At 55.3% G+C, this 60,948-nt stretch overlaps 1 protein-coding gene across 1 annotated transcript; it reads left to right on the top strand.

The window, feature by feature from the left end:
* The first annotated feature begins 4,310 nt into the window (after positions 1 to 4,310).
* RUNX3 (RUNX family transcription factor 3) lies at positions 4,311 to 38,706 on the top strand. The gene is made up of 5 exons (XM_053964829.1): positions 4,311 to 4,571; positions 5,486 to 5,642; positions 10,071 to 10,175; positions 24,406 to 24,570; positions 35,492 to 38,706. The coding sequence occupies exons 1-5, from the start codon at positions 4,311 to 4,313 to the stop codon at positions 36,013 to 36,015; spliced, it is 1,212 nt and encodes a 403-aa protein (XP_053820804.1). The 3' UTR covers positions 36,016 to 38,706.
* The last annotated feature ends 22,242 nt before the right edge of the window (positions 38,707 to 60,948 follow it).

Below are 60,948 nucleotides of genomic sequence, written 5' to 3'. Positions count from 1 at the left end.
ATTAAATGGAACAGTAATATTCATATGCGTAAGGGCAAAAGCTGCCTTGTTTCCTATTTGCAGCCGAACTCTGAAATTAATTAAGAACTAAGAGGATCTGACAGTCATTAGGATCTTTTAAGAAGGAGTGGAAGCGGCAGATGGGACCCACGCTCCAAAAGCGCAGCCGTGCTATCAATAGCACAGAGGATGTGAGCCCCGAGCGTGCTCCTCATCGCGGGGCTGCTGCGGCGAGAGGAGAGCGGCGGCCCCGGACAATGAAGAATGGCACTTTCGTGACTTCACAACCGCAGCGCTCACGTCAATGGCACTCGTGCTCCCGAGTCACTTCGCAGCTTTTGAAAACCCCGTCTGCTCCCCGGGGTTCGCGCCACGCCCGCGGCACAGCGCGCCTGCTGCCGGGGGCACGGTGTGCCGGGTGTCCTCGGGAGGTCACAAATCCCCCAGGGGCAGCGGGATTGCTCCTGGATCCCCTGAGCCGCCCGGGGGTGCGTGTGGCTCCCGCAGCTCCCGCCCGAGCGGCAGAGGGTGCGCGTGTGGGCGGAGTGTCCCCCTGGGGATGCTGATGGAAATGAGGGCTGGTACAAAACCTGCAGGACTCAGATGGGGACAAGTGGGAACACAGGCAAGCCCCAAAGCTGTCAGGAGTGTCACCGATGACGATTTCTGCAGCGCAGCCTTTTGTAGTCATTCAGGTGCTGCCGAATGAAACGTGGCCCTCGGCTGCCAGGTGGGAATCTCAGACTGATTTTCCCGCTGACAGCATCTGAAACTCCGGCTGAAGCCTCGCTCCTGCTGCTCCGCTGCTGCCCCAGGCGAAGATCTCAGCGCCAGGGCTGTGCCCACACTGCAGCTGCGGCTCCCGGGGATGTCCCGGCTCAGGATCCGACCTCAAACAGCAGCAGTGGGATCGGGGCTGAGCAGGGACCCCACTGCGGGATCCCCGAGCCCAGGGCACAGCAGAGCCCGGGGCAGCCCCCGGGGCCGTCCTGAGGCCACTCTGGCAGCTGCTCCCTGCCCAAGAGGAGATTTCCCTGATTTATGTCAGGGGCAGCCGCTGCTCTTTCCTCCGCCAGTTTCCCCTCATTCCTCCCCCTGAGCCCCGCAGCTTCCTCCCGGCAGGAGCCTCTGCCCCCAGCGCCCGGAACTGCCCCGTGGGAGCCCGTTGGAGCAGTGACACTCAGGGGTTAAAAATTGCCACCACCGTTCACCCCATTGGCCCCGGCATCTGCTGTTTGATTTATGAATGAATTGCACGCTCCCTCCCTGCGTGCTGCTCTCAGATCCCCTTCCCTGAGCTACAAAATAGATCCAGACACCCGCCTGGCCCTGCTGAGTGCCGAGCTCCTGAGAGTTTGCGATGAATTTTTAATAGAAAGCTTCCTCTGAGCCTCTGCTCTTGCTGCTCTGCTGTCGAAACGAGCGGCTCTGCTGCTAAAAGAGCAGCTCAAATGAATTAAAAACTACAGAGGAGCCTGTAAGGGAAGTAATCCCAGCGAGGAATGATTTAAAGAGCTGCTGACCTCCCCGCGATGCAAACAGTAGCTTTTGAGTGTTTGTAAAGAGGCCCATGCAAATCCTGGGTCTGATACTCTATTAACCTCCTCGGGAGCGCGGGGAGGGCGGTGTTGGGATAATCCCCACGTGTCGACATCTCCTGGTTTGCGGAGGACCAGAGCAGCTGGATCCTGCTGTGTTGGAAAAGCAGAATTCAAATGAAAACTCCTTCCTCCTCGGGCACAGTTCCGAGGGTCCCCGCAGCTCTGGGGTGGCTTTGCTTGGCTGGACACCTCTCGCAGAAGCAGCCACGGGGTTGATGCGCTGGGCTCTGCACCTCGGGAGGTCCCCAGACAGTTTTGGGGTTGTGGGGAGCCTGGTTTGTCACAGCTCTGTGGTTTGGGTCTCATCTTTGTACTGTTGCGAGTCAGCAGCTACGTGCAGGGCCCTGCTGTGGGTTGTGGGGTGAGGCTGCACCCCGGCACCCTGAGGGGAGAACAGGGCGGGGGGGAGGGCAGAGAGCGGGCAGAGAGAGAGGATTTTGGGAAGGGAGCAGGACGTGGTACCCAGCACACCTGGGGCTGCAGCTGGGAGTGACTCGGGAGGCACTCGGATGGTGCTTGGAGGAATCCAGGTGATCCGTTCAGCGCCCGCTCCAACAGGTGGCTCCCGGTATAAAAAGGGATCAGAGAAATGTGTGCATGGCGGGGTGTGACACAGCCACCGGATAAATCAGTGAAGGCAGGGAACCACCAGCCCTGCTGCAGGGAGCACCTTGTCCTGCAAGGACCCAGCCCCAAATCACCCCAAAGGGCGAGCGGCCCCAGCGGGGCTCCCACTGCCCGTGCGGGGACCCGTTCCAGCGGCGGGAAGGGGCAAGAGAAGCACCGGGGCGGGCAGGGCGGGGGGTGCAGGGATGGTGCAGGGGTGTCAGCAGCCCGGGGGTGTCAGCATCCCGAGGGTGTCAGCATCCCGTCCCTCCCGTCCATCCCGTCCCGTCCCGTCCCGCCCCGGCGGAGCCCCGGTGCCAACCAGCGGCCGCACGGCGGAACTACAGCCTCGCCCCGCATGCGCCGGGTGCCCCCCGTTCACCCCTCCGTGCCCCCTCGGGGGTACCGGGAGGCACCGGGACGGGCCGTGCCCGACCCCCGGCAAACCCGGCCCCGCCCGCAGCCCTGCCCCCGCCCCGGGGTTTGTGCGGGTTCCCCCCGCTGGCGAACGGAGGGCGAAAAGTAGAACTGAACCGGCGGCCGCTTTCACCTAAAAAGGGCAGAATTTGAACACCAGTAGCGGCGGGGGCCGGCCCGACCCGCGGGGCCGGCGGGGCTCGGGGCTGCTCCCGGCGAGCTCGACCGTCCCGGCGGGCCCGGCACGGATCCCGGTGGTTGCCGCGGTGTAACGGGAGCTACGGGGCTGGAGCCGCCGCTCCTCGGTTAAAAAGATGTGTTTAATGTTGTTGCTATTGCTTATTTCTGGAGGAACACCGGGGGTTTCTGGGGCTTGCAGGACCCGGCCCGGGCTCGCCCCTCGAGGCACCGCTGCTGGCGGAGGAAAATGGTTCAGTACTGAGTGAAGGGAGCCCAGGAAAGGAGGATTTTCTGGTGCTGGGATTTTTTTTCTTTTTCCTGGTTTGCTTTAAGGAAATTTGCATTTCACACCGGGATGCCGCGGCCCTGCCGGCTCCTCTCGGACGGACAGTGCCGGTCTGCAAACACCGTTAGACCGATTCGGGCACTGGGAAACACCCGGGGAGCAGCGCGGGCACGGCAGCCTCCCGATCTGCTCTGGTTCTGCCCCCGCCGGCCCCGCGGTTCGGGGCACCCGCGGGGCGCAGGGAGCCGCCGCCTTCGTTGTGTTTGTTCCCGCAGAACCGGCGGCTTCGCCACGAATTTTCTCGCCAACGGATTCCGGCCGGATCCGCCGGCCCTGCCCGCAGCCGCAGCCCCGGGGGAGCTGCCGGGAGCACCGGGGGCTGCGGGCGCCCCGAGACCGCCGGCGATGGGGCGGGTCACAAATTTGAGGAGGGCAGAAGGAGAAGGTTTGGGAGCCGCGGTTTTCAGCGCGGGCCGAGAGGCGAATCCCCCCGCCGGGGACGCGAATGCCGGTGGTGCCCGCGGCCGCCGCTGCCGCCGCCCCGCCACGGTCCCGCCACCGCGGGGAGGGCGCGGGCGGCGGCAGCCGCGGGCGCGCTGGGCGGCGGGGGCCAGGCTGTGTCCTCAGCCGCTCCGGACGGCCGCGGCTCCGGCCCCAAACCGGCCCCACCGCGCCCCAAAACTTCCCCGGCGGCGGCGGCCAGAAACCACCGGAGCCCCGACGTGCGCCCGCCGGGGCGTGTCCTGCCGAGACCACGCCTCTTTCGCATAGCCACACCCACTCATGTACTAACCACGCCTCTTTGCCCATAACCACGCCCCCCGCCCCGCAGGAGAGCGCCGGTGGGCGGGGCCATGGCCCACCGCGGGGCTCCCATTGGTGGAGCGGCCCGTCCGTCACGGCCGCCCCGCCCCGCCGGGGCCGGCAGTAAATACGGTACCGGGCGGCGCGGCGGGGCCGGCAGCGGGGCTCGGGCTCGGCACCGGGAGCGGCACCGACACTCGGCACGGAGCGCAGCGCACCCACCGGCGGCGAGCCCCGGAGCCGCGCGGGACCCGATCCCCCGCGCCGCCGTCCCCCCTGCGCCGCCCCTCCGAGGACGGCGCTCCGCCGGCACGGAGCGAGGCAGCGCGGGGCTCGGCCGCCGCCACCCCCGCCGCCCGCCGAGCCCCGCCGGGTGCCCGCCCGTCCCGCCCGGCTCCCCGACGCCCGCCGTTGTGATGCGTATTCCCGTAGACCCGAGCACCAGCAGGCGCTTCACTCCCCCGTCCACGGCCTTCCCCTGCGGTAAGATGGGCGAGAACAGCGGGGCGCTGGGGGCCCCCGCGCCGGGCGCCCGCGCTCGGCCCGAGGTGCGCTCCGTCGTGGATGTCCTGGCCGACCACGCCGGCGAGCTGGTGCGCACCGACAGCCCCAACTTCTTGTGCTCGGTGCTGCCGTCGCACTGGAGGTGCAACAAGACGCTGCCCGTCGCCTTCAAGGTGAGTCCCGAGCCCCGACGGCTCGCGGGGACCGAGCCGCGACACGCTCGCCCTTTCCCCTCCGCCTCCACCACTTTAAATCGCTCCTGACATCGCCGCCGAGGGAGCCCGGGTTATTATTTTTACTCAAATAGCCCGGTTTATTATTTTTAATCAAGTCTCCGCATTGCCCCGCGGTCACGGCATCTTAGATATTCCGTACAGTTAGGAGCTCTCAGGCGACTTTGAAGTTTAATGAGATGGAGGTTAATTACCTTCCTGGGAGAGGGGGAGCGAGGCAGGGAAGGGAGATCTAATCTGCAAAAAGTGGAGCGAAGAGCTGAATCCCCGGTGCCGGGCTGCGCTGCCCGGGCTCCCCGGGGCACCCCTGGGCTGGGCATCCCCGCTACCCCCGGACCGGCCCGGGGAAGCCGAAACCGAGACGGGGAGAAGCGAGGGGAGTCGGGCAGGGCGGCAGCGCGGTCCTGGGAGCCCGGAGGGCTGACGGGGGGCTCTAAACCGGGTTCCCCCGGCTCCGGGCGCTGCTCCCCGGGAGGAGTGGGGGCCCTTCCCCGGGCCTGGCGCTTCCCCGGGCCGGACGCGGAGCTCCGGGGCCTCGCTCGCGGCCGCCCCGCGCTCGGCAGCGCTTTATTTTTATCCCGAACCCAACAAAATAAACGCACAGACTCCTCCGACGGGGCCGAGGGTGGCCTGACTCCCCCTTCACCCCCTGCCCGCGGACCCCCCGTCTACTTTTAACCCTTTTCGAGCTCATTTTCCCCTTCCCTCTCCGACTTTCTCAGCCTCCCTCGGGGGCTCGGGCTGCTTTTGGTTTTGCTTTGGGGTTTTTTGCGCGGCTCTAGGGGGGGAACCTTAGCGCAGGTTGGCTTCGGTGAAGGTTGATTCGAGCCTGAAATGCTCTGGCCCTGCCCTAGGTCGTAGCGCTCGGAGATGTCCCCGATGGGACCGTGGTCACGGTGATGGCGGGGAACGACGAGAATTACTCGGCGGAGCTGCGCAACGCCTCTGCCGTGATGAAAAACCAAGTAGCGAGATTTAACGACCTCAGATTTGTTGGGAGAAGCGGCAGGGGTAGGTACCGGCCAGGAAATGGTTGGCCTTTTTATTTGTTTTTTTTTGTTTTTTTTTTTTTTAAGAGGGCGGAAAAAAAAAAAAGGAAACGGAAAGAAAATTGTTTCTCTTTTCTTGTTTTTTTATTATTATATTTTATATTTTTTACTTTATTTTTAGATTTTATTTTGTTAGCTTATTTTTTTATTATTATTATTTTTCTTTTATTTTATATTATATTTCGTTCCAACCGTGGTTTCGTTGCCGGGAGAAGCCCCCCCAGCCCCAGAGCAGTTCCCAAGGATGAAAGGGATGCAGGAAGGATGCGGGAGGGATGCGGGAGCAGCCCCGGCCCCGCCGGCAGCTCTGCCTCGCTCCTCTTAGGGCTTCTTCTCTGCCGAGGTGCCGGGAATGGGCGGTGCAGATGAAAAACAATTTAAAATACAGACATAAATATATCTAAATATCTATAAATCTATCTAAACACAAATAAGGCGGCCCTGGCCCGAACCTTCCCCAGTTTCTCCCATCACGCAGGAGGCAGCGGCGGCTGCTCGGTGAGCAAACCCCACCTGGCAGCTCGACTTTAAATAGCGAAAATCGAGAGTTTAAAGTGAAATAATAACGCAGAGCTCGGCCTGCAGGGCTGACACGGGAGGGAGCTGCGGCTGCTCGGGGAGGGGGGGGGGGGATTTTGCTCATTTTCCCCCGCTCGTGGCAGGGAAAAGCAGGACGGCAATTTGGCTTCCCGGCTTTTCCAAACAAATCCGGCCGTGCCACCCGAGCAGAGGGAAATAAATCCCCTGGAAATGTTAAACACGGAGCCCTGCCTGCCCTCCCTATACCTGAATTTCCGAGGGTATAAATAGAATTTCAGCATTTCATCACCAATGAACTCTGCAGATCGAAGCACTCAATTCTGCGTTTGAGCCCAAATAAGAACTCTATATTTTAATGGCCATATGGCAGCACTTTCTCAAAGGCTTCAAATGTATACACACAGTGTCAGATATATTTTGACTTCTCCGCATTAATTAAAAGCAGTGATGTTAGGAATTATTTGCATGTAATAACTGTTTACTTGTTCCTCTTTATGAAACTTGAATAGTTTACATTCTTTCATACATTTCCTTTTTCCTGTTGGCTCCTTCTCCATGTTGCAGTTTCTTTAAAACTCTCCACTTAACTGGTTGCAGGTTGATGGATGGAAAATGTTTTTCTTTTATGAATTAAGCTTTCATTTCTGTAATCAATTATTCTCTTAGGCTCTTTTCTTTCTGGTTGGGCTTTTTCCTTTTTTTTTTTTTTTTTCTTCACCCTCGCACAAATTTCCAAACTGAACTCAACCCAATCTCAGCGTGACTCTTGAATTCATTATTAACTTGCTTCCTCTGCACTCTCAAGCTCGGGATTAGCAGGAGTTGGGTCTCATAAAGCCCTTGGTGAATAAACTCCTTCCCCGGGCGCTCATTCCAGCAGTGGCGGCACCTCCGCTGCCTCTAACGGGCGGGACTCGGGCGCTAATTATTTTAATTTTTTTTTTTCATATTCGTGTGGGGTGAGGCTTTGTCATATTCAGAGAGGAACAGCCCCACCGGGGCTCCCTGGGGCCGGCCGAGGGCGGCTCCGTGGGGATTTCTCGCCGTGTCAAGGGTGGATTTCACTCCCCGTGTCTGGCGCTGCTTTCCCGGCACGGGGCTCTTTCAGAGCAATTTACTGTGAAAAATCGCTGCTATTGAATTTTTATTTCGGGTGTCACACTCGCCCTGCCTTGTTTGGCTCCAGCCCTGACAGCCCGGTGCTGCTTTCATTTATTCTGGCAGAAATTTGGGGTCGCTGTGGAATATTTCCCTGTGTGTGTACAAATGTTTGTGTAAATCCGAAGCGAGGACGTGTGGATCCGTAAACACGGATCCTGCTCCAGCCCTGCCGTGTGCCCGAGCTGCAGGAGCCTGGAAAAGCCCGGCAGCCAGGCTCTCCTTGGGAAAACACCACTTGAAACGGGCCAGATTTGGGTATTTTTAGTAATAAGGTGTCAGGGATTATTCCCCGGCGCTGTGAGCTGGGAAGAGCCGCTCCTAACTCCCCCGCCAAAATAAATTCCCATCTCCATGTGCAAGACAAAGATGAAAAAAAAAAAATCATACTTTTTTTACTCAGATTGAGCTGTATAAAATGAAAATTATCCCTGCTGCATCCCCGCCTGTTCTCCCAGCTGGAATCTCCCCCCGGAGCATCCCCTGGAGCCGGCGGGGCTCCCAAACTCGCCCGGGAGCCGCGGTCCAGCCCCGGCGGAGCGGAACCGGGGCACGGTGGGGACGAGAAACCCCAGCCCGGCTTCCTGAGAAGGCGGGAAATGACTAAAAGTGATGCCGGGGCAGAATCATCATTTTCGGTTCAGGGCAGGGTTTTTGAGAGAGGCAGAACCGGCCCGGGCTGGGTTTGTATCTGCAGCGAGGGACTCCGGGGCAGGGAGGTTGTTTCACGTGGAGAATAAAAAATTAAAGATTATAATAATAACAAACAAATCAGTATTAATGCAGTATAAACAGGGGCACGGAGGTGCCGGGCTCAGCTCTGGGGTTCTGTGCCTCACAGCCGGGTTTTGCCGCACGCTGCCTGCAAACCCTTCCCTCTGCTCCTTCAAATTCCCTAAATAATTGCTCCTCATCCTCCTCACCCCGTGCTCTGGCTCTGCGAAGGTTTTTACCTGCAAGCCCTCGGTGCCGGTTGTTTTTTCCGTGATCCTCCGGGATCCTCTGCGCTCCGCGGGCTCATCCCGTCGCTGCAGGTTGACAGCAGGGGCTGCATCCTTGCGGATTCAAAATGAAATAATTGTGTTTCTTTTGCCCTCCCAAATGCTCCTCTCTGTGCAGAAAATGAGCTGAAGGTTTGTGCGCTGTTCAGTCCTGGTTTGAAAGCAGAGGTGAGGCGGGGATTGGTGCTTGTTGTCGCCTTTAGAGCCCGCATTCCCTCCTGTCCGTGCTCCATAGAGGAAGTCTCCCACCTGGGATAATTCCAGGATGTTCTCTGGTGGATAAAATGTCAATTTTTCGGTTTATTCCTTTTTTTTCCTCTTAGCTGGATAAATCCTGGTTTATTTTGCTGTGGGTAGTCTCAGGTCCGACCCTGTAGAGAGACGATGGTCGGGATCTGAAAACCCCTGATTGCTTCAGGGGGAAAGGGAAAGGAGGTGGTTTCTTACTGCTTTTATCTGTAGAATAAAGGCTGGAGGAGCAGAAATCCATCCCACCGAGGTTTATACCTGATATCCTGCCGGGGTTCAGCCCTCTGATACCTTTGAAATCCCACAGGGATTGCTGCTGGGGCTTGGTCAGAGTGTTTGTGCAGCCTCCTTCCTCTAGCTGAGGGTTTCCTGAATTTGGGGAGCCTGAGGGAGAGCTGAGACCCTTCCTGGGAAGGTTTCTGTTCTCCCACAGCCTCCCCTGGGCCGGACATCGAGCCCCAGCCAGGCCAGGCAGGGACAGGGGGCTGGGGTGAGGCTGTGGGATGTGAAGGGTTTGGGGTCAGGGTGGGCCCAGGGCTGGTGACACCCTCTGTGATGATAAAGGCGTTTTCAGGCTGCGGATGGAAACTTGTTCTGCTGGGGCAAGGGGGGCTCTTCTTGCAAAATTTGGCTCCCAAGAGCTTTTCAATGCTTCATTCAATTTTTTTTCTTTTTTTTTTTTTGGTTTTTTTTTTTGTTTGTTTGTTTGTTTTTTTAGTTTTTTTTTTGTCTAAAAGGTGACAGGTTGGTGCTTCAAAAGCACCTCTGAAACCCTCCCCGGGGGTATCCAAACCCTTTCCCAGCAGCAGATTCCTGCTCTCTGGGCAGGGCTGGGAGAGGGGACAGTCCCTGCACAGCTGCCTGTCTGGTGACCGCTTCTGGTGGCCAGAGCCGGCCGGATTCAGTTCCCATTTTGCAGTTCCCAGTTTCTGGCCCTCCCGTGGGTGCCCGCATGGCCGAGGCCAAGCACAGCTCCCTGCAATTGGAACATCCACAGGGACCGGGCCCTGGATCCCCTGCAGGCTGATCCGAGCTCCACCCCAAGGGCACCAGGCCCCCGCTCCGCCCCGGAGGCGATCCCGCATCCAGCGCCGTTCCAGGGCTGGGTTACCACGGAAAAGGGGAAGCGTCTGGGCGGGAAAACCCCAGGAGGCTGCCCTGGGTGGAGGGGTCGATACGGGGGCAGGGCAGGGGGACGAGTGGCTTTTCCGTGCGGGAAGGTCCCGGCTCCGCTCTGAAGCGGCTCCGGGGCTGTGTCTGCCGCAGCCAGCGCAGCCCCAGCGGGAGCCGCCGGCCTCTGTGTCTGGGCAATGACGGCTGCTTAAACGCAATGATGTGTGCGGGGATTTGTGTCCGAGCCCGCTCCCGCAGCAGCCTCTCTCTCCCACATGTGGGATCCTCACTTCTGGCTTTTTTTTCCCCTCCCTCCCCACCCTCCGTAGGGAAAAGCTTCACCCTGACCATCACCGTGTTCACCAACCCCACCCAAGTGGCCACCTACCACCGAGCCATCAAAGTGACCGTGGATGGACCCCGGGAGCCCCGCAGTAAGTGAAGGGTTGGGTTTGGGGTTTGGGGAGGGGGTGCAGGGTCCGAGCTCTCCGTGCCTGAGGGATGCAGGACGCGGAGCTCAGGGATGGCATTGGGGTGCCACCAATGGCTGCTCGGATTTTCCCCTGTGTCCCTCCCTCCCTGCCTCCTGCTCCATGTCTCATCACGGAGGGATGGTTTATAGCTCCCTAACCCATCTTGGAGGGATAATTTCACAGCTCCAGGTTGGGATGATGGGAGAACTCTTTGGGCTTTTTGATGGCAAAAGCACGAAGGGCCCAGCCTGGCGCTGCACAGGGGGGCTTGGGGGGTTATGAAACCAGAGATCTGTGCTCGGCTTCAGGGGCTGATTGCTGGGATTAAACTAAAATTGGTGCAGGTTCCCTGGGTGCTGAGGCGGTGTCTGCTCTGGCAGAGAGCTCCTTCCCCTCGGCTTCTCGGTGGTTTCGCTTTCGGGCTGTCAAAGGCTGGGGCTGGCAGCGCCCGCGGCCGGGGGCTGAGCCTGGAGAAACCAGAGAGACTCTGCGACCGCAGAACCGTCTCTGTTGTGCTGTGGAGGCTCTCCCGGGGGCAGGATGGTGCCTCGTGGTTGAGGGAGGCTCCGGGAGCTGCCCTGCCTGGGCTGGCTTTCGGCGTCGGGCTGCTCGGAGCTGCCCTCGGCTTTCCCAGCCGCCCAGGGACACGCTCCGGAGCTGCTGCCCGCGGGAGTTTCCCCTCGCCACGAGGATTATTTGCCCTGTGGAACCCCCTGCGTGGTGGGATCTTGTCCCTGGGGGCTCCATCTCTGGCTTTGTGCTCCGGCTTTGCCTTCCTGCTCGCTCAGCACCACCCCGGGACTATAAAGCTGAGATTGTTCCCTTTGCGTGTGAGGCTGTAGTGCCCACACCGAGGGGAAGCGGTTTGATCCTTCGAAAAACGCCTCCAAAAACATTTGCTGTTGATGCTGTCGCTGGGCCATCGGTGCCCCTTGATGTCAGGCCAGGTGGAGGCCGTTACCTCAGCCAGGGAGTTTCATTTGCATCGGGCTTTGGTGGATTTTCCCCCCTCCTTGATTTTATTTTGGAGCCTGTCGAGGATGGATTTAGAAGCTGGAATGCAGGAAATCCAACGCTGCTGTTGTGGGGTTTTTTTTTAAGCCAGAAACACCAGGCAGGTCCCTGGTGTGGGGCACCTGTGGGTCGTGGTGGGTGCTGGGGCTCAGCCCCAGGGCTGGGCAGGGAATTTCACAACTCTGCCAGGAGTGTCAGGAATAGAAACCAGCCCTCCTGACTGCTGGCTCAGCCCCTTATCAGATCGTCTTTCTAATAATAATAATAATAATCATCATCATCATCATCATCCTCATCATCAGGAATACATAAATAATAATACACGGTGAGATAGTTGCTGCTCTTGGAGCTCGGTTTGGCCTTCCCGACAGCCAAACCCCGGTGAATCACACCCGTCCCTCCTGAATTTCAGCATTTCACCCCAGAGCTCCCCATCCCTCATTTCAGTTTTCTGATACGGAGGCCAAAGCCGAGGATGGAGCAGCTTGTCCTGGTGTGGGGTGCCCGAGGGACACAGCCCAGCTGCAAGGGCAGCGTTTTTTTTCTGGGGTTTTCCTTTTTATTTTGTGATTATTTCTGGTCGTCAAATTGTGCTGGAAGTGTTGGCGCCTTGAGGAGATCTGTGTGGGGTTTATTTGCTGCTTGTGCCCTTGCCTTGTGTGGCCCCCAGAGGTTGATCTCTGCCCCATTCCTGCACCCCCAACCTATAAATTGTTGATAGAAAAGGTTTAGACCCAAATTGTGGCTATTTTGGAGTTTTTTCAGGGAATCATAGATTTATTGGTCATGTTTTGGCTCCCAGTTTGACCCTAGGGCTTGAAGTCATGGTCGCCAAATTTCCAGTGGGGGAAAAAAAAAAAAACATTTTTAAAAGAGTTCCCTTTTTTGCCACACTTTCAAATGAAAATGACAATTTAAAAAAACAATGAAAAACACCTTTCTCCCTTTCCTGGTCTGCAGAAACCCTGGGTGTGGAAACAGCAGCTGTAAAATGATCCTGGAAAGCTGAGGTGCTTTTCCTGGTTCACCTGCCACTGGGTGGCTCCCGGGCACAGCACCCTGGCAGCGCCAGCATTGGCACCCAGGGTGGCATTTGGGGCTGGCACAGATCCCCACCTTGGGCCAAACATTGAGGCTGGGTCTGCTCTGCCTTGTTTGGCTGCGGGAGGTGAGAGCTGCCAGCAGGAATTGCAATTTTTATTTATATATATACATACTATATACACTTTTAAACATATATATGTAAATGCCTGTGTGTATATATGTGTGGGCATAAAAATGGATGGAATTTTTCCCCCTTCTTGGCTTCAAAAGATGGTCCACGGTGTGTGCTGGCTCCTGGTGTGAGGATCAGCACTGGCCAGGGCTGGAGGCTGATGTGGGGCTGGTGGAGAGGACAAAACCCATCCTTAGTGTGGAAAGAATTGGCCATTTGTCTTGGTACCCTGGGAAAGGCCCAGGCAGCGTCTTCTCAGCTGCAGCAGAATCCCTCCAGCCAACGTCCTTGTGGGGTTTGGGGCCAGGACTGTGGCTGGGCTCCACCTCTGGGCATCCCATTCATCTTCCACCCCTGGCCCATCGCTTCATCTCAGCCCTTGAGCGAGGCTTTCAACTCAGGCTGAGCCCAGATCAAACTCCTGAGGAGTCTGAGAGTGACTGGGGATGGATGGGAAATCCAGGGCAAGGGGCAGAGCCCTGCCAGGGCAGGAGGGGCAGGAGGAGGCTCCGTGGGGATCCCCCAGGGATGACACCAGCAGTGCCTTTCCTTCAGCATCTCCTCCTCAGGCTCCTCCCAGTGCTCTGAGCTCTTTTTCCTTGTGCTCCAGCTCTTTCTGGGTTAGATCTGGACAGGAAAAAAAGGACATTCTGTCAAGTTGGCACCTTAGCTCTAAACAAATAGCACAGTGGGTGCCAAGTGTTGACATACTTTGTACAAACAGGAAGTAATAAAATATTTGAACTTCCTGTGGAATTTCCTTCTTTCTCCCCCCTTTCTGCAGCCCCGTGTTCAGCAGGAGCCCTGCTGTAGAACCCTCTCACATCCACAGCTGCTGCAAAATAATCCCCAGCAGGCAGAAGGTGGGGAGCTGAAGGGCTGGGAGCTGCACAGGGGTGTTCAGTCTGTTCCTGGAGAAAAGGGAGCATCCCAGGGCCTCCCCTCACACCCACCTGCTGCCTGCCTTGCCTTCCCCTCCCTTTTCCTTCCTTTCCTTCCCAAGGCTCTCACCTTCTCTGCTCTTACTTTTCCTTTCTCCCTCTCAGCTCCCTCTTGCAGCTCCAGCCCCTTTCTGCCCAGAACTTTTGTGCAAAGTATTTTTTTCCCCTTTTAAATTCCTTTTCTCCCCTCTTAGACATTTTTTTTTTTTTTTTGCTACCATTCAGTCTTTAACGTCTCCACTTTCTAAATCCCTTTTGGATTTAATCCCTTCTTTCTGACTCCCACCCCATTGCTGCTGTCCTTGCTGGGGAGGAAAGGGAGACCAGGAGGATTTATGGGTCCCTGTGTCCCCCCGTTCCCTACTCAGCCCTGTGGACGTGCTGGTTGTTGGTGCCTCCTGCCCTGTTCATTTCTGGGGTGTGCATCAGAGATTGGGTGCTTTGGCTCATGTCCCTGCTTGGTGTGACCACAGCGAGTGACAGAAACGTGTCCCCAGCATGGCTTGGACCGGGACGAGGGGGCTTGTGGCCACAGCACTTCACATCCCCTCTCCCACCTTGTCCCTGCAGGTTTTTCTGGCTGGGCCCATCCTGCACAGCCCCAAGTTCCCTCTGTGGTTGCTTTTCCCTCCCCAAAAAAGGCTCCTTGCCCCCCATGAGGCTGCGGCTGTCCCCGGGCAGCGCTGTCCCCTGTCACGTAGCCAGCGGGTGGGAAGGCTTCTCACCTCCCCCGTGCGAGGCGTTTCCAGGAACCGCTGCTGCTCTTTGGCTTTCAGACTTCTGAGAGCCTCAGCTGAGTGAGGGTTTCCCTCCCACGAGGGCTCACGGCCCTGCGCTCTGAGCTGGGAAATGAGGAGTTTGGGGAGTGCAGACACGAGGAGTTTGGGGAGTGCAGACAGGAGCTTGGGGTGTGCAGACACGGGGAGTTTGAGATGTGAAGAAACGAGCAGTTTGGGGTGTGCAGAAACGAGGAGCTTGGGGTGTGCTGACAGGAGTTTGGGGTGTGCAGACACGGGGAGTTTGAGATGTGAAGAAACGAGCAGTTTGGGGTGTGCAGAAACGGGGAGTTTGGGATGTGAAGAAACGAGCAGTTTGGGGTGTGCAGGGGGTGGCACCCCCTTGTCCCTCCTGTGGAGGTGTTTGTGGCATCGCTGTCCCCACGGTGCTGGTTGCCTCACCCTATGCACTGTGAACTCTTGGCTTGAATTTGAGGTAAAAAAGAAAAAAAAACCCGTGAGAAAGATCAACTGGAAAGGGGAAATCTTGGTTTGGGAGCGCTGTGGGAAGGTTGGGATGATGTTCTCTGGCACGGCAGCTCCAGGAACCTGGAGATGGTGAAATAAAACACTCCCAATCCAGGGACACAGGGAAGTTGGGATTTACTGAGTGGCAGATGCGTGTGGGAACAGCCTAAAAATAGCTGAGGATGAGGAAGATGCAGTGGGGTTATGGGATGGGAGCCAAAGAGGAGCAGGGACAAAATGATCCCCTGTTCCCATATTCCTATGGGCAATGTTTGGACCTCGAGGCAGAGATCCTGTGCTTTCTGCACATTTAGCCTTGGAGATTTGGGAAGTGCTTGGAGAATAAATTATTGGAGAGTCTTGTGCCTCTCAGAAGCTTGAGTGGAGACCCAGGACAGGGTAGGTTGTGCCAGTATTGTCCAAATCCAGATCTTTATCTTGGCCAAAAGGCTCCCTTGTGGGGCTGCGTAAAACTTGAGCTGGAGATGTTTTCTGTAATTAAAAGCAGACTCGGTGCTGAAGTGCTCCCGTGGGGTGATAGTTTTGGGTATTATTGAGGTCTTTGTTTTATTCCCCTGCTTGTCCTTAGCTAGAAATAAATACACAGACAGTTCCCAGATTGTCTGGGAATAAGGGAAAAAAAAAAAAAAAAAGGGAAATGGCAAAAAGAAGGAAAAAATAGGAGAACAAAAATGCAACAAAATCAATCCAAGCTAATTTCAATAAATAAATGACCTCAGCTCTTCCTGGACAGTGATTTGTCCATGTCATATTGCTGTAATCTGTTCTAATTTAATACTCAGTGCTTAAAACAAGCTGATTTCTCACTTCTGGAGCCCTGTCCTCTTCCCTGGTGAGGAAGAGGAGGAAATCCTGAGTGGCCCTTTATGGCTTCCCTATTGCCTGAGCTCTGGCAGGGCTGAGGCCATTGGAGGAGGGTGTTTGAGGAAACGCCGTGTGCGCAACCCGGAGCTGCGGCATCGCTCCTGCTGCTGAGGGCCCTGGCTGTGCTTCCCCCGGGATATCCTCACACATCCCCTGGATGTTCTTGGGGTGCTGCTGCTCAGAGACGTCGGGCTAATCCCAGCCATGCTCCAGCCTCTGCTTTTGTGGGATGAAACCTGTGCAGCTCGTGGGTGTCTGCACCTCCCTGTGCTGATCCAGCCCTGCTGGAGGAGTGGAAGGGCTTTGGTTCATTCAGGAGCCTTTGGGGGAGCCTTGGGGCTCCCCAGTTCCTGCAGGAGCCTTTGGGAGATCCTTGGGGCTCCCCAGTTCCTGCAGGAGCCTCTGCAGATCGGCACTGGCTCACAGGAGATTTCCCTGCCTGTTTTCCCATCTCTAACACGTTTTGATCCCAGGGGGAAATTTTGCTCCTCTGGGATGCCCCGTCCTCCTCCTCCTCCTCCTCCTCCTCCTCCTCCTCCTCCTCCTCCTCCTCCTCCTCCTCCTCCTCCCGTTCCCATCCGAGTTAACCCTGCCGGGAGAATCGGGGCTCAGCTCCTGGGCGTGGATAAAAACCCCTTGGGGCCAAACCCAGCCTGGACCTGTGGAGCTGTACAAGGCCCCCAACCCCAGTGGGATCTCAGTGGGACACAGGATTTCCCAGGGGACACCAGGGTGTGGAGAATTCCCTGGGGAAAGCAGAACTGGGATGAAAGTTGCCTGAGAGTGCTCCAAGCACTGGCTCTGCATCACCAGGGCCTTTGGTGCTGCAGCTTGAGGCTGTAATCCAGCCTCAAAAGGAATAACAGAGCAGCTGAAATGATCTGGGCTCCCGTAAATGCACTCCTCTAATTATTTTATTCGCCACATGCAGTAAATTCCACCTCTCTTTTCCAGTCGCCTGCTGTGTAACAACTTCAAAATCATTTCACTTGAAAACGACCAATATTTTCTAAGTGCAGCAATATTGGGAGTCAGAACAGGGAAATTATTTTTGCTTGTGTCCTACAAAGGAATCTTTGTTGGGATTGGTTGCAACACCTCCTGCTTTTGAAAGCTTTGGGAAAACCCCAGGGCACAGTTCTCGACTGGGTGGAAGACGCAAACCTGGCCCTGGGGTGGCTTTGGAAATAACTCAGAATGGAGAAATGGGCATTGGTCTGGTATTTGGGAGAGACTAAACTGATCAAAAAGGTTTTCTGGTGGGATCTGGTGGTTGTTTAGGGATGTTTGGGGGGTTAAGTTGCACTGAAGGCTTTTTCCAGGAGGATGTTGGTGGGGCTCTGTGTTGGGTTATTCAAAGACACAGCAAAAGAAATTCAAATGCAATTCCAACACACAACCAGAGAAATTCCTGCTGGATCCAGCAGCATGATCCAAAGGGAGCTGTGCAGGAGGATGAGTGGGCTGGGATGGGATGCAGGTGGCACCAGAAAGGAATTTTTGTGAACATCGCAGCAAGGCCATTGGTGAGCTTCGCTCCTTCCCAAAGGAGCAGCATTTTGCCCCGTGCCTCAGTTTACCTGTCTGTAATTCCTGGTGGGCAGCAGGGGATGTGCAGGAGGCTGGCAGGGAGGGTTTGCAGGGTTATTAATGCAGTGTGGCCCCAGCTCCCTCGGGCAGGATTCAGGAGCTCAGGAGGACAGAGCGAAGGGTCACAGATTGGAAAGGAGAGAGGGGAAAAAAAATTGACAGTGCTAAAAGGCAAGTTTCGTTTCAGGGAAGACAACAGCTAAAGGACCAGAACTATCAACCAAAACCACAAGATCACATCAGATGTCAGGCAGGACACATCTTGTTTCTCCCTCCCGAAAGGGCTTATCAGCACAACCAATCACTTTAATGATGTGGCGGAGGGAGGAAGAGGATTTGACTCAGAGTGAAATGAAATTTAGTTCCTAAGACCCTTCTCTTCCGCTGCCGGAGCGCAGTCACCTGTCCTGCAGGCAGGCAGAGATAAATCACCTCCTGCAGCGGAAGGGGCTCAGACATGAGTTTGCATTATTTTCTCTTACTCCTTCCAGTGTCTCCGTGTGCTGCAGCGGGAGCGGGGCAGAGAGGCGAGGAAGAAGAGGGACACAGCGAGCAGGGAGTGCCCCTGGTGCCTTCCCAGCCTCTGGGGATGGTGGCAGTGGGATGGGAACCTCTGTGCTGGGAGGTTCCCCATTCCAAATCCAGATTTGGGAGCAGGGAACCCCTTTCCCCATGGTCTGCTCTGCTTCCTTGGTTTGGGGAGCAGCGTTGCAGGGAGGATGAGGATGAGGGTGCTGTGCAGGTGCCAGCGCTCTGGGGCTCCTCCTTCCAGTGCAAAGCTCGGCAGGGCTGTAATTATCCAGTAGGATAACACCAGCCAGGCTCTGGAGATGGAGCTTGGAGCTCAGTCCTGGGATCGAGGGGATCAGTATTCAAATGCCAGGGCTCAGCTCCAGCCCTGTCTGAGGGGAAAAGCAGCGCTCAGCATCCTCAAACCTTGGGAAAATTCGGGTCTGTTCCCGAGGGCACAGGCCAGGCTGGCAAATTGCTGCTCCCTCCCCATAGCGCCAGGGACATCTCAGCTCCATCAGCTGAACCACGGCACATTCCTTGCACAGGGCTGAGCCCAGCAGCTGGTCCTCCCCATCCCGGGCACAGTGTCTTTAACCAGTGTCACCCCAAGGAATTTGATGTGCTTGCCCTAATGGAACAGGTTGTGAACTGGGAGAAACCAGCTCCACTGGTAGGTCCCAGTCCAGGTTGTTAGATAGCAGCAGGAACTCACTGGGACTGGCATCTCTCCATGGATCTATGGAATCTGAAAATCTGATCTCAGCCAGGGCTGAGGCAATACCAGCTGGATGTCCTTGAGATCTGTCTGCTTCCTCCCAGCACCCAACTCAGAAATCTTGGAATCAGGGAGTTTGCCTGATTCCATGAGAACCAGATCACAGCCCATAAGTGAATTTTGCCTTCCTGGAATGGGGAGTGACTGCAGAGAGGCTGTCGGGGCTGGTGGTTTTTGCACCCTGTTCTGAAAGCTGTCCGATTTCCCGCAGATGTGCACCCACCTGCTGCGCTGTGACACCCAGGCTGCAGCTTTCATATCTGTAAATCACAACTTTTAACCCCCACCCAGTTCACTCTGCAGTCTCAGGGACAGATTTTCAGAGTTCTTTCTCTGGATGGAAAAAGGCAGGAAAGCACTGGTGGGGATTTTCAGCAAGGCACAAGTGGGCTGAATGCCTAATGAATTAATTTTACCCACTGCTGAGAATACCCTCAGCTTTCCCTGTGTTCTGAAGGGCTTCAAATATTTTTGCAAATCCACAAAGACTCTTGAAACCCTGGGAATAGGGATCCTGTGTCCTTCAGGCATTTGAGCCACAGTTGTGTGGAAATTCAGGCATGATGTTCCCTTTGATTTGGGAATGGGCCACAGCTCCCACGTCCCTGGAGTTTTTGGAAGCACTACTCTGGATTTCTGTTTAAATTAATGCCCTGCTTTGTTTTCCTTCCAGAGGGCTCAGTTTTGGTGTCTCCCAGCACAATCAAGGCCCTGATGGGGTTTATCAGAGTCTTGCCAGGGTGGGCACAGGGTGGGCAGGGAGAGAGGCAGAGGCAAGGTCTCAGCACTAACCCAGGAGTGAGAGGAGATCAGGGGCTCCCAAAGCCTCCTAATCAATCCCAGCCTGCCTAGAACGAACATCTCTCCCGCTGCTGGAGCTTCAGACACTAAAAAACCTACTGTAAATGCAACATATCTCTGTGCTTCCTGCCAGCTGGCCCAGAGCCAGCCTATTTCCTTCAAAAAGAGGGATATTTATTTTCATCCTTTTAGAGGCAGCCAATTCATCTCAGACCACCACCAGCTAAAAAAGCTTTATAAATTAGCAGCCTTTTTTTCTTTTCCTTTTTTTTTTTCCCCTTCCTAATTCTCTCCCCCACCCCTTTAAATATTATTTTCCTTTGGTTGTTGGTGTGAACGCTGTGCCAGGACAAGCGAGCCGGGGCGCATTGCGCCACACTCCCCTTTCTCCCCGAGCTGCAGAAAGACAGTAGCAGCAGTGTCTCACGAAAGCCAGAGGAAACCAAAGCAAAGCCCGGCCGTGACTGATTCTCCTTCCAAATGGCGTAAGCAGGCCAACTTCAAACATGTGAATAATGAGTTATCTGTGCCTGACTTTGTTCGGCAGCACAAGGGACGGTGCCTCCCAACATTTCCCTCCTGTGAACTCCTGGACTCTGATTTTAGCAGTGGGGTTGGCGCTCACTGGGGCTCGGAGGGCACCTCCGTCATCCTGCGTCACGTTTGAGTCCCTTCCAGCTCCCTTCCAGCTCTGCACTGTCCTCCCCTCCCTCCTTCCCTGGCAGTGGGGCTCCTTTGAATTCTTCTTGGCTGGGCATTTCCCATGGCAGGTCTAGAGCTGGAGGTGGGATTCCAGGGAGAACCTGAGCCATGTTCTTGCCCTGTGTTAGACATGTGCAAAGATGAAACCAGCCCAGCATCAGCTGCAAGGGACAGGCCTGCTGTTCCCATAACACAGGAGTTTCACATGTGGCTTCTTTCTGGAGCACATGCTGGGACTTGATAGTCTAGCCGAGACTCAGACTGGGAAAAAATTCCAGCCTCTGCAGAGGACTGGCGTGTCTCTCTGAAGTACCTATTTCGAGGGCTACAGGAGGGATCTGAAAGGTGTTTTGCACACTGAGACGGAGTTTTATCCACTGCTGGTTCCTTTCTTGTGGTCCCTTCTCACGGACGTGTAGAGACTAAGCCATGGCTTTATGTGCAGGGACTGCTCCTGGTGAGCTTGGCTCAGCCCTGCAGTTAGGCTGGGAATATTTGGGCTGAGCCTTGGTGGGAGGATGGTGGAATGCCAGGGGGATGCTTGGATGCTTTGAAGGAGGCTGAGTGTGGCTCAAGCTGCTGTGCCAGCCCATGCCACCCTCTCCTGGCTCTCATCTCCTCCTGTCTGGAGCTGAGGCAATGATCTGCAGTGTGTGTGTGCTCATGAACGTCCCTCGGCGTTTCCTCCGCTCCAGCTTGCCGCCAGCATTCCGCAGCCAGGCTCCCGGGGAGGGCCAAGCCACTTCCCAACATCTGCTCTCCCGGCCCCCGGCAGCATGGGGCTGAGCTGGGGCTGGGGATGAGCGTGACACCCGGCTCTGAGCCCAGCAGGGCTGGGAGGAGGCTGTGCAGCTCCTCAGCTCTCATCTAACTCCATCTGCAGCGAAATCAGGGAACTGGGGCTCCCGCTCACCCCACAGAGTGTTTTTTTCAATCAAATCTCTCAGCTCTGAGATTTTGGTGTCACTCGAGCCATGAAGATCCTGGAGCCCTTTCCTACTTTTGCTCAGCTTAATATGCTGCATCTCAGTAATCTGAGGAAATCAGCTGCTTTTGGAACTCCCCCTCCACAGCCTGGAAACCCCATCCTGGTCCCAGCTTGGGAAGCCACATCAGGTTGCACACTCCTAGAAGGAAGAGCAGACTCTGTTTGGTCTTTGAAATATTTTAATGCAGAAAGCATGTCTTTAAATCATAGCTCTGAGGGCCTGAGCTCGTGTGGCACACACTGTTTCGCTGTCTGCATTCCAAGGAAACACCCAAAACTTCCAGTATGCTTCTTATTACTGGCCTAAAGTGTCAAATTCACGTCGGCTCTTCCAGCTGGGAAGTGTTCAGTGGGATAGTTTGTTTGATATGCTGATACAGATCTTGTTATTACATCAGGATCGTAGGTGATCTGTCAATGTTTACATCATGTCACGTTCAATACCGGAGTTAACCGATTTTGAAACCCGATCCAGCGTTAAAACCCTGGCATTGCTGACAAGGAGTGCCCAAGGTCAGGAACTGCCACCATTTGACCATGCTGGGCTCTGCTGTTTCCATAAATATTGACCTGCAAGCCAGTGGTGGCCCAGCTGGAAATGCAGCACAGGATCTCCAGCGCCAGCAGTGCCTTTTGTGCCCCAAATTCACAGGTTGGGGTGATTAAGGCTTCTCAGACAGATTTCTTGGGATGAGGGCTGGGGCTGTTTGAAGTTGGGTGAAAATCCACCCACTGGCTTCGGGAGGCTTTGAGTCAGTGCTTGGGTGAAGGTAGAAACCACCTTCCTGTTCTCTAAGGTATGAGCTATTGTTCACTGGTTTCCTCTCCGTGACAGCTGTGGGCAGATGGGGAAGGGCTTTTAATGAAGCCAACCGCTGCAGAAATTAAAAAGCTCAGGTTGTTCTGATGAAAGAAACCCATTAACAGCGATTCTCTCTTGCGTGACAAAGTCTGACGTCCCCAGCCCTAAGTGACAAGTGGCAGGAAGTCCTGGGGAGACAGCCTGAGCTAAAGAGGGCTGGCAGGCCAAGCTGGTGGTTTTTAACTCATTCTCTGCCTTGTTTCACAGGGTTTGGGGCTACCAGGTCCCACATGTGGGGACAGGGTGGGACACAGACTGGAGAGGGTCTGGGAAGGCTGGGAAGAGCCCTGAACCCACCACCCCTGTGTTTGCCTTGACTTATATTTGCATCAAGTTTGCCACTTTCTTTTCAGCAGGATAGTTTCAGGGATTTGGGGGGTTTTGCTGGTATTTGCTGGGTCTTGCTACAAACCAGCCCCTTCTGGAGGGTGTTTGCTCCAGGCTGGCAAGTCCCGCGGGGCTGTGCCCATGTTCGGACAGCATGGGCACAGGAGCAACCACAGTGCTGCATGACACAGGCACATGAAGCCCTTGGTGGGGCTGCATGGCTGAATAATCTTTAAAAACATTATCAGCATAGAGATCACTTGATATATTTTTTCAGGATTTTCCCTGTCACATGCCAGATAGCACCACAGGATAGGGTTTGTGCTGAGATAGAGGAAGGGAATTTAATTTTCATTAGATTTCTGGGGAACTTGGTCTTTGAAGTCCTTTTTGGCTTTCTTGCGAAGCTGTGCCCAAAAAAACTGGGTAAAGGTGAAATACAACACTATTTTTCTTCTTCTGTGGTTAAATGTATAGTGAAATACATAAAATGTGGGCTAAAACAAGACATCTCAGTGCACACACTTTTCCCCTGGAGAAAGCACCATGTGACAGATGCTGCTCACAGCTCCAAAGGCCCTAGATAATGCAGAGGTGCCTGAGGTCTGGGGACGCACAGAGATGAGAAGAGATCATTTATGGTCTTGCTTTGAGGTTTCCTTGGTTTACTTCACACAGCAGGGAAAATACATTTTCAAATACCACTGGGTTTTTGCTTTCTGCTGGGTTCGTCCTCCCCCAGTTTTCCTCTCTGGTGCCAGCATGTTTTCCCTTGGTTTGGACTCTCACATCCCTGAAAATCTGGGAATTATAGAGCTTGGAGGGGATGGTGGGGCTCACCTGGATGTGGAGAGAGCAGAGAGGGGTCAAAGCCCCTCAGAATCTGTGGCTGGGATGGGTTTGCTGGTGGGACACCCGTGGAACTCAGCTGGGAGCATGAGCTCCCCTCTGGAGCTTCCCTCCCATCCCAGCGTCCCCACAGCTAGCCTGGCAAGCACAGTCTGAGCCAGGCAAGTGGGAGATCAGGAGACAGCAAATGCTGGATTTAAAGAGGGGGAAGTGTGGGGACGTTCAGTGACTTTGCTATGAACTGACACAGCTCGCAGAGCTGTGCAGATGTGAGGGGGGAGGGCAGGGGGGTGCGAGTGAGAGGTGCCTGCATTCATCACCTTTCAAACACGCTGCTTTGCTTTCCTTTTCTTCTTTAGAAGCCACCAAGAGCTGAGCTTGGCTTGGTGGATGTCAGGCTGTAGGATCTGATAAGGCCCAGCTCTCTGAAGTGCTGCAGAAGGGTTTCTTCCCAGCCTCTCTCCCGGCGTGCCTGCACATCTCCAGTGCCCCTGAGCGCTGGGACGGTGCCGGGATGAGGCGGTGCCACCTGGGGAAGGTCCCTCCGTGGCAGGTGCAGAGAGCTGGGGGTGTTGTGGGGCAGTCTGGCTGAGGCAGGGGAGGAACAAGGAGAAGCCAAGGTCTGAACCCCACACCGATGTAAAGCTGAGGCTCCTCTGGAGCCCCTCCAGCTTTGTGCGGGTGTAACTGAGACTGGAATCCGGTCCAGAGAGAGAGAAGCTGTTTGGCGATGATTAATACAGTAAAATGTGAAAGTTATGTATCAAGTGTGTTTCATGAGCCTCTTGCCTCGGGACAATTAGCATAAATTTAATAATTATTGCCCTATGCCAGCAGCTGCTACCTAAGGAGCTGGGAGTGCTTTATGAACGCTCATTAGCTGCTGCCCTGCCTGGGGGAGGTGGGTGATTAATCTGCCCATTTTATGGGGAGGAAAGAGGAACAGAGAAAAGCAAAGTGAGGTGGCCAAGGTGTGGTACCAGCAAGGGCTGATTCCATCCCTCCTGTGCCTGCTCCAGCCCCACTTGGCTCTGACTGAGCTGGGTGGGCACATCTGGGAGGGGGCTGGAGCAAGACAGGAGTTTGTTCTTTAAGCAATGAGCAAATGCTGTAGAAAATAGTTCAAATTCAATGTTTGCTGGTTCCCTAGTCCCCACTTCGCCAGGACATGGTTTCTCCTGCCTTGCACATGTCTCCCCTCTGTGTTCAGAGTCGGTGAGGGCTGGTGGAGGTTGTTCACCTAGACAGGGGCATCCTGATCCAGCTCCTTGACTGGAGACTTTCTGGATGATCTGGAGCCTCCCCAGTGGGTCACTCTGTGTCCACCTGCCCCGGGAGCTGCTCTCTGCCAGGGCTGGCACCCTTTATCCTGTGTGAGTAACAGCAAACCACAGAGACAGAGGCTGCACTGGCTCCCTGTGTAACCAGGGTGCTGCAGCCAAAGGGGAGCTGATCAGACACCAGACTCTTTTATCATGTTCCAGGGCACAGACAAAAGCTGGAAGACCAAGCCAAACCCTTCACCGACCGCTACGGAGAGCTGGAACGGCTGCGCCAGTCCATGAGAGTCACCCCGACAACACCCAACCCCCGCGGATCCCTCAGCACCCCGAGCCACTTCGGCTCCCAGGCTCAAACTCCAATCCAAGGTAACCACCTGAATGTCCCAGTGTCACCTCTGAACCCTCGTGTTCCTGGCATGTTCCCAACCCTCTGGATGGGATTTTAGAGTTGGAGTCCAGCTCTCCCCTAGTTAAGGAGCCAGGGAAGGGTTTGTGTAGATTTCTTGACCGTGGAAGCCTTTTTGCACCATTAAGTCACTTTTTTCATCATTAGATCTGGGTTTTGAGGAACAACTGAGCAGCAGCAGTGCGAGGGAGGTGAGAGCAGCACCCTTTGAACCCAGCAGCTCCTCTGACATGAAGGCAGCCGTGCTATGGTTATGCATCAGCCAGAGAGGCTGTTCCATGCTTTGCATGCTAATCCCAACGGTTTCTTATCATTGTGTAGCTGCCAAGTGTGGTGATCCCTCGCCCAGCTCCAGCATAATTCCCCACACAGATGCACACCTGCACGGGCACACACACACACACACAGAGCTTTGCTCTACCCAGATCTGCCAGCGGCAAAGAGCGCCTGAGTCCCTGGGCGTTCCCCAGGAATCTGCAGCTTGCTGCCAGGACAGGGGCAGGAATTGCCACTGGAGTTACCTGACAGAGATCGGGCTGCTAATCCCGGAATTTCAGTCCCAAACTAAGCAAGGCATTAAAATATCTCAGCTGCTGTGCTGCTCCTGTCTTTCTGCACGGGCAGATGCCACCAGGACGAATTAAGAGACCATTCTCCTGTCCTTTTCTGTGCTGCCTTTGCATGCACTTTTAGTCTCACTGGTTCTTTTCCTTCAGAAATCAGCAGAGATACTAACAGGGGTTCAAGGAACAGCACTTAAGCTGTCTGTATTTGGAATTTTGGTGAGAAGTGGTCTTTCTGGGAAAGTTCCATAGAAAAAGCTCCCAAAACCCTCGTGCTGTGTTTCCAGAAGGGATATGGTTGTTTGAAAGCCTCGGTGTCATTAGCAAAGTGGGGGTTTTGGGTGTAAAAACATGTTTGAAAATGTTACCTGAACTGTAAAAGCTGTGCTGCTCCTCCCAACCCAAAATTACAGAGAAAATTTAATTTCTTTCTCATTGAAATGCAAATCTCCACGCTTGGAATTTTCATTGACATTAGCAAGGTTTATGAGAAGAACATGGGCATTTTGTGTAGGACTATCATTTGGGTTTTTTTTAAAAAGCAAGAGGGAGAGAAAGAGTTTTCTAGGCTTGTCCCCATTTTGTGTAGGACTATCATTTGGGTTTTTTTTAAAAAGCAAGAGGGAGAGAAAGAGTTTTCTAGGCTTGTCCCCTTGGCCGCATCATAAAGAAAGAGATTCTTGGGGGAAGAAAAAAAGATTTGTATTTTAAATTAGCACAGCCCCCTGCAGTGCCAGAAACCCAAAGAGCGCCGTTTGGAGCAGAGAATCAGGTGATGACACAAATTCAACGAGAAAAAAGATGGAGTTGGCCACAAGCTACCGCCCCTGCCAAATTCCCAAATGTCAAGTGACAGCAGGAGTGGAGACACACAAAATTAGCCTCTGAAATCATTCCTGCGGAGTGAATCCGAAGTCCCAGGAATGCTGCAAAAGGCGGCTTGTGCACGCTCTGCTCTTGGCTCCCTTGTTCCCAAGTTGGAGGAACCATCTTAAAATGACTGCGGGTTCCTACCAGCGTAACTCGGAGCAGGACCAGCTCAGTAATTTTCATCTCAGCCCTGTCCTTTTGACACAGCTCTGGCTATGACCAATCATAATCATCATTTTAAAAACCCCTCTTTCTCTCGCACACACACACGGCTTATTCACAAAGATCATAATTTTTACCCGAGCAAGTGGAGCCCGGCCCGTGCCAAGAACAACACGGGAGTTAACAGGCCTGTAATTCTCACGACTTGGCACGTTCTTGGGTAGCACACAGGAGAGGCCGATTAGTGGGATGCAGAACAAGATACCAGCGGGGAGGGGCCATGGGGCAGGCTGGGGTTCATCCGGCCCCCGCTATCTTTCATGGGGTGCTTCTCAAGGTTAACGTTTTTAGCATCCCTGTGCAGGGATTAAGAGGGGGACAGGAAGGTTTTTCCCTCCACCAGTGTCCGGCTCCCTCTGCTTGTGTGCTAGGGGTGCTCAGCTTCTGTGTTCTGCTGACCAAGCAGTTTGCACAAACTTCCTAATCCGCTCCTGGCAAAAGCAGGCTGGGAGCTGGGATGCTGAGGAACAGCCTCAGCCACTGTGGGGGGATCCCAGCACCTCAAATCCCTGCACATGGCACGTGGAGTTTGGGTTTTTAGGCAGGCAGAAGACAGTGTTTATCTTTGGGAGAATTGGGGTTCTTGGGAGATGTGTTTGCTCTGGCCCAGTCCAATCTCTCCTCCTGAGGAGGGAAAGCTGTGGCTGTGGTGGAGATCACAGCAAGGACGCTGCTGGGAGTGGGAGAAGGGTCTGGCCCTCAGCCACTCGCAGAGGCTTTCAGTAAAGCAGCCCCTGGAGGTTATAAATAGCCCCCATGTAAAATGATCATCCTGAGGTTAAATGGTCTCAAACCAAAACCCTCCCAGTAAGAGAAAGATGATGGTTTCTGAAGGGCATGCCAGGAAATATGGGAGGAGAGAGCACGGCTCCGATACCGATCCTGCTCTCTCCAGTGTCAGGGTATTTCAGTGGCTCTGGCCTTGCCTTGCCCTACTCAGGCAGAGATTTGATCCCTTCCCATGCCTGTCCCCAGATGGGATGGAGACTGGCAACCCTGCCCACACCAGATCTCATTCCCACTGATACTGCTCTGGGTGTAAATAGGGTAACTCTGGGTTCACCCCATGTAGCTGTGTTGAGAATCTGGCCCAGTGCTGGGCAGGTCAGACAGGCAGATCCCCATCACCATCCAGCTCTGCCTCCCAGGCTTCAACCAAGCAGAGCCTCAGTTGAGGATTTGGTCCAATGCTTCTCCAGAGAGGTCTGGAAAATCTGAGTGTTTGCAATCCCAGCTCTGCCATCCCCACAGCGAGACACCAAGCTGTTATTAGGATGGCTTGAAATGGTTCCTTATTACGGGGCACGTGAAGCCAGAGCCTTGCGTGCTTGCTTCAGTCGAGTTTTGTCTTTTAGCTTGAAAAAAATCCAGTAGTTCTCAGAAGTGAAGCAAGATGTTAAAGGGACTTCTGCTGTCTGCCTTCAGCTGCTTCTCGGGGCCCCCTGGCTCAGGGGAGGTGGGCTGTTGACAGACACACATCCTCCCCAGGAGCAGCCCCCAGTTCTCTGTGTCCTCCCTTGCCCATGTTTCAGCAGTGGCTCAGGCTGAACCATTTTGTTCCCAGCACAGCAGAGCAGGACCGCCCACGCTCGAGTTCTGTGGTGGAAACATCTTCAACCACTCAAAAGCAATTGTGTGCCTTGTCCAGCAGCATGGAGGGGCCTTGTGCTCACCAGGACAATGCAAAGGCATTTTAGATTGGATCTCCTTGGTACCAGAGCGAGCTGTTTTGATTGATGCACTTCACGTCCCCCTGCACACTCTTGGTTTTACTCCAGAGAAGCCAAACTCCCTTGATTTCACAGGGAGGACAGTAAAGTTAGATCCTTTTGCAAGCCTCTCCTAGCCCTAGTGCCTGTGGAATGGTTTTTGGGAGACTCTGTGACCACTGGTGAAGAGCTCCAGATCTCCTGGTCTGGAATTTGCTCAGTTTCATTCCCAATCCTTTACTTCAGGCCAGGACAACATTTTTATCATCAGCAGAATGCTTCATCATATGCCTCTAAAGTAAAGTCTTTCTCTCTCTTTTTCTTTTTAAATATACATTTTTAAAGTATTACATTACTTTTAAGAAGACTCTTGGCATAGGCAGCAAGTACCCCTATTGTTTCTGAAATGCAACGTGGCTGCTCTGAGGTTAAGTCCTGAATTATGGGCCCAGCAAATACACTGAATTGCTGCTTCCTAATCCCTGTCCAGATTGACTTATGGTTTCTTTAAAATATCCGTTTCTTAATGGATAAAAACATTCTACCACGGGCAGAGACTAAATTGTTTCCAAAGGAAGCTAGGCAAGCATTAGTGGGAAGAAAACATATTGTGGGATTCAGCTTCAGCCTCAAAGGAAGGAACACGCTCGAGATGGGTTTCCTGCCTGCTTTCAGGCTTCTGTGTCTATCTTTAAACTGCTTTTCTGCTCCTCTCCTTTACATTTGTGATGTCCCTCCAGTGAATTTGTCATGGAACTGTTACAGATGAGCCACAGAGCAGTGTTGGGCAGGAGATTCCCCCAGGACAGAGTCCAGGCACCCACGACCGCTGCGTTTGTGCCACGGACATGTGGCCAACCCCAGCCACAGCTCAGGGTGCTGCATCCCTACAGAACAGCAAGGAGTCCCTCGGAATTTCCCTCAGGGGTTCCATCCTGCCTTTAGCACGGGATTTTCCAGTGTGCTGGGATCTGCAGGGCCATTCTCATAGCGGGGTGGGGAGCCCCCAGCCCGGGTGCCGCTGGAGCCCCTGTGCCATCACCCCTCCGCAGTGGGATTCCCATGGCAGACGTGGCCTGGCCCAAACCTGCTCGGCAGGCAAGGTGGTCTAGCTGCAGGCTGGGTTGTAAATCCAACAGCTTCCTTTTATGTAGTCAGGGCTTGTTAATTTGTTTTAATACCCTTTGAATACAGGTAAAGAGCAAAGCGCAGGCAGGGCGGAGGGGAGTGCCCGCGATCCCCGCTCAGCCCACCCACCCGCTCCAATTAGCACCGTTATTCATTAGCTCGGCGGGATGAAGCGGCGGGGACTGCGGGATGTGCCGGGCAGGGGGATGCGGGCAGAGGGCTCTGGGATGAGCGAGGCTGTGCCGGAAGCTGGGAGAGCTGGGCTTGTTTAGTCTAGCGAAGGGCAGGCGGGGAGTGGGACTGATTGCTCTGTGTAAATACATCGAGGGGGTAAACACGGCGAGGCAGAGGAGCTAATGTAAGCTCTGGAGGACGCTGCAGGCACAGGACATGGGGCTGAACTGATTCTGCATAAATCCACACTGGAATTAGGAGCAGGGTCCTCCCCAGAAGGATGGGTCCAGAGGATTGGAGCATCCCAACGGATCTGGAAGGGTTTGCAGAGGAGGCCGAGATGCAGTGCATGATTCAGTGGGATGGGAACACCTGGGAATTTCCCTGCTCTGCTGCTGCCCAGTGTATTTGGGGTGGGAGAGGACCCAGGGGCTGGGTTTGTGCTGCTCAGTGGGGTGGGTTTGGGGCCGTGTGTGTGTGTGCACGGCAGCACACGGTGTTCAGGGAGAATCGCAAAACTGAGCAGCAAACGTGCTTGGCAGTGTTGAGGTGGTGCCTGGCGATGCTGTGATAAAGACCTGTGTGTTGTTGTGTTTTGGTTTGGGGTTTGCGTTTTCATTTCAGACTCTGCAGAGGAAGTCCGTGCACCCAGTTTGTGAGCTGGTTCTATCAGATACAGAGCAGTGCTCCATGGGCGTGTAACAACGGATGCTGTTCACACCCTCCTTTTTTTTTCAACACCTCCCCTCCTCCCCCAAAATATATTTTGCTCTGTTTTACGTGGGCTGAGAGGAAGGGGCCGTTTTCTTTTTTAGTTGGCTCTGACTTGGAAACAAATGAACTTGTTAACATACGTGACAGAGGCGTGAGAGCGTGCCTGCATGCGTGGGTGGGGAGGAGAGCGGCGCCTTCTCTAGAGATGAGCTGGGGCTTCACAGATCAGATGCATCTCGTGCACCTTCCCATGGAGATTCTCTCCTCCTCTTGGCCACCCGCCTCTCCGTGCTCCCACATGGAGTTATTGTCATCAGGGGAAGGATGCAGAGAGGGACAAAGATCAGAAAAATGCTCAGAGATGACTTGGAGGTCCAAGCGTGACAGAAATGAGCAGAGAAAAAACAGCCAAAGGTATATCCAGAGCAGGAATGTCTGTCCCCACTGTCACACACATGCTGGTGTGTTATATACAGAAGCATAAAGTATCATTAGCGTTTACATGGTCGTCAATCATTGTGCAGTGAGACAGGAAAGCGGGGCTTTTTCCCCTGGGGTAGATTTTTCATGACAATTTTGCAAGGCACACATATGCATAGAATTAGAACAGTGATCTATGGCCAGGCTGAAGATATTTTATATTCTATACACTTGTAGAGTGCCACGCTATCAAGTTGCCTTTAAATTCCCTTTATTCTCTGTGTGTCTCACACACTGTATTTGTTGTGTAATATCCACACAAGATCAGGTTTATTGCTGACTGGGTTCATCAGCCACCACGTGCTCCCCACATCTCTAAGGTGGGGACCAGGTGGTATCTGGGGTGCTGAGGAGCTGCTCAGGTTCCACACATCGCTGCCTGGCCCCAGATAATCTGATAATGATGATGCTGCTGTACATCAGGCCCCGGTGCTGTGCTCTGCCACGTGCCTGGGGTGAGCTGGGTACCATTGCAGCACTGAAGAGGCCCTGATGTTGCTTTTGCTGCCCTTTCTTCCCTCCTGGCAGAGCAGATGTGCTCCTGGGAGGACGTAGTGGCAGCATCCACTGCTCCTCTGGGATGGATGCACATCAATCCCTAAAACCTTCTGCAGGGTCTATTGCCTCATCTCCTTGAAGGCTTCCAGGGACCTCAGAGCAGATCCACCAGCCCTGGCCCTGCCAGGGTGCAGGGACCAGTTCCACTCCATCCAAGGCAGCTCCCAAACCCAACGTGGTCTGAAGGGAGGTGGCTGAACACACCCAGAGAAACCTCTGTGGTTGTCAGCCTCACGAACCAGCCCTCCCCACCTCCTGGCCAGCCCTTGCCACCATGACCCAGCTGAGGTTTGGCTCCCATCAGGGGCATCTCTCTGCATTTATCTCCTGGCCACCCACCCAAGGAAAGGGCCTGTATTGTCTCTGAGGCAGAGGGAGAGCTGCTGTGTCACTGCAGTGCTGTTGTTTTATCTGGAAAGGGGCTAAGCAGCTTTCAAAGCATATTTCTATCCAGCCCCTCGTGCAGGGGGGACTTGGGGGTCCTCAAAAGGTGCAAATTGCAGCTGTGCAATTAAATCATGGGGTGTGTCCCGGCCTCCGCGGTCTCCGGGGCAGCTCAGCCCTAAGGAGGAGACAGTGGCATTACTAATCAGGGCTTTGACCTTTACATGGCTTTTATTTAATACACATTCCACACTTCCCCAAACTCCCATCCAAAACATTGACATTTCCGCTGATAGATTGGGTCAGATTTTGGAGTAGTTGGGGGACTCAATTCACTCTTACAATGGTTAAATTCTTACAGCTAAATGGGCTTATTCAGTTAGTGCAGCAGCTGGTGTGATTTCGAGAAGAAAATAAACATTTCCTTCAAATATTTTGATTGGCAACTGGACAACTGAAGTACTCAAGCTCGGATTGCCAGGGTCCAAAAAAGCAAATGGGGGCTGGACGGCGAGTAAGCGAGGGAAAACCGTAGTAAATCCTCGGAGGCAGCACTACGGAGCAGATGTGTGAGATGTGCCGGGGAAGGGGACAGCAAGAAGGGTTTTTTAAAGCCCGTTTTGAGCTGTGATTCCAAAGGGAACGCAGGGTTCGAGGGTGCAGCTTCACCACTCCTTGTTCCCTGGCTTTGCTCAGCAGCTGCTTGCTCCAGGTTGCTGTTTGATCCTGGCTGTGGCAGAGGGTCCTTGCTGCTGGGTTAGGTGGTTATGGAGGGTGTTAATGGCCATGTTTTAACTGGATCTCACTGGGGTTGTTTCAGTGGAGGGCAGGCGCTGGGGCTGTGTGGCTCCGATCTGAGGCAGCCAGGATGGAGGGCTGCCCTGAAGTGAAGGAGATGGGATGGAGAGGAAACCTTGAGGCGAGGACCAAGATGGAAGGGGCAGTTGTGAGGTGACAGCGCTGAGGTGGAGGGACAGCAAAGAGATGGGATGGAGGAGCAGCCCTAAGACAGGGACAAAGATGGAGGAGAAACCCTGAGGTGAAGGAGAAACTCTGAGGTGATGGAGCCTGGATGGAGAGGGTGCTGAGGTGAGGGGGTGAACTGGAGAGACAGTTGTGAAGCGAAGGAGACGGGACAGAGGGGCAGCCCTTAGGCGAGGACCAAGATGGAGGGGAGCCCTGAGGTGAAGGACACTGGACAGAGTGGCAGCCCCGAGGTGAAGGAGATGGGATGGAGGGGAGCCCTGAGGTGAAGGAGACAGGACAGAAGGGAGCCCTGAGGTGAAGGACGCGGGACAGAGGGGCAGCCCCGAGGTGAAGGACACAGGACAAAGCGGCAGCGCTGAGGCGCCGGCCCTGAGGTGATGGCGAGGCCCCGGCCCCCTCTGGCGGCCGCCTCCTTCCCGCCTCCCGCGGCCCGCCGGGCGCCCCCTGCTGGCGGCGGGGCCGCGGCCCCTCAGCGGGGCACTGCGCGGGCCGAGGCCGCCGCGGTTTTGTTTTTAGAGTGGTTTGCGGGTTTATTTGTAGCCTCAGACCAGTCAGGGAAAGCTGGAGCTTTAATCTGGGCCAGACTTAGAGCCCAAGGCCGGCGGGGGTGAAAGCGAGCTGGTCACAGCCACTCGGACGCCTCATGGCTCTACTGGGCGTGGATTCCGTTTGAGGGGTTCGCGCTGAGGGATTTCTTTTTGAAGGATCTGAAATCGCAGATCCCAGCCCTGCAGAGTGCCCTGGCCAGGGGTTCAGAGCCTGGCAGAGCTCCCTCTCTGCCCACCCGTGTACCTGAGCATCTCCAGACCCCACAGCCTCGCTGCGCCTTGTCCATCACACACACGGAGCCCGTAATTAACACTCTTACATGCTCCTGTCTAAATTAGTAGCAGGGACCCACTGCCAAACGGTGCAAGTTCAGGCCAATAAAATGTAGCCTCTAAAAAAAACCCTCTTTGAGTGAGTTATAGAGGAAAAAGGAAATGTGCCCTGAGCGCTCAGGTTTGATTTCGATTTGCATTTTATGGAATATTATTTATGGAGCTGTGAAAAGTAATGAAGGAGCGCGGTCTGAGCGCTGGAAATTGTCATCTGGGAGGGCAGCGAGCAGCAGTCTGGGTGTTTGGGGGCTGAGGGGGATTTGGAGGCTGCTTTTTCTCGGTGCAGGGCTGCTGAGTTTAAGGGGAGTCATTCAGAAGACAGCACTTTTTCTTTCCAGTCCAGGTGCAGGCAGGATTTCTGCCCCATGGTCCTGTCTCAAGCTGTGATGCTGCTGGATTTCTACCACCACGGGGCTGTGGTCAGGCTGCTTCTTGCAGAGCTGGTCTGCAAACCTCAGCTCCCTCAAACCTCAGTGCCTGGCAGCAGCTGTGGCTGCAGCACGGCTTTGGGATGGGTCCCTGCTGGGCTGTGAAATCAGGCTGGGAGCGCTTTTCCCACCGCTGTGCTTTTCCAGCCAGCCCAGCACGGAGCAGGGCCGGCCCTGTGGCCGGGCAGCCGCTTCCACAGGCGCTTTCCAACGCCGGGTGTGTGCAGAGCAGTGTGGTTCGGGACAGCTTTGAGCTGCTCCTCTCTTATCTCGCCCCAAAGCCACAGCCACGTTCACAAACCAGGTGCTTCCCCGCCTTTCCCCTCTGTGGAGCCTGCGTGGGAAGGCAGGCGCTGCTGGGCGCCCGCAAAAGGGCTGCAGGGGAGGGAGGGAGGATCCTCCCCTTCTCCTTCCATGGCTGAAGGACTTACCTGGGATCAGAAGGGAGGTTCACACCAAATCCCTTCCATACCTGCTCCTCCAGAGCGTGCCCATGTCACTAGGTAGCTGGAAGGGATTAAATCAAGAGTTTTCTCCTGGGGAAATGCTTTGGGGCCTGGAACGCCAGCCCTGAGAAGTTAAAAATGCTTCATTGTAATAAATAGATCTAAAACACACGTCCCTGTACATGCAGAGCAGCCACACAATCCTCTGGATGTGTGTTTGTATGTATATGCATTTCCAAAAGCAACAGGCGTGTTTAGCATACTCACCTCACATTCTCTTGCTCTGAGGGATACAAAATCCAGCTGATGTGACCAAAAAAAGTCACTTTTGAGGCTGGGTGGCATCCCACTAGCAAAGGAGAAAGGCTCTGCTTTTAACAAGGGGAAAATAGAGGAGGTCTGAAGGACAGAGGTTTCACTCCCTCCTTGGGGAGTAAACCTCACTTCTCTCTGCTTTGATGCACCAAGGCCAGAGGTTCCTGGGCTCTGTCTCAGCCTTGGGACAGCTGAGAGAGCCACAGGAATGCCTCCAGCTCCTCAAAGGAGCTTCTGCTGTGGATTCCCACCTCTAACCTGGGCTTCCTGCAGGAGGACGGGATCCCAAGCCAAGGTCCCTTTCCAGTTCCAATCTGGCTGTGACCCCCTCTGGCTTTAGACCCTCCAGGAAAAGGTGTGGGGGGCTCCATCATCCAATGGATCTGGGGAACATTCCAACTACAAGTCTCCCTTCCCCCAGCACAGAGCCTGAATTTCTCACTCTCTTTATCCTCTTGGAAGGAGAAAAATACACAGAGAACTGAAGCAGAGGGATATAGTGGCTCCTGGCTTGGGAGTTTTCAGCTGTGTGTTTATCAGCTTCATCCCCTGATGGTATCAGCACAAACAGGCCACCCACAAGAAGGCTTAGCAGGCTGGTCTGGGCTCCAGCTTTTCCTGCCTGTCTCCGTGTATGTGTGTGTGTGTGTGTGTGTGTGTGTGTATGTGTGTGTATACAGCAGGGATGGATGATCCCAGGGCCCGGCCGTCTGGGGCCTGCCACCATTTATTTACTACACAGCTGATGTCATGGCTAAACATCTTTTTTCTGTGTTTATGGGGTGTGCTGCTTTAATCTGCCCAAGATGAATAGACCCCTAAGAGAAGTCAGCTTAGCCATGTCCCTTCTTGGATAGGAAACAACAAATTTTAGGACAGGAAATGGGAGCAACTTAAACAAATGGGCTTAAGGTTTTTATTTAAGTCCCTCAGCTCTTTTCCTTGGCAGACCCAAGAGGTGCTTTCCCTTCTGATTCCTTGGGAGTGCTCTAACCACCCCCTCTCCTCCCGCACCCCGGCAGGCACGTCAGAGCTGAGCCCCTTCTCGGACCCGCGGCAATTCGAGCGCTCCTTCCCCACGCTGCCGGCGCTGACGGAGACGCGCTTCTCGGACCCGCGGATGCATTACCCCGGCGCCATGTCCGCCGCCTTCCCCTACACGGCCACGCCCTCGGCCACGGGCATCGGGGGCATCAGCATGACCAGCATGCCCACCACCACCCGCTTCCACCACACCTACCTGCCACCCCCGTACCCCAGCTCCACGCAGAACCAGAGCGGGCCCTTCCAGGCCAACCCCTCTCCCTACCACTTGTACTACGGGACGTCCTCGGGCTCCTACCAGTTCTCCATGGTGGCGGGAGGTGAGCGCTCGCCCACCCGCATGCTCTCGTCCTGCACGAGCGCCTCGGCGGGGAACAACCTGATGAACCCCAGCCTGGGCGCACAGAACGACGGCGTGGATGCGGACGGCAGCCACAGCAATTCCCCCACCACCATGAGCACCACGGGCAGGATGGATGAGTCCGTCTGGAGACCCTACTGAGGAGGAGCTCGGCTGGGCACCCATGTCTTTAACTTAATCGGCCACCGTGGCTCCTTTTGGGAGCGACCAAAGTGATGCCAAGGGAAAAGTTAAACCAAAGTCTTCCAAACCCAAAGCTAAGGATCCTCTGCATGCAGACATCAAGCGAAGATGGACCAAGACCTTCGTTACATTTCAAGGTGAACACCCACGAGGCTTGAATGTGTCGCTTGATGTGGTTCCTTCCGTATGTTTTAGGTATGTGGATTGTACATAGGGAAAAAAGCCCCCAAGGACATGTGGAATCAGATGTTTGGTACTTGCAGAACACTTCTCATTCATCTCACACCTCTTCCCCACACAAAGCATTCAGAAGTGAGGAGAATCTCACCCTTCCTCTGCAAAATGGTTCAGAGAAGAGAAGATACCAGGGAGTCATCCGAGCCATCTCTCTGCCAGTGCAGGAGGACCAAACTTTAAAAAAAAAGGAGGAAAAAAAAAAAAAAAAAAACCCCAAACCATTGTCTCCTGTCCTTCCCTCCCTGCTGGTGAAGGGTCCCTGAGCACCACAGAGCAGTGGGGTTTGCAGTACAGCCAGGGCCACTGGGGCTCTGTCAGCCACATGAACAAGAGCTGTGATGTGATTATTGTTATTTTTTGTTGACGACACAAGTTGTATTGTTCATTTTGGTGTCACTGTCGTCGTTTGTCAATCAGTAATGTGGCTGACCCCGGGCCTGGCTGACTCCTCCCCTCCATGTTTACACACGAAATGTACTTTTTATGGAGATGTTTTGTTTTGTTTGTTTGCTCTCTTGTCCTGACCTCACCATTCAGCTCTTTGCTCCCCTTAGCAAACCTCAGTGATGGTGGCTGAAGTGAAGGCGGCGTTCAGGACAATCTGAGACGTTTGAGATGCACTTCCAAGGGGCTCAGGAGCTTTTGGCACAGCCTTGCCACCATCCTCCAGGTGTTCCTTCCGTCCCCTCAGAGTGGCAACACTCACAGCTGGTGGCAAAGCATCACAATTCTCTTCTGGTCCTTTCCCGTGTTCTCATCCAGAGAGGATTAACACAATTTTTTATTTTGACTCACATGTGTCAGTTCATCCTGAAAGCTCTGAGATCTGGAGAAAGGAGCAGTTTCTACTCCTGGTGGTGGGAGTGTTGTGAATCGATGCTGTGCAGCCTTTTCCATCCCCTCACCCTCCTGTCTTTCCCCAGGTGACCCCAAGCACAGGGATCTTGCTGAAGAGGGGGCACTCGAGGTGCCATTGGTGGCGGTGGCATCAGGTGGCATTTGCAGGACCCAGGTCTGCCAAGCACCACACACCCTCACAGCTGACACCACAGAGATTGCAACCAAACAGGGCCATGGTGGCAGGCAGCCAGAGGGGTGCTGTGGGCTCCTCCAAGGCCGGCTCAGGGGCTTGGCTCTGATGCACAACACGGGGTTTGTCATCTCCTGCAGGCCACCTGTGCCCTCTGCTGGCATGAGAATTGGGGCTGAATTCAGGATTCTTCGTGCTGGGAGGGCACAGACAGATTCCTGCAGTACCCAGTGCCCTGCAGAGCCCTCCCCATAGCCAGAGGACAGTCCCAACCCCAGTGCCACCAGTAACCACACCTTTCTTTTTCCACTTCTCCCATAAACACAAGAAAATCGACCCCCCAGAGCTGCCCTCCTGGCCCCTGTGCCTCAGTCACACCGTCCCAGCCTTGTCACCTGTCCCAGCTCCCAGCTGGCAGCCAGTCACCCTCAGCACAGAGCGCTGGAATTGCACTACCACGGCGAGGCTGGAGCAGCACATCCTGGCTGCCCTGGAGAACTGCCATGACCACTCAGAGTTCCACAAGCAGCGAAGAACAACTCTTTTCAATAATGATAATGATAATAATAATAATATTTTTTTTTTTTTTTATAAAAGGCCTTACCCCAGCATAACTGCAACCTCCACTTGCCTTAGCGCCGGTGCTCACCGGCTCTGGAGCTGGACAGGGCAGCCTGTGTTTTGATGCCTTTTTGCATTTGTCATCCTGTCCCACTGGTTGAAAGCACAAAGGAAACAAGGCATTCATAGTTCTAGGTTAATTTAAGACTATTTGTAGTGAGTTTTAAAAGAGAAAATAATAAAAAGAATGGCAACGATGTTGTTTTTATGACATATTGTCATGTGAAGGTGTAAATAGATGCACCTCTATTGTATGCAAATGGTCACGAGACAGGCCAATGTTTTTTGCTTTGCACTATAATTTGCTTTTTTTTTTAAAAAAAAATGCACAATCGCTTGTACAGTAAAGCCCCTTTGTCTGGCTCACAGAATATTTAACTATAAAATCTAATTTTTGGTCTTATTTGTTATAATAATATAATTCTTAAATGTGTTGAAGGATACGATTCTTAATAATGCTTCTAATACTTGTATGTGCAGGGTAAAAGATCACCAGACTAAGGAGATGAGATCAGAGTTCTTTGTAGATAAAGAAGGCTAAAGCTGTTGGGTTTTTTAATGGTGTCTTATGATGGACATTAAAAAAAATGCTAGTGATACCAAAAAAATGTGGTTATTTGTGTAATACCCCAGTCCTACTTGAAGGTAATGCCCTATATTTAATATGTAGCCCAATTTTTAACCTGTAGCACTTGTCACTGGGGAGGGGGAGGTGGGGAGGGCAGAGGAAGAGGAAGAGGAGGGTCTGCTCCTGGAGAAGTCATCGGGGAAGCTGCGGCTGAAGGAGTCTCCCGGCTCTGGCTTCCCTGAGAGCAGCCGGGCTCCGCGGGGCTGGCGTGGGGACAGAGCCACGGCTCGGGGGACAGTTCTGCTTTTCTGGTATGGGGTCATTTCTGCTCCGCGGGCCGTGGCCGTGGCCTCGGGCCGCCGTGTAATCCTGTCAATGCCATGTGGAACAATAAACAAATGGTTAGAACGACCCCGCCGCCTCCCGCCTGTCACTTCTCGCCGGGGACCGCGCCCGGGGAAGCGGGGGCTCCTCACGCTGCTCTTTCTCCAGGCTCTGATTTTCGGCTCATTCAGAGCATCCCGGTACCAGCTCCGGTGCTTTAGGGCTGCTCTTGGCCACAGTTTGGCACCACAAGGGTGTCCAGGGGAGGGCAGGCAGGGATGGGGTGGGATGGCAGGACCTGAGCTCGCTGAAAACCCATTGAAAGCTCTCCGGAGGGTCTGGAGCACTGCCCGTGCCCGCGGGCAGCCCTGGCGGGGTGATCGCTGCATGCCAGCCCAGCATCGCCTCCCTGCCCTCCTTCCGTCAGCGCCGTCCCGAGCACAAATCCAGCAGGACCCAAAATCCAGAGCGGTGCCAGCCCAGACCCCTCAGCACTCATCGCTCGCCTCCAGCACCCAAATGACGGCTGAAAGGCAAAAATGAAAAAGTCCCAGCCCACAATAGGATCCGATGCCAAGGCGCTGCGGGCCGGGGCTCCCGAGGAGCCGGGGAACTCAGCGCCAGAATTATTCATGAGCCCGGGGCAGGAGCGCCGGGGCCGTTCCCAAAGCTCTGCCTCCCCTCTGCAGCATCTCCGTGAGCGGTGCCCACAGCGGCGTTCGCGTGGAAAGAGGAAAAAGAAAAAGTAGGAAAAGCCCAAACCAAACCACAATAAATGCTCATACCCTGCTCCACAGCCCTGGCCAGCGGGAATATGTTCCAAGAAAAACCCGAGAGTTAGCTGCCTTTTCTTCACAGCTACTGGGAGAAGAAACACCCCGAGGTGTAGCTGTTATTTACAGGAACTTTCTGTTCCAAATGGATCCGTGCTTTTCTTGCCACCTCAGAGCTGCAGTGGGAAGAGAGAAGGAAAGGAAAGAGGTGGGGGGGAAAAGAACAAATAAAAAGGGGTTTATTGTATTGTCATGCACTGGATTATCCATGAAATCCATGGGGTTCAAGTGGGTTTGGCACTGGTGCCCATGGAGGTGATGAGGATGTGTCGGGCCAAACCAGTGCCAGGGGGACAACAGCACCTAAAATCCTGATGGGAGGCCCAGAGAGCTGATGGTGTTAAATGTGCCCAGCACCTGAGGGCCAGAGTGCTGTGACTTTTATACAGGCATTATTTTTATATGGGTATTATTATTATTTGTGTTATTCTATGGGTGATATTTTTATAAGGCTGATGTTTTTATATTGGGAATATTTTTACCTGGGCCACCTACAACGTGCTGCTGCAGCATCGTGCTTCCACACAGATTTTGCCCCAATTTAATGAATTTAAATGGGAGAGCTGCACCCCACCACAGCAGTGTGGGGTTTTAGGGTACATCAGCCTCTCCCAAAGGCTCCCAAATACCCGAGGGCTCCCTGTATTCTAGGGGGAAGCTGAAAAACAGGGCTGGAAGCAGCAGCATGGGGCAGTCAGAGCAGGAATGTTTGGATTTTCTTTTGCAACAGAAAACAGAAAACAGAAAAGGGGAAAAAATAGTTGGAGCTTGGAAGGCTATTTTTTGAGCATTCAGATATTAAATTGTGTGGACTAAAAAATCTCAGGAAAAATGAAGACTATTTCCTTTGAGATCAGAGCTAACAAAAGTCTCAGCAAAAAGCTTGTTTTATTGTCATTCCAGCCCAAACTCCAAAGCCCAGCCTCTGTTTTAATGACTCTGTTGTGTCCAAACTGCCTTGGTAAATAATCTTTTAACTTGCACAAGTTCTGAGACTACACAGGATATAGGGGAAGGATCCTGGCTCTTGTCTTGCCCACATCAAGCCCTTAACAAACCGTGCCCAAACGAGCAATCAGCATCATTAAGGCCCAATTCTGTTCCTCTGAAATAGAACCAGATGGCCCTGAGAGGTGCAGAGCACTCATCCAGCACCCCCAGGGACCCCCTGCACCTGCAAAAAATCAGCCCTGTGGGCACCCAGCTGGAGCAGAGCGAGGTTCCCACTCTGGCATCATCTCCATGGGCATCCACCAGGGGTTAATCCTCCTGCAGGGCCTTCCTGCTGGAAAGGATGGGGGGTTTGTGGGGCTGGGGTGGGTGTTTTTGTGAATGCTGCCTATTTAGAAGCCAAATGATGGAAAACATGGAAAATTCATTAGGGTGTCTGGGCAAGTGTTGGGTTACACGTCATTCACATCCACTTACTCAGCGGGACCTCGTGCCTTGGGGGAGAGATATATTTATATACATTTATATACATGGATTTTATATAGAGCTGGGGAGTTTTTTTCCCCTCCATTTAATTTCCAGACTGGCACAAAAAAGAGACTTTTTGCCTCTCTTCAAAACTCGCTGCCCCCTCAGCCTGGGCTCGCTGGGCTCTGTCCCCTTCCCAGCCCTGGGAGGTGACCGGTGCCATTCCCAGCGCTTGGAAAAGGCAGGAGCTGTTAGCCCAGAATCCATAAAGGGCAAATCCATGGCTAGAGCAGGACCTGCAGGCTGAGATCCCTAGCTGGCTGTTCCTTCAGTGCCAGCTGGGGGATGATGAAAGCTGGGAGAGGACCGGGGGGGGGCTGATCCAGTGCCCAAAGTATAAAACCCAAAAAACCCCCCAGTCCTTCACTCCTGATAACCCAGAATTTCTCCAGTTTGCTGCAGTACAAAACCAACCCAATGAAAACATTGTTCCGAGGTCATAGGAGATGTTTTGTTCAGGATGTTTCATTTTTCAGGGCGCTCTTTCTCCCCAGCTTCAGCCTGTCCTGACCCCGCCTTCCAGCCCTGAACCACATCAGAGATGCCACCAAGCAGGGCCATGTCACCTCCTGATGGCACCTGAACCTGCATCCCGGTGCTGGCAGCCCCAAAAACCACATCTTGAAAGCTTCAGCAGGCACCTCGTGTGCTGTTCTGTGATTTAATCACATATTTTATTTTTATTTAATCCATGCAAAGCAAGGTCCCCGTGTAACTGTTAATTCCTGCCAGCAGCAGCCTGGGATGCAGGGAAGGTGTTTTCTTGTGCAGAGGCTGGGCTGGGCCGGGACATCAGAAGAGTTTAAATTAAAATAGGCTCATGCGAGTCTTTATTCTTGGCTTAGCCCACAGAGGCTAAAAACGCTGTTAAGCGACGCAGCGCCGGGATCCCGCCGCTGTCAGACACCCGGCCCTGAGCGCAGCCCCACTTCAAAGCGCCGGGGCAGGGCACGGTGCAGAGCGAGGCCTCATTAACCCGGGGATCGCGTTAGATGGGCCGATAGCGGGCTCTAATTAGGGCAGGAGGGGCGGGCAGGGGAGCCGGGGCCGCGTCCCGTGTGTGAGTGCGCGGGGCCGTCCCGGAGCATCCCCCAGGTGAGCGCCCCGGGCGGGCACCTGCTGCGTGGGCCGGGCTCACGCGTGACGGGGCAGGTCCGCGTGGCGGGGGACGCGCGCCCGGCGGCTCCCGGAGCCTCCCGGAGGCACCCGCAGCACCCACAGCTCCCTGCACCTCCCGCCGGCCCCACCCGGGCACCCCCGGCCCAGCCGGCGGCTTCCCCCGGGATGCGCCGCTCCCCCCGGGATGCGCGGCGCTGGCGGGGCGGGATCCGCCCGGGGAGCGGCTTGGGAGCGTCCCCCCGGCTGCTGCAGCCCCCGAGGGTCCGGCAGGGCGCTCGCACGGCTGCTGGGGTTGTTGGTGGTGTTCCCTGGGCTCCTGGCAGGCAGCACCGTGTGCCTTGAGCCCGACGGGGCTGGAAAAGCCACGGGTGTCTTGGCTGGGCAACCAAACCGTCCCTGGGATGGCACCGCGGCATCAGGAGAGCACTGGGAGCACCGGGCGCTGCCCCGAGCTCCTGCCCAAAGCACCACCGTGCAGCAGAGCAGGAGAGGAAGGAAACCCCGGGCACATTTTGGGGCTGGATGACCCAAATTCAGGCACAGTGAGCATCCCAATCCCGGCCCTGTGAGCACCCCAATCCCGGCCCTGTGAGCACCCAAATCCCGGCCCTGTGAGCACCCACACCGCGATGCCGATGGGGTGGGTGGCCAAGGATCAGCTCGGGGTCTCCATCGCTGCACGGGGACTCAGCGATCCCCCTGCGGAGGTGCCGGGAGCCCCTTCCCCAGCCCCGGCCGGGCTCTGGCGGCGCTCCAGGAGGGATATTTCACACCAGTGCTACCAGGCGCAGTATTTCCTTTCCATCTGAGCGACTTGCAAAGCCCCCGGGTCCCTGCAAACATACACAGGGAGGGTTTTAATTCGGGCAGGAAAAGAACCGCAGCAGAGCTGGGTTTGGCTGTGGAGGGCGGTCCCGGAGGTGCCGGTCCTGGTACAATTCCTGGTGCAGCTCACGGTGCCGTTCCCGGTGTGTCCCCGGGGCGGCTGCAGCCCAGACCCCCCTTGGCAGGTTTTGCTGTTTGTCTTTGCAGCCGGTGGGTTTATTACGGCAGGGAACACCCAGGATTTTTTTGCTGTCTGCCATGAAATCGATACAGTAATTTCATTTCTCAGTCATAAATGAAATGGGCTGTAAAGCAAAGTTGGGTGTTTAAGCCAGAGTGAAAGAATGAATTGTTCTGATTGGGGATGTTAACAAGGGGATTAAATGTTCCTGCAAATCTTGGGGGTCCCCAGGCCGCCCCTACTGTCACTAGGCGGTTTTGGGGCTCCCTGCCCTGCCTGGGTGGGACACAGAAGTTCACTGAGCCCCACCAGGGACCCCTCCAGGCATGGAAATACTCCAGGGGGTTTGAGGCACTGGTGGCCAAGGGAGAGAGCAGAGGGAAGTCCTCGTGGGATGGGGCCGGTGGGGAGCTCTGCCAGCCCCTCATCTCCTCATCTCATCCTCATCTCCTCATTTTTCCTCATGGCGACACTTCCACATGGGAACAGACTAAAAGGAATGGGAAAAACAACCCCAAACCAAGGAGATGTTTGTCACCAGCAGCCTTTCAGCTGACCCAAAGCAATTGGGGTTTTTATGCTGGGTTTTTTCACGGGGACACAACCCCTGCTGCTTTCCGAGGAGGGTGGGCAGAGGTTTCCGCTCCCGGGCTGGGCAGTTCACAGCTCAGGGGATGTTTTTCTCTGCCACGGAAGGCAGGAGGTTTGCCCAGCTCCACACCATTAAAGATTAAGCCCAGAATTTGGTCTTTGCTTTCCTGCCCACAGCCTGGCAGCCCGACCTCGGGAGCCCTCCTCTCATGGCAAGCACCCAAGGCCCCCAACTCCCCTCTTGCCCTTGCTCCACCATTTATTTTCCAGTGGAAAATAACCCAGCACTGATCCGGAGCACTTTGACAAGTCCAAAAATACGAGGCTATATTATCTTTAAACCATTTTTAAAAAGCCCCACAGTGAAAGCCCTACTGGGACAGGAGAAACTCCAGCCAAGTTCCCCACGTCCGCCCCCTGCTCCAGTTGTATTCCCCTGGAAATCCTCGCAAAGAAAAACACAGGGCCTGAAAAAAAAATTGGTTTTCATTAAAACCCTCGAATGTGAGGGGTTCTGTAGCTTTCAATGGGGCTTTGATTCCTATAGATGATGGAATGTTTTCAGAACATTTAAAAAATGTTCTCCACCTTTCTATCTTCTATCGGTGGGGAACTGCGCTGGGTTTTTCTCCCTGATAGAAGTGGCGAGGGCTGGAGGCAGATCCAAACCCTTTCCTTTATTTACCTTGAGGTTTCGGTTTAAAAATGTGATGATATTTTCTTGTGGCTTTGGAACCAGAGGAGATAATCCACATTGGGGAAAAAGAAATGGGTGGAAAACGCTGCAGGAATTTTTTTTCAAGGGGTATTTTAATTATTAATTTATTTTTTTTTCCATGGAGAGGAAGCGGGGTCACCCAGCACATGCAGGCACCCACGTACCTCTCTGAGCCCTTTCTGGGGGAAGCTGAGAGGCATTTCCAACCCTCTAAATCATCTCCAGTTTTGTGGAGATTGCCTAAAGAGATGATTTTATTGCTGTGTTCCATCCCAGCTCCTAGGTGTGCCAGCTGGTGGCTTTTCTAAATCCTCTTTTATAGGAGATCAGCCTTTTAATGTAATTTAATTCCATTTTTTTTTTTTTTGTGAGTGTAAAGTAGGTTCCTGGCCTTGGCATTTTTGAAGGTGAGGTTTAAAGGGCTGAAGGGAGCTGAGGTGCCCCTTCCCATCACCCCCAACCTCACCTGGTGTCCGCGATTCCCGAGGAGCCCCAGGGTGCTGCATGTGCTCAAATGCCAGGCTGGGACAGCCCCGTGTCCCCTCCGGGGCCAGGGTTCCTTCCCACCCCAGGGAATGTCCCCAGGGCCCGGCCATCCCCAGGGCTCTCTGCACAGCGCTTCATTCCAGCTTTTTCCTGCCGCTGTGTCCGAGTCACTGCCCAGTGCCACGCCCAGTGCCACCCCCAGTGCCACCCCCAGACCTTGCCAGCGGCCAGCGCTCCCCTCCTCACACAAACCCCACCTGAGCTGGCATTTTGGAGTGGCTTTTTGCTCTTTCCTGCAGGAAACCCCAAACCAAAGCCCTCTCCTGCAGCTCGGTGGGGCTCTGGGGAGGAGAAGCTGCGAGCCCAGCCCTGGGCGGCTGCTGCCGAAATTGGGCACCATGCCGGGCTGGTCGGACCGGTCGGGCCGGCTGGGCCGTGCCCGTGGCACCCAGACACGCCGTGCTCGCCCCTATCGCTGTCCCTGCCCCTCCCCAGGTGGCAGCTCAGCCTCGGCTCCATCACCGCTCATTAATCACCGCCCCAGAAAGGGCCACCCAGGCTGTGGTGGCCCGGTGCCACCGCGGGTGCCCGGCCCCGCTGCCCCGCGCCCGGGGAGCACCTGCAGCGCTCCCAGCCTGGCTTTATCCCAATTCCTTCCGGGGGGATTAGAGGGATTTGAATAAACCCGAGGGAGCTGAGTACGGAGTGCCAAACCCCGGCTCCAGTCCTGCCGTGCTGACCCAGCACGTTGGGAAGAGGGTTTGAGCTGGGCTTGGAGCTGGGCCTGGAGCTGGGCCTAGAGCTGGGTTTGGAGTTGGGTCTGGAGCTGTTCCCCAAGTCAGGGTCCCTGTGGGTCTTGGGTCTGAGCAGCAGCAATCTGGAGGGGCTGGGATGTTCCATGGGATGTGATTCCATGGGATGTGGTTCCTTGGGATGTGATTCCATGGGATGTGATTCCATGGGATGTAGTTTCATGGGATGTGATTCCTTGGGATGTGGTTCCATGGGAGCCTGGCCATGGGGCTGCACTTCCCCAGGCAGGGATGAGCCCGTCCAAGGTGGGAACAATGCGGGGTCCCACGTTCTCCTTGTCCCCTCCAGAGCTCCTGGGCTGCCAGGGCAGGGGGTGACGGCTCTGCCCATCCCGGCTCCTGCCCCAGGCTCCGGGAGCTGAGGAGAGCGAGAGTGTGCCAGAGCTCACGTAGGCAGGAGGAGCTGCCGCCTCTCCAGGGCGGGATAAGGATGGGATGAAGACAGGACATGCTTCCCTCTCACTCTGGGCAGGCAGCAGCAGCAGGAGATGGGGCTGGTTCCGAGCTGGGAATGCCCAGAGCCCCTGAGCAAGGAGCCAAACCCAGCCCCTGGCTCCCCCCTGCCACAAGAAATGCAAACATCATTAATTTTTTAATATCTAATTAAGAAGTTTTAATGTGCTCCCCCAGCATGAGGGGCACGGCGGCTGCCACTGGAGTAGAAGGGTTATAAAACACCCCCACGGAGCCTCTGTGGATTTGAGGATCTTTGTTAAGTGTTAAATTAGCACGTGGAGCCAGGTTGGGTTAATGGCCAAGGACCTCGTGGCCCTTGTGTGGCCATGGACCAGCACAGCATCCCAAGCCAGCATCCCAAGCCAGCATCCCAAACCAGCATCCCAAGCCAGCATCCCAAACCATCATCCCACAGACTGGGGGCTGCTGAGCCCCTCTGGAGCTGAGCAGCCACAGCTGGGCCATGGCTGAGCCCCCCCAGGTCCCTCCCAAGGCTCCAAAGGCGCTGAAATTATCCCAGTCAAAGGCCCCTCTGTAACCCAGCCCGGGGTTGATCTGTGCCTTGAAGAGCTCCAGCATTTGCCTATAGGGGGAAAAAAACCCTTATTAGATTAAAACCAAGCCCCTCTGCATGAATCCTCTCCCTCTTCCCAAGCCCGGTCACTTTAAAAGGCAGAGATGGAAAAAAAAAAAAAAAAAGCCTGGGATAGGTTTAAAGAACTCAGCCCTTCACAGGAGATGCTTCAGCCTGCTGGAACTTCACAAATAAACTTTGCTTTATACTTTGACTCGTGGCACAGATTTGGCAAATTCAGAGCCCCTCAATGCAGCGTTTCCTGCATTCCCGATTGCTATCGGAAGGCTTGGGAAAATATACAGGTGGAGGAGCAAATTTAACTCTTTGCTCCCCAGCCTCACCCCTGAGTCAGGAAGAGCTCGGGGCTGCTCCAGAAGGGACCAAGGTTCTCGGATGGGGAACAAATCCCTGCCCCAGCAGCACAGGGAGATGCTCAGGGTGGGATCAGAGAAAAACAGGAATTGGGACTAAAGGAAAAGGCTGGAAGCCAGGCTCCAACCCAGCTTCCCACTGCCTGTGCTGGAGGAAACCTGGGAACAAGAGGGTTTCCATAGCCATGGAATGGCCCCTGGCTGGCTCCAGCTGCAGAAGCCCTGCAAGGCTTCACAGCTGCAAAGGGATTTTTATTCTGGGTTTTTAAAACAACAACCAGGTAATAATGATAATTTTTGTGTGAGGAACCACAGCCCCAAACCTCAGGTGAGGCTCAGGGAGGTCTGGACTGGCCGAGGTTCATCGAGGAAAACCCAAGCACAGCAAGTCCAGTTTAATTCCCTACAAATGCCAGCAGCCCTGCTGGCCACAGCTTGGCTGGAAAGCCAAATAAATGCAAATAAAGTAATAATAATTAAATAAAATAACAAATTAAAATTGTCAGCCAGGCCTTTTGGGCCTGGACCAAGCAGGAGGAGGAAATTCCAGCCCCTCCATGCCAGCTGCCACCACAGGAAGGTGCTGGAGGTGCCCAGAAAGTGGCTGGTAAGGAATGCAGGGACTGGGCTGAGCAGGAAGGACACATCCACAACAGGATGGAGGGGCTGGATCCAGCCCTTTTTTCCCCTCCAATACCAGTTATCAGCCTTGGCCTCGCTGGAGCACAGGGGCAGGAGCACTGGACATGTGTCAGCCAGGACATTGCCGAGGGACAGACGTGTCCTGGAGCTCCCGAAAGCCTCCCAGGAGGAGCAGGACTCCAGACCTCCCAGGGGAGCGTGGATGAGCTGGCAGGGACACAGGGTCAGGGCAGGGATCCTGTCTGGACCATGGTGGCTTTGCTGGTCCCCTTGGCTCCAGGGCCACCAGCGTGCAGAAAATCCCTTTCCCAGCCCGCAGGGGCCCGGGACAGCTGGAGAAGGGAGGGGATTACTCATCTCCACGGGGATTGCAGCTCCCGGGGGAGGAAAGGATGTTCCCCATCCTCCCCTCGCACCAGGGATGGATTTTTTCCTCTCTGGGGCCCGCTGGGACCTCGCTGAAGCGCCGGGGCCAGAGAAAGCCCCGTCCTCCCCAGCTCAGCAAAGGGACCTCGGCCGCCTCCTCAGGCACCTCTTTAATGCAGTGACGGGGATTTGGCAGGGGCGGAAAAGCCAAAAGAGCATCACGGGGCTCGGCTGGGGCTCGGGCTGCCCCTCCCCCGGCCGGGACAGGCTGTTGTCCCCTCGGGGCCGGGCAGGGCCGGAGCCGCCGGCCCCGCTCCGGGAGAGGCCGGCCCGGGGCGCCGAGAGCGGCGGGCGCAGATCAAAGCGCCCGGGAGGTTTCGGAGCGATGGACAAGACACGGCGAGAGGGCGAGCAGACAGAAACTTGCCCCGGATGCGCCGTGCGGGGCTGCGGGGAGGACGGCGAAGGCGCAGACTCTGAGCTCTGCCCCACTTTTAGGCGGTGACCTCAGGCGCTGCTTTCATCTCGCTCCGTCTCGGCAGATCCGGGTGAAACGCTGCCATTCGGGGCTGTGCGGATGGTGAGGGGAGCAGGGGCTGGCACCGGGGGCTGTGCCAAGGCTGAGCCACTCCAGGGCCCGGCTGTCCCAGAAGCCACCAAGCTCGGGTATTCCCAACAAACCTCATCCACTCACCCCAGTCGGGAGCATCCCCAAACCCCCGTTTGCTTTAAAAGAGGAGAGAAATGCAGAATGGAGTCCAGCCTGGCTTTGCAGCAGGAGGAGGAAATGTGGGCATCAGAGGGGAGCTCCTGCACTCACCACCAGCCCCCTCCTCACACCCCCAAGGGATGGAGCAGCAGCAGCAGCTGCAGCCGAGCCCCTCTGGCCAAAGCAGGAGCAGGAACCGGGGGCAGGAGCTGCTGCCTTTGGGCCCCAGACCCCCGGGATTCACCCCCTGCCCTGCTTTGCCCATTTCCATCTCCCCGACTCCCTGGGTTTTGCCAGGACGGGAGGGAAGCACAGCCCGGGGAGGTGAGCTGGGGCATTGGCACAGGCACTGCAGGGGAGAGAGCAGGAAAAAGGGAGCCTGAACCCAAACCCACACTCCGCTGGTTTCTGGGAAGGGTTTGCAGTGACCGCAGGGAAAACACACAGGTCTGGGCAGCTGCCCCGGCTGGGCAGCGCCGGCGGGGTCACAGCCTGGCCTGGGGACGTGGCACAGCGGGCAGTGCCAAGAAAATGCACGGCAGGAAGGCAGGAGGGATGTGCTGACCCCAACGCCGTCCTTTCCCACCTGCACCCGGCCGTGGAGCATCCCCTCCATCCTCTCTCCAAGGTCCACCAGGACTTTTCCCTCTTGGACAAGCCCTTCCCACTCCCAGCGCTGCTGTTTCACAGCGAACCCGGCTGTTTGGGAGCCCTGCTGGGCACATCAGCCAGGGAGCTCCCAGCTCCGATCCCGAGTCCCTCGGCTGGGCCCTGTCAGAGCAGGGAGCTGATCCCTCACCGGCGGCTGCAGCGTCCCCAGCTCGCAGGGAAAGTGGGAGAGGAGGCCGGGCCCAAGTCCCGCTTGTGAAATAAGCCCCGGTACCTGCCCGGCTTTGAAATGCAAAGCGCTCGGCTCCGCTCCGGCAGCGCCGTTGCGGTCTGAGGCGAACAAAGCTCTCAATACAAACGGGCTGCAGTTGCTGATCAACGAGCAGCTTCAGACCGAGAGGCATCTCGCATGCAAATGGGGTTTACCGCTAATTAAATGCACAAAGGAGATTTTTCCAGGCATCCAAGGTTGCTCCTGCGGAGTCTGAACTCCCACACGCGCACACACCCAGCGCCTCTGCAGAACGAGGGCTTTTTCTGCGCACAAAGCACTTCATTTCCATGCGCGTGGATTGGGCAACGCTGCCATTCCCGGCTCCCTGCCTTGCTCCTGCCGAGGACATCCTGATCCAGCACGAGCTCTTGGGGTTCCCAGTTCCACCCCCGTGTCCAGCTCGGTGGGAATCACAGCGCTGGGACAATTTCAGCCCATTTCCAGGCTCGCTGGAGCTGGGTGCGGTCTTGAAGGTGCTGGGCTCCTACAGGTTTGGGGAAAAGGTTTTGGTTTGAGGGACAAGACCCACAAGGTCCCATCTCCCAGAGGGATCCATAAGGCCACTTAGTCTCCTGTCCCATGAGGACAAAGTCCCCTGTCCCCTGAGGACATGGCACTGGTGATGCCCATGAGCCAGGCCAGGGATTGCTGTGCCCCAGGAACAGCACCCTGATCTCCCCCTGGGCTCACCCACAGCCCCTTCCTGCCATCGGGGCAGCCCAGGGAACACCACAGCCCCTCTCCCCACCTCCCAGCACACCCAGACCCCCAAGGCCAATCCCAACTCCAAACCTTTCATGCTGCTCCCAGCCCTCCCAATGGCCCAGCTGTGTCTGGTTGGGACAGGGAAGGGCCCAGGGGATCCCGAGGGCAGGGTCAGGAGGGGCTGTTGGAGTCACCCCAGCCGTGCTGCTGAGGGGCAGCAGGGACACCCCAGCGGTTCCCAGCCCCGGGGGGACGCAGGGGACACTCAGAAGTCAGACGTGGCCACGTTTCACAACTGCCGATGGCTCGGGCTCCCCCCACCACCACCACCCACACTCGGGGTGTGTTTGCAACGCCGAGATGTCGAGTTTGTATCTCCTGCTCATCTCCAGCTGAAGCATTCCTGCTTGTTTACTGGTCCTCTCCCCCAGTCCCAGGATCCCAGTCCAGCAGAGGAGCTTGCATTTCCTGGGGACATCTTGCATTCATTAGGACATGTTGTTATTGACTTACAAGGCTGCTAATTCCCAAGGTCCAATTTAGCCCTCAAAACCACCAACATGTGTGCTGGGGAGTTGCTACATCCCAGCCAACAGCCAAGTGTGCTCAGCAAGCACAGAGGGAGCCCAGATTTAAAGCCGGGGAGGTTTGGGACCTCTCTGCTCCGTGCTCAGGATCTGCAGCCCTGAGGGGTACCTGCGCTGGTGGCTCTGCAGGGCACATGGCCACCACACCAGCTCAAATATTCTTCCTCTGCAAATGGGAAAAATCAGATGAAAAGCAGCTGGGGAGATGCTGTGGGGTGATGGGGATGCTCCAAGGGGTGACAGGGACAGCTGGACCCCGAATGCAGCCCCGGATCAGGGCAGGTGTGACCCGGGGCTGGCAGGAGCAGGGGCAGAGCTCTGAGGAGCGAAGTCCAGGTTTGAGGAGGTGCCTCAGACGCGGCTGAGCTGCACCGGCGACCGCAGATGGGCTCCTTGTCTGGGCCGGGTTTAGGTCCAACAGGTTCGCTTAACTCCCCATCTCGGGCTATCTCCCCCTGCGCTGCTCCCGCAGCCGCACTGCCCAGAAATAAATAAATAAATAAATAAATAAATAAATAAATAAATAAATAATGTACGGTGTGGCGAGAGCGAGCTTAACTCGGGCCCCCGGGGGCACTGAGTCACCTCAGACGGGAATTAAAGGCTGGTGGCTGAAGCAATTCCAGCCCCCGGCTCCGGCCCCACCCCGGCCGGGAAGCTGCAGCCCCCGGTGGCGGAACCACATGGAAGCAGCGCCCGGCCCGCCGCGGTTCGGGGCTGGGCAGGAGCGCGGCGGTCCGGGGAGCCCGGGGCCGCAGCAGCCCCGCCGCGATGGCTGCAGATTGCGAGGAGGCGGCGGCAGCCCCGGAGCCACCGGCGGGGGTGTGTGGGGTGCACCTGCAGGAGCTCCCGGCTCTGAGCCCCGCTCTGTCCCAGGGCTGGGCACGGCCCGGGGAACGCTTCTCCCTCGGCCAGGAACCCGCACAAAGGGAGAAGAAACAGAGCTGGAACTGCGGGTTCTGCCCCAGCACAGAGCTGGGGCAAAGCACGACCACACTGCCACCTTCCCTACCCCAGTGTTTGCAGGTTTGGAGGGCACGGGGGGCAGCGCCGCCTCCCCTGAGTGTCCGTGTGGGACCAGGAGTCCTTCAGAGAGGGGCGGAAACCATTTCTGTGAGGCTGAGCAGCTGCAAAGGTTTTTCCTGGGGGCACAGGGACAGCAGCTCTGCCGTGGGCCCGGATCCCCATGGGAATGAGCAGAGGGGTGGGATTGGCATCCCGGGGTGCAGCTGCACCCCACAGCCCCGGGAAGGGGGCAGAGACAGCACCCAGCGGGCTCAGGCAGCTCATCCACCTTCCTGCAGGGATCCTGAACCCCGGGAATGGGCTCCAGGCTGCCCCTGAACCCTGGGAATGGCTCCAGGCTGTCCCTGCTGTGCAAGTGCTGAGACCCTTTTGGAAATCAGTCTCCTGGAGTGCTGCAGGAAAGGTCAGGAGCTGCTCTAGGAGCTCATTCCCAGAACCAAATCCCAGCCTTGGTCTCCTCTGGAGCATCGATTCTCAGCTCATGGCCGAGAGGGACGGGAAATCATTACCGTGGATTTGGAAAATGCAGATGAAGAGGAGCCTGGGCAGGACAGAGGCACCTCACTGCAGGCAACCTCTAATTAAAGGGTTCAACTAACTCTTCCCAGGATCAGGTCACCACTTCATTGCCCCTCAGAGCACTTTGTCCTGGGAAAATCCCAGTCCCAGCCACGGCTGGGAGCACATGGGTGACATCAGACCCAGAGAACCACCTGCTGATCAACCAAGATGGGACAACAACCAAAAAGGTCCCTTTTGGCATTAAAAATCTTGGGAAAGCAACCCCAAAAGCCTTTGGTTGGGGATACGCATCTCCAGATGCAGCAGAAGCTGAGCTGTTCTTGGAGATCCAGGAGAGATGGGAGAGGGTCTTCCCAACACACAGCCAGCCCTTGAGAAAGCTGAATGGCTCCCAATTGTTTTTAACAGCCTTAAAACAGCAGCTGAAAAATCCAATGGGATCATTTCCTCCTGGACATATTTGGGAACATATTTATTTTATACCTTGTGAAAAAAAAAAAAAAAGAAATTCCAGGATGTAAGTGAGAAGCCAAGAAAGGGCAAAAAATAAAAAGAAAAGAGGGGAGGGGGAAGGAAAGAAAGAAAACAAATTTGAACTGGGCCTGTTTTCCATGCAGTATTAAATCTCCAGCACACAATGAATCATGCAGTCCTCGGCCTAACAAGGAGGACTCCAGAAAGTCTGTAGGATGAAGGAGTCACTGGAGACTCCAAGAAATATGACAGGCTTGCTCCAAAGTGCACAAAAGGTTTTTTTAGTAAAGGAGAAAGAAAAGAAAAGGAAAAAAAAATCTCTGAAATTACAGCCCTACAACAGCTTCATTTGTATAATCCCTCTCAGGGCCGGGGGCTGTTTGCAGCTCCCAACAGGAGCAGCAGCAGATGACAGAAGCCAGCACAGGAATAGGGATGTGAACTTCTGTCCCAGCTCCAGCATGTGTGTTCACAGTGGGACAGGGAAGGCCCAGGCCAGGATGAGTCCAGAAATCCCAGAGAAGCAGGGCTGGAGTCACCAAAGCTGTTCCCTGGCCCCAGGCAGCCGTGTTTACCCAGAGCAGCTGTCTGGGTGCTCCGGCACAGCCATGGGGGCACTGCCTCAGCAGCTGCAGATTTTTCCAGGCATCCAACCTCAATCTGCACCTTTGGTTTCCTATCCCTTGGACAGCCGTGCCCTCCATGGGGATTGGTGCTTCTTCCCAGTCCTTGTTTCTCCAGCTGTCGCTCCCTCTCCCTTCACTTATCCCACACCAGGCTCCCAGTCCCTCCTCTCTTCTATGGAATTCCAGGAAAAGCCACTTTAACCTCTCAGGTTTGACCTGGCAGCCTCCAGCCCCGACAGGGCAGGAAAAGCCTCAGGGGAGCTCCAGCAGCTCTGGCCCAGCCTCTCCAGCCTCTTCCCATGCTCAGGATGTCCTTCCTGACTCTGGGGCTGGACATCCTTAGGGATGGAGCTGGAGGAGGATCCCTGCAGTTCTGAGACTGGCTTGGGTCTGCAGGGAGGGTGCGGAACCAAGAGCTCTCCAGGATCTTGAGGAGCCCAAGAGCTCTGCCAGCGATTCCAGTACTTCCAGAGCCCGTGGAAACCAGCAGGGAGAACCAGCCCTGGGCACAGCAGAGACCAGAGACCCCTGACCACGGTGCCACCAAGGCTCCCCAGCCCTGCAGGGATTTATTTATCTGCTCCTTGAAATCAGCCTCTCCTGCCCCTCTGTAAAATCCTTGGGATCTGCAACAAGAGGCAGCTGTGGATCCTGGGGCGGCCAACCCCTCCTGCCAGGAGCTCCTTTCCCTCTGTGCCCTGACAAGGAGCAGCCCAGCTCCAGGAGTTTGCCCACACATTTTGGCCAGGGTGAGCCCCAAACTCTGCGGTGCAGAGCAGAGAATGTCACACCTTGCCGGGTCCCAGCATGCTCTGGCTGGGGCTGTTCCTCTTTGGAACATGTGGAAGGAGGAATGCAGAAGTCAGTGCAGAGTGGGGCAGGGGAAGGAGGCTCTGAGAGGAGGGGGCTGCCCTTTTTTTGGGAAGAACAGGCTGCAGCAAGCAAAAGATGGAATTGTCACTCGGCTCAGCCCGGACACCATTCAGGCAGCAAAACACTCTCTGGTTTTGCTCCATCACCACCATCACAGACCCTTCCTGGAGCTCCCTGGAGCGACTTTGGTGCAGGATGGATGCACTAAAAACCTGGGGAGGGGCAGAAGGCTCAGCCCTGGGCAAGCACAAGCACAGCAAACTCATTCCTTGGCCTTTCATCTGCTTAATAACAGTCTCTGTGGCCTCCAGAGAAACCTGGGAATGGCAAAGAACATTTGAGCTCATCTAAAACAGGGATCCACCTTCTCCTCATGTGCTGGAGCACGGGGAGCTCCAGTGGGGACAGTGACCCAGGGAGCAGTAGAGCCTGGCAGCAGCTGCTGTGCCACCAAAGCCTCCACGGGGTTTGAGCCCTCCTGGCTCTCCTGGGTGGGAAATGGAAAAAAATATTGCTCTGATAACCCCCAAAGGGTTCAGATCCAGAGAACCCCCCCCCCCAAAAAAACAGCCCAAAGCACAGCAAAGCACCAAAAGGAGTCCCAGTGTCCATCTGTGATCTCCTCTGCATCCTCAGAGTGCGAGGCACAGCTCAGCACAGCGGAGATGTGGCAGACCCTGGGATGGAGGCACAAACATTTCTCCAAGCCAAGGCCAGACGTCGCTGTGTTCTCCCCTCAAGATCAGGAAGAAAATCGCGGAGGATGCTGCAGGACAGCGAGAGGCAGCGAACCTCGGCCGGGTGGGAGGTGCAGTCTCAGAGGAGCCCCGGGAGGTTCCCGAGCCAAGGCTGACCTCCACAGGCCAGCGGGATCATCACAGCCCGGGGATCATCACAAACACGGGATCATCACAAACACGGGATCATCACAGCCCCGGGATCATCACAAACACGGGATCATCACAGCCCCGGGATCATCACAGCCCCGGGATCATCACAAACACGGGATCATCACAGCCCCGGGATCATCACAGCCCCGGGATCATCACAAACACGGGATCATCACAGCCCCGGGATCATCACAAACACGGGATCATCACAGCCCCGGGATTATCACAAACACGGGATCATCACAACTCCGGGACCATCACAAACACGGGATCATCACAGCCCCGGGACCATCACAAATCCGGCTGCTCCTGGCACCAGCAGCGCCCAGAAATGTTCCCAAGCCTTGCCCACAGCCCAGGCCTTGTCCCCACCGGCCTGTCCCAGTGCCACCAAAGCTGGGGACACCTGTGGGGGCCGGAAATTCCTGCCGTGTGTCCCAGGAGGGCGGCTCCGCAGGGAGACACAGGAGATCCTGGGCTGGATTTTGCTCTCCATCTTTCTGCTACACCCAGGACTTTTCCTGGGAATCTCCCCCACCGTTTCCTACTGTTCTGGAAATTAAGAGGGTTTGAGAGACGGGAATGCTGCAGACAGGGAAGGTCTGCAGTGCACGGAGCTGTGGATCTGACAGGATCTGCAGCAGATGGAGCCACCAGGCCAGGAGCTGATCCAGAAATCCCAATTGCCCCAAATCCACATCACCTGCTCCAATAGCTGACAGCAGGCAAGGACTGTTTACACCTTTGCATTACTGGAAAGGCTTATCCTATATCCCAGTTATCAATAAGGCAACAATTTCAGGATTGGGATTTTTTCCCTCAAAAAGAGGGAAAGATCCCATGGGTGGAGCTGATACCGAGGCTCCTGATCCAAGAAAGTCTGAGCGAGCACAGCCCTGCCAGAGCCAAGGCATCCCTGGAGGGCAAGGGCAGCTCCTGCCTGGCTGAGGTTTGCACCAACAGCTGCTGCTGTGAATTCCTAGACACAGCTTCTGCCTCCTCAGAGCCTGGGGTTTGTCTGGGTGTCAGCGCCAAATTCCAGAGCGGATCCGCTCTGCCCTCACCTGTGACGGGAAGGGAAACCTGGCAAGGTCCCCACAGAAGGGCAGCTGGAGCTGCTGCTGGGGGCTTCAGAGCAAGGGAATCAAAGGCAGATGAGCCGGAGACTCTTTAATGCCTGGGGGAGAGCGAGCAGAGCAAAGCCAAGGGCACAGGAGTGGTTTGCAGGTCTTGTGTTTGAGGACACAGGCCAGATGTGACAGGGGCTGCTCCGTGTCCCTCGCCCCACAGCCTCTCCCCAGGCCTTGGGGTCTCGCTGAGCCCCATTTCCCAGCTCTGGGGCAGTTCCAGCTTCCCTCAGAGCTGTCCAGCCCAAGTTGTCCCACCACCACTGTAACCACCACCTCCCCTTGGAGAACTGCAGGGCAGCTATGCCCACAGCACACCCAGCATTCCAGGGTCCAGGTTATTCCTCTCCTAATGTGGGAACAAGCAATGCCAATGGGAAAACCGAGCCCCAAAACCTTCTGGGACCGCTGTGCCACCAGTCCCCTCATGTGTGTCACTGGACTTGTAGCCCCACTGACCCATCCTGCCTGGCCTGAGTTTACGAGGGGATTTGCTGGGCTGGTGTTGTGGGGGCACGAGGAAAAGGCTCCCATGGAAAGCTGAGGAAGCCCCTGGCAGAGTTTGATGTGCAGGCACATCCTGCAGAGCCAATAAATGCGCCCTGGGCCAGGCACAGATCAGCAGCACAGCAAGGCTGTAAATCAAATCAGAGTCCAGCACTGACTCCAGCTTGCCCACTCACAACGTTCCCATTCACTCCAGGAAACATTCCCAGGAGCTGCTCCCATTTGCTGTCTGGCAGTTCAGGCTGGTTTTCCCCTCTGTTGAACCAACAGTCCTGATAAAGCCGGGAGCCTTCCGGCTGCTCTCCCTCGCCTTTCATCCATCCCCTCTTCCAGCCAGTGTGGCCAGAGCAGGGATCCTAGGAGCCAGGACTGCTGGATTTCCTCCTGGCCTCTCTGCACAGGGGCTCTGCTGAAGCAGTTTGTCAGCCCAGCTCCTGCAGGCACAATAAAATCAACCCTTGGGAGCAGTGAAACCATGGCAGGACTGTGCAGAGGGGCTGTTCCACCCAAGACACAGCTTTGCCCCAGGGTCAGGGCTGGGGAGCTCTGCCCCAGGCTGGGGACTCACCCCAGGGCACCCAGAGGCAGCTCCTGTGCCTAGGGAAGTCAGAGGGACCCCCAACGATGCCGTGGAGCTCAGCTCTTCCCAGGAACCAGCCCCGACTTGCCTGGGATTCAAGGCCCTCTCTTATCTTCTGCGGCAGCTTGGGCTCGTTGTGAAATCTCCCCACTGGAGATGTTACCAGCCAGGATTTATGGCTTCTGTATTTTCCCTTTCATGGCTCCAGCTGGGGAAGCGCTGGCGAGGGATGAAAGGTGCTGCTCCGGGAGGGATGTCAGGAGAGCACTTCAAAGGCTCCCGAGATACCGAGTCGCACACTCGGGATCCTTCTCTTCCAGCCATCCAGAACTTCCAGTGGCCTCTCCCTCCTCAAGCAAAGCCTTAAAACCATCTGGGGCCAGAGTCAAGCACCTGCAGCTCAGCTCTGGAGCAGAAGCTGCCCTCAGGAGCCCCCAGCGGGTTTCTCATCACCCCCAGCCTTCCTCCTGAGCCCAGCCTGCCCCTAACCCTGTACCCCCAGACAGTGAAATGCCAGCTGGCTCAGGCAGGGCAGCAGCCACGACAATCCCAGAGGTTTCATGGGAAAGATGAGCAAGTTCTGCTCATAGGGGAAGTTTGGGCTGGAGGGGAAGGCCAGAAGGAGCCTGAGAAGGGAGTTTGGCCATTGATGCCTCTGGATCACGCCCTCCCCGGGCAAGTCACGCTGTGAACAGCTTTGCTCATGTGCATCTTTCACTGCCCGCTGGGACAAAAGGATCTCAGAGTGCCTGAGCTGGGCTGTCACACTCTGGTGCCTGGAGGGAACCAGGGACAATCTCCATCCTGTGAGCGGCCTGCAAGTATGCAAAATTTCTCCTTGAGGAACCTCACAGAAAAGAATTCACCCAAAGGTCAGAGCAGCATTATTTCCCTCTCCTCCTTGGGTGCTGACTCCAGCTCCAAGGCCACAAAAAACTGGGAAATTAAAGCCCCATGAAGAAATCTCACCCTGAACACTTCAAACCCACCAAGCCCATGCATGGAGCCTGCAGTAAACGTTCCTGTGCTGTTGTGGATCTGATTCCTGGGTGAGTGGGTGCAGCAAGATGAAGAGCCAACCACTGCCCTAAAAAACAACCAAACACAGACTGCAGGAACTCCCAGAACCTATAAGAGCTATTGCCTGAGGAAATTAAAACTCAGAAGTAGCTGAAGCAGCACATGCCTGCCCACACTTTAAATCCCCAAAAGCTTCCAGCACTTTCCTGCCCTCTGTCCTTGCCTGGGCATCCTGGCTCCTGTGCCACAGGTGATGCCACCTGGCAGCCAAACAGCAGCTGAGGATGCCCAGGGGCCCTGAGTGACAGAAAGAACAGCATAAGGCTCCATTTTCCAGCTCCAAACACATCGACAGATCCAGACCAAGGCAGCCAGGCTGGATGGAAAAGCCAAGCTCCAAGGCACAGAGCAGGGCTGGGTGCTCACACGGCTCTGGGACCCTGCTGGAGCTTCACTCCCAGCAGCCAGAGGAGCTGATAAACTGGAGTCACTGTGAGCAGCACTGCTAAGAAAAGCCAGTTTCCTCAGAGCACATGTCCTTGTCCTCAAGCAGCCTCCAGGGCAGTGACCTCACGTCCCCTCTTCGCCCCAGGAGCCTTCTGACAGGAGGTGCAGCAGTGCTGGGACTCGTCTGGAGCCACACGCGAGTTCGGGCCAGGGCAGGTTCAGCAGCCAAGCTCTGCCCTCCAAAGGGTCCCCTCAGCTCTCAGAGGGAGATCATTGTAGCTACAGATGGGAAATACCACCAAAATCTTCCAAAGGAAATCATTACTTTGAATTTCTGAAATTAAATTAATTGAAATGGAAAAAACACCCGATCAAGGAAAGGGGAATAGTTCACCCTACATTTTAATTACCCTACATTTTCACAACAAATGGGAACAGCTTGCCTGACACAGACAAGAAATGAACTCATGGCCTCTAAAGTGAACTCCAGGGATCCAGTTCATCCCATTCCTCATTAGGCTTTTCCCAATGAGAACTTTACCCCAAAAACAACCTCCAACAGCTGTGCAGGAGCTCCATGTGGCTGTTCACAGGGTCCAGCTCTTCTGCTCTGTGTTTAAAGGCAGCAAAGCCTCTAATGCAGCTCAAAGCCTCAGGCAGGAAATGGTTCAGGAAGACAGCTGGGGGTTGGTCACCTTTTTCCAGGCATCCCATAATGGAAGGAGTATCCAGGAGCTGGAGGTCCCCTGGGAGAGCTGTGTGCATACAGCAGGACGTGCACAGAGCAGCTGGGAGAAGCTGTCTGGAGCTGCTGGGCTCCCTGCAGGAGGCTGGGGCTGCTCTGCATCAGAAACATCTGGATAGAGGCAGCAGCAAAGACACGGAGGCAAGGGAGAAAAACAGGAGAAGCTGCAGAGGATGGAGGGTCCCTGATGCTAGAATGGGGAGCCAGGACTGACTCACGCCAGTTCATGTCTCTCTGCACACTGGACAGAAGAAAGAAAACCACAAATAACATCTGTCTGCTTCTGCTCCACTCCAAGCACCAACCCTCTGTGAGACCCTGAGCAACGCCCCTGCATGGGCCAGGTCCCATCTCCCATGGGCAGGGCTGGCCCAGGGCTGGCAGTGCACAGCAGATCAAAGCAGCCCCTGCTGCTGAGCCTTGCCCCAGCTCCCTCCCTGGCAGCCTCTCAACTCTGCTGCCTTCGCTGTCTGGCTGCCCCAATCAGCATTTTTAATCACTGAGGATCATTTAGATTTAGAACATTGCTGTGCTCTGCATCCAGAGCTCAGCCCCATAAATGATTTCTCCTCTCCCCCACATGGACAGGGATGTTTTCAGACTCATTAAGAGGAGTAGTATCACTTTAATCAGCCTCTTTAAAATAACAATTCTGTGTGCAAACTGACAAAGTCATTCCCTAGGTCCTGCCAAGCCCTTTGCCGTAGGCAAAGGAGCTGAGACGTCCCTTAGCATCAATTTTGTTTGTTTATTTATAAAGTTCACATGTTTGATCTTTGTTTAGCAACTGTTTTCATCTCCCTGTCCAGTGGTAAGAACACAGCAGTTCTTCTCCTGAGTCAAAGAATCATGAGTTCTCTTTTCCCAGCTCTGGAAAGCATCCAGCATCAGCTTGGAGAGCTCATCCCAAATTTAGGCAGGCCCAGTGCAGGAG

Source organism: Vidua chalybeata, chromosome 25 (genome assembly GCF_026979565.1).
Source record: "Vidua chalybeata isolate OUT-0048 chromosome 25, bVidCha1 merged haplotype, whole genome shotgun sequence".
Lineage (NCBI taxonomy): Eukaryota > Metazoa > Chordata > Aves > Passeriformes > Viduidae > Vidua > Vidua chalybeata.
The sequence above is the reverse complement of the archived record's forward strand: the minus strand, read 5'-3'. Positions and strand labels throughout refer to the sequence as shown.

Coding starts and splice junctions, on each gene's coding strand:
- RUNX3 (XM_053964829.1), top strand. CDS start 4,311: ATGCGTATTCCCGTAGACCCGAGCACCAGCAGGCGCTTCACTCCCCCG. Junction 4,572..5,485: donor CGCTGCCCGTCGCCTTCAAG/GTGAGTCCCGAG, acceptor GCCCTGCCCTAG/GTCGTAGCGCTCGGAGATGT. Junction 10,176..24,405: donor TGGACCCCGGGAGCCCCGCA/GTAAGTGAAGGG, acceptor ATCATGTTCCAG/GGCACAGACAAAAGCTGGAA.